This window comes from Oncorhynchus tshawytscha, linkage group LG15 (genome assembly GCF_018296145.1).
Source record: "Oncorhynchus tshawytscha isolate Ot180627B linkage group LG15, Otsh_v2.0, whole genome shotgun sequence".
NCBI classification, from domain to species: domain Eukaryota; kingdom Metazoa; phylum Chordata; class Actinopteri; order Salmoniformes; family Salmonidae; genus Oncorhynchus; species Oncorhynchus tshawytscha.
In genome coordinates this window covers 11,148,002-11,211,933 of record NC_056443.1, presented here as the reverse complement: position 1 = coordinate 11,211,933, position 63,932 = coordinate 11,148,002, and the positions used below count along the sequence as shown (strand labels likewise).

Below are 63,932 nucleotides of genomic sequence, written 5' to 3'. Positions count from 1 at the left end.
CTTGAATGGAACAAAAAATGAGTGCCATATAATGAACGGCAGGTAGGTTAGAGAGGTGGGCCAGCAATTTGAGGGTTGCCAGTTTGAATCCCCAATTCGTACCAAGAACTCTGGCCCTTGAGCAAGGCATTTGACCCTTAAACTGCTCCTTGCATTACACTATTTCAATGATGACATTTGACGTGGGATAGAGATTACAGTTTAGAGTTATAGATAACCTTGATCGGGTGAAAACAGAATGCTTACGACTATCTGGGCAGCAAGCCAATTAGAGCACAATCAGCCCCCAATACACCCCACCCCTTCGTCCATTCCTCCCTCCCTCACTCCCGCCCTGGAAAGGGTGTCTACGTTTCTGAGAGTTGAAATCAGGTGAATTCTGATCAATATACCTCACTAACAAATAATTATTCTCTGTGCAGGACATGGATATTCAGAATGTCTTGTCTATTTTTCCTCTTCACGATACTGTTGCATATATTGTCAGGGATGGCAGCCGCTGACATTGGATCTGCAAAGCGTCTCAGCTACTTTTTTCAGTTACTGTTTTTTACCAATAACTCATGCATACACACCAATAGGAAAACATACTCTCATGACACCACCCCACTATGTAAACATGGAAAAGTTTTCCCCATCTTATTGATTTACTTAATAAACTGTATGCTATAGTAGTTGGAGTTATTTTTTAAACTCATACATGTTCATGGCTAACAGATACAGCTAATGTTAGCTACATAAGATGCTTAGATTTGTTGTCAACGGCCCTTTCCCTGAGCTTCATCACATGTGAAACCTTTCTGCCATCCACCTGCTGCCTGTTGCCTGCCATGTATACTAGATCGCTTGACATTGGTGTCTTAAAATGCCACAATATAGGGATGAGCCTTAATCTGGAAACAAGATTTAACTGAGATGTACCTGGCCAATCCTTCCAATCTCTGCAAACTGCAGGGATGTAACATGGGATAAGGATCAAACTACAAGATCATCCCTTTAGCCACAGATTGTGGGGTCAAATGACTAATTTGAGGAAGGATCAGGGGTGGGTTTATTGGTAAATGTCCCTCCTCCTCCTCACCGTGCCCCCCGTCCTCCTTTTTATACACCTGCACACAGTCAGCCAATCCTCTTTCCCTTGGAACCTCTCCAAGGAACCGTTTCCTCTTCCATCTTTCTCCTCTGTCCTCCTCTCTCTGTCTCTTGTGTCTTTTCAGATCAGTGCTACTCTAGTTAAATTTAATGGCAGTAGGGTTTTGATCTAGTTTTTGCTTGAAAACCAGAGCTTCTCCCAATTTACCATCAGCAATAAAGGCATGCTTTTTTAATTTCCAGAATTTCTGTATGGGTAAGTAGGCTTGTTTAACAGACTATATTTCACCTTAGCATTTGGGTCGGTTGTTTAATTTGAGGTATATTGATCAGTTTGAGATTTTAGCTTTAAGGAGAAATATCAGTTGACAATGCTTATTTGACTGAGATTGGATCTTTGGAAAAATGTATATAACTTTTAGCATTAAAAAGGATTTGATATAGTTTGACACTAATGACAGCAAAACTGTGTTTGTACTGCACAGCAAACCGAAGTGCATGCATTGCGATGAACCTCATTTTGAAGATTCTTTCCTCAAACTAGGTGAAGATGAAGGACCACTACAGTCCTTCAAGATACATGATGAAGAAAAGATGGAGAAAGAGTGAAAGAACGGGTGCAAGATAAATATCATCCCCAGACTCAGGGTTGTATCATAACCAAGCTGTATGGGTTAGACGTATGGGTATGATACGACCTGGGTTTGACGGTGGTCTGCTGCTGCCTTCAAACAGAGGATGCTAACACCAATGGCTCTCTATAACTGAGTATTTTGCATGTATTTTCTTCCCTTTTACTTTTCCTTTCCATTTTGCCAAGATAAGAATGTAATAGCAGCCCAAAAGGAATTGTTTTAACAGCTGTAAAATTGCTTAAAATGACACTCTTGACTTTTGCATTTTGTGACAAAAGTATCCTCCAAAAAGTGATCCACAAAATAAACTGAATAGAACGAACCTTGTACTTCGGTCCAATCTGTGAGATCATGGCCAATAGAAAAGCATCCATTTGAAAACCCTTAGATTAGCAGTTTTGGGGGTTGGTGACACCAGTGGGATCTACCCGGTACAGCCAGAAGAGGACTGGCCACCCCTCGGAGCCTGGCTCCTCTCAAGGTTTCTTTGTAGGTTCCTGCTTTCTAGGGAGTTTTTCCGCGCCACTGTGCTTCTGCCTCCGCATTGCTTGCTCTTTTGGGTTTTAACCTGGATATCTGTAAAGCCCGTTTTGACAACTGCTGATTTAAAAAGGGATTTATGAAATAAATGTAATCTTGTGAGGGTGGAGTAACAGCATAATGATCCTAAAGGGGTAAACCACACCCTCTTGATGTGCCAGGCAAGCTAAGTCAAGTGCACCTAAGAGTTGCTCATTTAAAATATAGTGATGCTTTAATAAAATCTTTCACACACAGGCTTCTAAACATCCATAGTAAATGTAAAACAACACTCCTTATAGAGCAAGCAACAATTATCAAACTTGAGATACTCTATATATACAGAAGTATGTGGACACCCCTTCAAATGAGAGGATTCAGCTATTTCAGCCACACTCGTTGCTGACAGGTGTATAAAATCGAGCACACAGCTATGCAATCTCCAGAGACAAACATTGTCATTAGAAAGGCCTTACTGACGAGCTCAGTGACTTTCAACTTGGCACCGTCATACGACGCCACCTTTCCAACAAGACAGTTTGTCAAATTTCTGCCCTGCTAGATCTGCCCCGGTCAACTGTAAGTGCTGTTATTGTGAAGTGGAAACGTCTTGGAGCAGCCGCGAAGTGGTAGATCACCATGCATAATGCCAAGCGTCTGGAGCAGTGGAAACGCATTCTCTGGGGTGATGAATCATGCTTCACCATCTGGCAGTCCGACGGACGATCTGGGTTGGCTGATGCCAGGAGAACGCTACCTGCCTGAATGCATAGTGCCAACTGTAAAGTTTGGTGCAGGAGGAATAATGGTCTGGGGCTGTTTTTCATGGTTCACACTAGGCCCATTAGTTCCAGTGAAGGGAAATCCTAACGCTATAGTGTTCTATGATATTTTAGACAATTCTGTACTTTCAACTTTGTGACAACAGTTTGGGGAAAACCATTTCCTGTTTCAGCATGACAATTACCCCGTGCACAAAGCGAGGTCCATACAGAAATGGTTTGTCGGAGAACTTAACTGGCCTGCACAGAGCCCTGACCTCAACCTCATCGAACACCTTCAGGATGAATTGGAACGCTGAGTGCGAGCCAGGCCTCATCACCCAACATCCGTGCCCGACCTCACTAATGCTCTTGTGGCTGAATGGAAGCAAGTCCCCGCAGCAATGTTCCAACATCTAGTTGAAAGCCTTCCCAGAAGAGTTGAGGCTGTTGTAGGAGCAAAGGGAGGACCATCTCCATATCAATGCCCATGATTTTGGAATGAGATGTTCGACAAGCAGCTGTCCACATACTTTTGGCCATGTAGTGTACTTACACCCATGAAACATGCCAATAGTTGCCAGGAGTTTTTCTAACCATGTGACCTGACCAGGAACAATTTGGGGTCCAATGTCTCCTTTGCATCAGGTTACTCTCCTGCAGGGAAACTATTGACAATTGTTTCGAGGACGCAAACCTGTAATGACCCACTATCTGGTTTGATTGTTGTAAGTGGTTTTCAACCTTTTTTGGTTACTATAATCACATCTCGCTCAATCTGAACTGAAGTACCCCCTCATGTCCATCTGATAGTTAAGCAAATGTTATTATGCATATTCCCAAATACCCCCTGTGGATTGGCCAGTTATAGGTACCCTCAGGGGTACTCCTAGCACAGATTAATAGGCATTTTTGGTACTAGTACCGCAGTTTGAGAACAACTGTTGTAAATCATGCGCTTTGCTGACATCTAACGGTCTTTCAGTGTATATTGGGGTTCTCTTACATTTTTTTGTACATACCGCATAGCAACATAGTTATACATTGTAACCATTAATTAAATTCAATTGATATGGTGTTTCTTGTTTTTACAACAGTAAAAGAGACCCGCCCATTGTGTCTCTCGAATATGTGAAGCTTTTAGTGTGTACAGCTTTTAGTTCCTGTATCTGTATTTCTAGACGGGGGCGTTTGTCGGCGACACACGGGGAGCCTGTGTTCGATTGAGATGGCGGTCGGAACAGCGAGCACAAGGAACGAATAAATATTACCCCGTCTAAACATAATCTGTGGAACCTGTAGCGCCTTCACATTTACACTAAACTGTAACGTAGCATAGCGCTATGGAGAAACCGACAGTCGCACTTGTGTATCAAGCTGTGCAGGCTCTTTATCATGATCCGGACCCCGCCGGTAAAGAGCGAGCTTCGGTGTGGCTGGGGGAGCTACAGAGATCGGTAAGTAAACTCGAGAGATGGGGGGGACTTGGAATGGGCCTAGAACAAGACATGGCTAGGCAGGTCGTGTGAGGCCGAAAACAAAACATTGCATCAGAATGCGTAATACCATGGTGATAAAAAAACATGTGTTTGTATATGCTAACCCAACTACGAATGAATGAGCATAGATTCACACGCTAGCAACAAACTGCATAGCATTATCTAGTTAGCTTAGTTAAGCTAGTTTGGTAGATAGCTAACAAACTAACTACTTAGCATTAGCCGCACAGTTGCTATTTCCACTACTAGCCTGCTAGTAACTGTCAAATGGAAACGGGTATAGGTCTATGGGGATTCCTATGTGCAACGAAGATGATAACGCTAACACAAGCTAGCTTTCTCTCGCGTGTAACGTTAGTCCTTAAACAATCCATGGCGTTTGACAATGCTAGCTAGTTAGCCACACAGCAGATACAGTAACTAGTTTAACATCAATGTATTGCTAGTTAGCTTATGTAGTTGCCTAGGGTTAACTAAACTGCATTCTTGACATAATCAGTAGCTCGCGCTAATGACAGTTACGTTAGCCGGGCATAATACAGGAAGAGCGCGAGGCGAGGGTGGCCACCATGCTAGCGTCCATTACTTGCTAGCAAACTTGCCGTTTTAGCCACATAAGGCTAAATTGCTTAGTAGAGGGGCGTGTTGCCTCGCTAGCTAAAGTTAGCTAGCGGGCTAACGATATTGCCAGGGGGGCTTTTGCTTTGAGATAGTCAGCGAACGTTAACCTGGCTAGCTACACGAACAACTTCCATTTGTGTTGATTATGTTGGGTAAATGGTGTGCCACTTAAAGTTGTTTGCTGTTGGTTAACGTTAGCCGTTTTATTTCCGCATTTGTTTTTTTTTGTTTTTCCTCCATTGGTGCTGCGTCGGTCTGGTTTCCGCATATTCATTGGTTACTGCCTTAACCACTGCAGGAAATGTAATCATTGTCTGTCATCGGACAATCAATGATCTGAAATACGGCCCACTTCATATTGCCGCTACGTATTCCTACCAACTTTAACGTATTATTGTGATAACTTCTATAATAGATGGCCTTCCTACAGGTTGCATTGAGAGACACAGCCTCAGGGTAACTGGATTCAAAACAGCTATTTCTCCCCACTATCATGCAGTTCCCACAGAAAGGCCTCACAAAGCCATGTGTTGATTCCCTAAGAAAAAATGAAATGTCGCATAACATGTTTTAAAACACTTTAGACTGTGACAAGCAACTTCCTGAGTTTGCTGGCACTTGGATCTGAACAGTCTAAATTGGGAGAGTAGGAGCCATCTGAGTGATGAGCACTGTGTGTGTGCTCTGTGCTGTCAGCAGCTTTTTCACCCTGGCTGCCAGGACATACTGGACACTGATGGACAAATGGGGAAGGGGCTTGGCTGTTTCACTTTGCAATATAAATTCTCATACACATTTTTACCAGGTTTTACTTTATACCATACTCCAGAATATCTAATAGCTGACCAACTGTTGGTTAAGGCAACAAGCCCTCTATGAAGCCAGCTAGCAACAGACACCTGATGGTGTTGCATAGGAAGGATATCAGATTTGGCCTACTGCATTTTTTTCAATGGGCCTACTCCCTTTGGGTGTTTATGTGATTAGTGTGGTTTTGAAATAATTTGAGTAGGTTGGAACCCAACCCTGAGAATGTAAGCAAAGTAATCCATTTACTGGGAGGTGCTTTTTTTTTTGTGATTGTTTGAGTTCTCACCTTATTTTTTCCCCCATTTGAGAACAAAATATCTTTAAAATTGTTTACATTTTTCTGTAGGACTATGCCAACAATGCCTAATTTATCATAACCATTACAGATAACAATTCCTAATTTAAAAGCAAGTGAAGTTATTGAAACCTTTAATGTCAACTGATTATATTGTGGAACACAATCTTCAAAAAGGCAGTAACCTCAGCAGTGGCGCTTACTTGTAGAAGCCTATGGCTGTGCAATTGCATAGCCTTGCATTGTTAATTTAGCAGACACAACGCTTTTTCCCCGAGCCCTTATCACAGTCAAGACACTTATTTTTATTGTAAAAAAAAGACAACAAAAAACATGAATATAACAGAATTTAAAAAAAGTTGCCGGTGCGATGTGATGCGCATCTGAAGTCTGCAACAGTTATCCTCAGTGATCATTTGAAACTGGGCTCTATTTGCTTCGTTGAAAGACATTTTTCCCCCCAGGATTATAGACCAAAATCTGTCTTTTTGATATAAAGATGTTCGATTTAGTTTATTCTGCCTTTTCTTTGGAATTTTCTAAATGTATTAACAATTCCATCTCCTTTGTGAGTAGGTCTTTTATCGAACTAATGATTGTGTATTTTCAGTGTGGATCCAGTCTGTTTAGGGGGTTATAGCCTAGGCTAATGGAGTGGACAAACATGGACAGGTAGCCTACTTTTTGTAGTGAATTTTTTTTGACAATCGGCGTAACATGTCTGACTATTTTTAAGGGCCTAATAGTTAAGTCATGCCATTTTAATGCCAAAAATGTATTACCCTTTAATGTGGCATGAACACAACCAGTCATGATTTCTTCTGATTGTCAACCAAATCACATGAAAAAGTACTAGATTTTAGAAATAAATCTAAAATCGTGCACTGTGCACCCATTTGATAAATGGAAAGACGTATGTTAAAAAACACCAAAAGGTGTAATAACAGTCGGTGATTGTCATTAGGTCTACATTCTTGTAGCCTGAATTAATTGCGTCTCGCTGACAAAAGGTCATTTTTTGTAGAAAGAAATGACGTGAAAAGGGCCTGAAATACGGCACTGTCCCGGGATGACAAGTGCAGCCACATGGGAAAAATGGCTTAAACAATGAAACGTAGGTGGGTTTATTTGCTTCATTTGGAATGGGCTTTGATTTTCATATTTACCGCTGTAGCAGGGGCACATCTCTCATTCAGGGCGGTTCCGCACCAGTATCCCTGTTTTTGACTTGTTTCCGTAACCTTCCTGTCTGAATAAAGTTAAAGGTGGCGCTAACTGTTCTCCCCGTATCCCCTCCCCACAGATGTACGCGTGGGAGATGGCAGACCAGCTCCTCCAGCTGAAACAGGACGTAGAGTCTTGTTACTTTGCCGCCCAGACCATGAAGATGAAGATCCAGACGTCGTTCTTTGAGCTCCCCCCAGAGACTCACATCGCCCTCCGAGACTCCCTGCTCTCACACATACAGAGCCTCAAGGACCTCTCCCCCATCATCGTCACTCAGGTAATGGCCTCCTCGCACATTGATGTAACCTAGGGTAACGCTCCTTCCATCCAATTATTGTCCATCCGGTATCACCCTCTGTCAGTGACCACCGACACTCTCGGATGACTTGGATTTCTGTCTTAGCCTTTATGCTCCTAGAATGCTCTCGAGGAATGTCCCACTGACCATCGAAATGTCCCAAAGGCTTAGCCATGCACATGGCACAGTAGCAATAGAACTCTAGCATTTACCCCAATGTACCACCACAGGGGTGTAGCTGTGGTACAATTGAACAAATACAGTATTACATGGCATTAAGATACTCTAATCCTTACAAGTTCTTCCTGATTTCTTGTCTAATTTCTCTCCTCCCTCTCTCAGCTTGCTCTGGCCATTGCAGACCTCGCCCTACAGATGGCCTCCTGGAAGGGCTGTGTCCACACCCTCATTGAAAAGTAAGACCCCTGCCGTTCAACCACTCATCTCAGATCACACCTGTGGGTAACAGAATGCCAGAGTTACAGGATATTAGACTGGGTGGTTCTCTAAAGTCAAAAGCCATTGTAAATAGTTGGTATTTTTGAGGTGACGTTAAGCTTCAAATACATCTCCTTCATGCTAATTTTCTCATTACTGACTGCTGCCGTCTCTGCTCCACTCTCCTTGCCTCTCAGGTATAGCAATGATGTCAGCTCCATGACGTTTCTGATAGAGATCCTTACAGTGCTCCCTGAGGAGGTCCACAGCCGCTCCCTACGCATCGGAGCCAATCGCAGGACAGAGATCATCGAGGACCTGGCCTATTACTCCAGTACTGTGGTCACCCTACTGGTGAGAGTTCTCTCTCTGGCCGACACGCACACTATCCATTCATCTTTCTCTCGCCAACACTCATATACTAGCCTATTTTACCCACCTGATTTCAGCTGGTCTAAACTAGAGCACCTGTCACTACTCCCCCTTACTGGTTAAGCAGACCCCCCATGGGTTCATCCTCTCATTATAAAACCCTGTGATATACAGCCTCATTATCACAAAGCTATTCAGCTACTACCACTACCTTAGAGGGACAAACTGAACCACTCACTTTGTAGTATAATTTTCTCTGCAGAATTTCCAAGTTTGACTGTAGATGTTTTTGAGGATTAAGTGTAAGGATGTATGAGTTGTCCTCCCAAAACCAACAGAAAAGAGACAGAACTATACTGCTTGTGTTGGGGGTTACCTCAAACTACAATCAACAATTTTCCTTGAGTCAATAACACCTGTTGTGACTCCTGTTTCGTTGGGTGAACTTCCTCGTGCGTTTGGCTTCAGACACAGTGTTGTGGTTTTGATAAGGATCAGTGTTGTTAGCGCATGTGTGTTGTCTCTAGATGACATGTGTGGAGAAGTCTGGCAGCAATGAGAAGATGCTGATCAAGGTGTTCCGCTGTCTGGGAAGCTGGTTCAACCTGGGAGTCCTGGACAGCAACTTTATGGCCAACAACCAGCTCCTGATGGTCCTTTTCCAAGTGCTGGTATGTCTCTTTCTCTCACTCTCTCACGGCATTTTGGAAGCACAAATTAACAGTGCTAGTGACAAACACTCCCAAAGTCCCTCGAAATATTAGAGCAGCATTCGTTCCAAACCCTTATTTGTGCAACAACCATGGGGGGGCGGGGCAATAATTTATGCCGGTTTAGAATGCTAATCGCTTGTATGCATAATGCATGAGTTTCAGCCACCGAACATCTCTTTGTCATACTGTTATTTTTTGTCTGTTTGGCAGCAAAGAGACGAGACGTCCACTAACCTGCACGAGGCTGCGTCCGACTGTGTGTGTTCAGCACTGTACGCCATCGAGAACGTGGACACACACATGCCCCTGGCCCTGCAGCTTTTTCAGGGCGTCCTCACGCTGGAGACGGCCTACCATATGGCTGTGGCACGGGAGGACCTCGACAAGTATGAACACACTACTCCCCTTTACATACATACACCAAGATCACCTATCCAAACACCACACTCCTTCCTGCCCCAAACCTATCCTTCCTCCATTGCTCTTGATGTTGAACTCGTCTGACTCTTCTCCACTGTCCTCTGTGTGGAAGAAAAGAATGATAACTTTTATCCACAACTCTCTCCTTCCTTAACTCTCTCTCCTTCTCCCTTGTTCTGTCAGAGTGTTGAATTACTGTAGGATCTTCACTGAGTTGTGTGAGACGTTTCTGGAGACCACAGTCAAGAGTCCAGGCCAGGGCATGGGAGACCTGCGAACGCTTGAGCTGCTGCTCATCTGTGCAGGACACCCCCAATATGAGGTACACAACACAAGATATGCCCACACACACACTCTGTTTTGGGTGGATTTCAAGTGTGTGTGTTCTCTTCTGGTGAATCTCAGGTTGTGGAGATTTCCTTTAACTTCTGGTATCGTCTGGGAGAGAACCTGTATAAGACCAACGACCCTGCCCTCCACGGCATCTTCAGACCCTATATCCAGAGACTGCTGCACGGCCTGGCCCGCCACTGCCAACTAGACCCCGACCACGTAAGGACCACCAACACATGACAAGGAGTCCTTAACCAATTCCAGTGATGCCAACCATACTCCCCAATACTCTGCTTATGTCGTATCTGATTGTAGAATCCCTTAACCATATGCACGTATTACCAAGTACTTCAGTACATCATTTGGCTTTGGAAGTAGAGTATCCTTCACTCATGGTCTCCACTTTTGTGTTGATCCACAGGAGGGCATCCCAGAAGATACAGATGACTTTGGGGAGTTCAGGATGAGGGTGTCTGATCTTGTGAAGGATGTCATTTTCCTTGTGGGCTCCATGGAATGTTTCTCCCAGGTAGCAACCTTTTGGAAATTGCAAGTTCAAATGATGTCATTTAGATGACAAGATATACCGACTGTCTTCTCCTGTTTTTCCTCTTTCTCCCTCTCACTCTCTCAGTTGTACTCCACTCTAAAAGAAGGCAACCCTCCCTGGGAGGTGACCGAGGCTGTTCTCTTCATCATGGCCGCCATCGCCAAGAGTGTAGACCCGTGAGTGTCCTCTGCATGTCATTCCTCATTAATAGAATGAATTATGACTAAATCCCTTCCCCACTGTGTAGAATGTGTACAACCGCTGTAGATTTGTATATTCCCCCCCAGGGTGTTTGTGTAACGTTTCAATCTTTAATTTGTGCGTAATGTATAACGTGTTAATGCTTTCCCCCTGTCAGTGAGAACAACCCCACCCTGACAGAGGTGTTAGAGCAGGTGGTGCTGCTGCCAGAGACTGTCCATATCGCCGTGCGCTACACCAGCATTGAGCTGGTGGGGGAGATGAGCGAGGTCGTTGACCGCAACCCGCGGTTCCTAGGTAGGTTCAGTGTTCACGTTACAGTCAATTGCTTAGCTCGGGACCTGAGTGATTGAGTTAATCAATTTGGAGGTTCATCTTCATCTGTGTGTTAGTGTGTAACTCTAGTTTTGAGCACGTCTGTTTCCTTGTCATTTTTCTCTGTTTTCCATTCCTTTTTCCGTCCTGTGTCAAATGCCTGTGTCACTCTGTTTTGTTACACCTCTGCCTGTGCCCCTCTTGGTTGTATACTCTGGATGTGTGTATGACCTTAGCCCCGCTCTGTCACAGACCCCGTGCTGAACTACCTGATGAAGGGCCTGAGGGAGAAGACCCTAGCTTCCGTGGCGGCCAAGGCGATCCATAACATCTGCTCTGTGTGCCGGGACCACATGGCCCAGCACTTCCAGGGCCTGCTGGACATCGCCCGTGCCCTCGACTCCTTTGCCCTGACCACCGAAGCCGCCGTAGGCCTCCTCAAAGGTAACGTTATGCCACCCTTATTTTTGACACTTTTTATGGGGTAGATTAGTTTTAATATGGCAGATTGTGGCTTCTATCAGTGTCGTCTGCATTTTCAATCCCACTTTTTATTTTATTTTGTAGATGTTTATTATTTTCCCCCTAAACCTACTACCCCTCACCTAATTGGAGTAAACTAATGGACAAAAATATTTATGCTTCCACTTCCAGCTCATAAATATTATATATATATATTATATTTTACATTACTTATCTTTTGTTTATTTTAGTCCCATCCTTCAACTACTCTCAACCCCTCCCATCTATCTCTGAAGACCATCCAGTTTTGATTTCTAGCTGCCATATATTTTTCCACTGATGTTTCACAAACATTTTGAAACTTTCTATTCTCATAATTTCTACAGATTGTAAATTTAAAGTTAAACCTTTTGCTAAGAGTATTATTGATCGATTTGACTGACTTATAAAATTTGTGGAGTTAGATTCCAACATTTACCTGGAGCTTTCAGCCATTCCTGAACCTGCGACCAAAAACAATCAACAGTACCAGTACCAAAACAAGTGCTCTAATGATTGGTTCTTCACAGTCGAGTCTGCAGGGCTGGGATGGTTGTATCTCGTGTGTTAAAAAATAAAAATAAAAATTACACACAGAGTACCAGTCAAAGTTTGGACACAACTATTTATTCAAGCATTTTTCTTTATTTGTACTTTTTTCTACGTTGTAGAATAATAGTGAAAATGTAAAAACTATGAAGTAACACATGGAATCGTGTAGTAACCAAAGTGTTAAACAAATAAAAATGTATTTTATATTTGAGATTCTTCAAAGGAGCCAGCCACCCTTTGCCTTGTCAGTTTTGCACACTCTTGGCATTCTCTCAACCAGCTTCACCTGGAAGGCATTTCCAACAGTCTTGAAGGAGTTCCCACACATGCTAAGCACTTGTTGGCTGCTTTTCTTTCACTCTGCAGTCCAACTCATCCCAAACCATCTCAATTGGGTTGAGGTTGGGTGATTGTGGAGGCCAGGTCATCTGATGCAGCACTCCATCACTCTCCTTCTTGGTCAAATTTGACCGTGAAGGCCTGATTCATGCAGTCTTTTCTGAACTCTGAAGCATTTATATGGGCTGCAATTTCTGAAGCTGGTAACTCTAATGAACTTATCCTCTGCAGGAGAGGTAACTCTGGGTCTTCCTTTCCTGTGGTAGTTCTCACGAGAGCAAGTTTCATCATAGTGCTTAATGGTTTTTGTGACTGCACTTGAAGAAACATTTAAAAGTTCATAATGTTCTGGATTGACTGACCTTTGTCTTAAAGTAATGATGGACTATTTCTCTTTACTTATTTGCGCTGTTCTTGCCATAATGTGGACTTGGTCTTTTGCCATAATGTGGACTTGGTCTTTTACCGAATAGGGTTATCTTCTGTATACCAGCCCTACCTGGTCACAACACAACTGATGGGCTCAAATGCATTAAGAAGGAAAGAAATTCCACGTTCACTTTTAAGAAGGCACACCTGTTAATTGAAATGCATTCCCGGTGAGTACTTCATGAAGCTGGTTGAGAGAATTCCAAGTGTGCAAAGCTGTCATCAAGGCAAAGGTTGGCTACTTTGAAGATTCTCAAATATAAAATATATTTTGGTTTAACACTTTCTTGGTTAAAACGAGTCCATATGTTGTCTTCACTATTATTCTACACTGTGTAGAAAATAGTAAAAATAACCCTGGAATGAATAGGTGTAAACTTTTGACTGGTACTGTGTGTGTGCACTATCGCAAGAATTTTGTATAATTGAAATTCTATGTTTTTAATCTGGTGTTGTTTTGTCTATCAGTTCACTAACCATGTGCCAGGGAATCGGTACATCGCAAATCTCCTGACTACTTTGTCAACCTGTATGGCGCAGCTGTAAATTATTTTGGTCTTCATGTAGGGACAAAAGACAAGTTCCTTACCTTCTCCCCCTTCCACTTGACTCCTCCATTTGTGCAGTAATGCTGCAATCTGTTGGTTGTGATTTTGGTTAGAGCAGACATTTCCATATGTTTTTGTTAACTGCCAGTGTGAGAACTCCACCAGTTGTATTTATATCATTTAGAAGATTATACATTTTAAATGATTTTTCTCCAAATACACTTTTTTTAATCAATTAGTGTATTGGAGTTTAATGATAATGTTTGTTCTGTCTCTTCTGGTGGATTAAACTGAAATTGCCAACAGTTTTCTATGTCTTGTGTTAAAAATAAACCAAAAGTGAGAGGTTGTAATCTGAATGAAGAGAAAAAGGCCATTCTTGAATACTAGGTGAGCCATTCTTACTAATCTGCTAGAGAACCAGTTTGGATATAGTATAGTTTTTGTATGATTGAAGCATTTAAGTGAGAGGTCTAATGCTTTAATATTTAGTCATTTCTGCCCTCTGAATTCATAATCATTATATGAATAGGCCCATTCCAAATAAAGTAGAATAAAACATTGTTAGAAAGTTGTGTAGGCAGGGCCATAAGTAGGTTGTAGTTATTATTTAGGTTGTAGATATTATAGGACTATTTCCCTCTCTACCATTTTGTATTTCATATACCTTTGACTATTGGATGTTCTTATAGGCACTTTAGTATTGCCAGTATAACAGTATAGCTTCCGTCCCTCTCCTCGCTCCTCCCTGGGCTCGAACCAGCAACACAACGACAACAGCCACCATCAAAGCAGCGTTACCCATGCAGAGCAAGGGAAACAACCACAGGCTCAGAGCGAGTGACTTTTGAAACGCTATTAGCGTGCGCTAACTAGCTAGCCATTTCACTTCGGTTACACCAGCCTCATCTCAGGAGTTGATAGGATTGAAGTCATAAACAGCGCAATGCTTTTGACGCACAACGAAGAGCTGCTGGCAAAACACACGAAAGTGCTGTTTGAATTAATGTTTACGTGCCTGCTTCTGCCTACCATGCTCAGTCAGATACTTAGATACTTGTATGCTCAGTCAGATTATATACAATGCAGGACACACTAGATAATATCTAGTAATATCATCAACCATAACTAGTGATTATGATTGTTTTTTAGAAGATAAGTTTAATGTTAGCTAGCAACTTACCTTGGCTTACTGCATTCGTGTAACAGGCAGTCTCCTTGTGGAGTGCAACGAGAGAGAGGCAGGTCGTTATTGCTTTGGACCAGTTAACTGTAACGTTGCAAGATGGATCCCCCGAGCTGACAAGGTGAAAATCTGTCTTTCTGCCCCTGAACATGGCAGTTAACCCACCTAGGCCGTCATTGAAAATGAGAATGTGTTTTTAACTGACTTGCCTAGTTAAATAAAGGTGTGTGTATATATTTTTTTTAATCGGCGCCCAAAAATACCGATTTCCGATTTATGAAAACTTGAAATCCGCCCTAATTAATCGGCCATTCCAATAAATCGGTCGACCTCTAATGGCAATAGTTGACGTGTTTTAACTCCTTTTGACAATTTTAATACTTTCTGAGAAGTGGCCATTATTTACTATTAATACATAACTTTAACCCATTTGTATAAGAGATTCTCCAAAATGAATGTAGTCCAGTCATTTATACCATGCCACTCTTTCCACTACTTTGGTCTTTCTCTGCTCCACTCCTTCTCTATTCCATCTCTCACTTTCAATCTCTTGTTTTTATTCATTTCTGTCTCACTTGCTAGTCCATTTCTTTCAGCAACTTGTTCTCTCTGGACTGTGGGTCCAGTTTTTTTTATTTGATTACCTAATGAGTTTGATTTGTATTAAACGAGTGGTGTTGCTCTGTCACCATGGTAATGCAGGTTGTTTTGCAATGCAGGTACAGCCCTGGTCCTGGCTCGTCTGCCCCTGGAGAAGATTGCTGAGTGTTTGAGTGACCTGTGTGCTGTGCAGGTCATGGCCCTCAAAAAGGTGTGTTTTTCTGCCATTTGTTTATGTGCAAGTTTGTTTGTTTAGGTTGTGTGTAACCCACTACAATAGTAGTAGTTTTGTGGATTGGGTATTTGTGTGATACCAACAGGTTTGCTTATTTGTCTCCTATCTTCAGCTTCTCTCTCAGGACCCCAGCAATGGGAAAGCCGCTGACCCCACTGTCTGGCTGGACAGACTAGCAGTAATCTTCCGGTACAATCAACTCATTTATAACGCATTGTGCTATATAAATACATATCCTGGTTGCCCAGGCCACGAACTGTCTAATGTAGCTATACTGATATGATTTGGGCTGATTAATATTTTAAGCAGAAATGTTTGGCTTAATGTTTTTTTCTCCCCCCCCCAGACACACAAACCCCATTGTAGAGAATGGACAAACACACCCATGTCAGAAAGTCATCCAGGAGGTAAAGCAACTGGCAGTTTCTTTTTTCCACCCTCTACATTTGAGCTTTTTATTGTTGTTGTATTTGGACGAAGCTACCAATTGCATACAACCTGCATTGTTCAACACATTAATTGGACTAAGTTGTTTTAATGGAACTATTTTGGTGCTCAACTACCTTGGTGCTTTTCTCCTTTTCAGATTGTAATTTCAATTTGAGGCCATGATTGCGTACAGACATTCCCACAGTTTCTCATGCTAAATCCATATTTGGTGTTTCCTTGGTTCTCTGTAGATCTGGCCGGTCCTGTCACAGACTCTAAACACACACCAGGCTGATAACCGCATTGTGGAACGCTGCTGTCGCTGCCTGCGGTTCGCTGTGCGCTGCGTGGGCAAGGGCTCTGCCTCTCTACTACAGCCACTCGTCACACAGGTGCGTGTTCCTGTGTTTGGGTCACAATACGCCCCATAGGCAGATGGGTTAATCTTTGTTGGCGTGTCTGTTATTTGTGTATACAATGTCCATCGCCACTGGGTGCTTGTTGAGCCCAGGGCAGGCAGCTGGTGACTTATGACAAAGTTAGGCTAAATGTACAGTATAGGGTTGCAAAATTCCGGTAACTTCTCAAAACTCCTGGGTTGACAGATTCCCTTGCTTCCTGATTATTCCCTCTTGAATCTAGATTTCTGGGAATCTGTGGAAAGTTACTGGACATTTTTTGACCCTAGTATAGGTCTTAACAGTGTGTGTTTCAGATGGTCAGCATAACATTAAGGCTTGTCTGCTTGCCCGGGGCTAGTCATTTTTGGAAAAAAAAATATTTAGGTTACTTTGCTCATAATTAGATCAGTGTCCTCCGGATGCGATGTTTTGCTCACTCCCAATCTCTGCAGAGCGCATCGGAATACAGTATAATTATTGTAGGCCTGCACTGACAGGTGTCGTGGAAATTCATACTGAGAGAGACTTTCTTATTTCTTCAAACAATCATCTTTATTTAATTTTGTTGAATTATTACAATGAGACTAGTCAACCCAACACTCGTGACTGTTGGGCTGAGCAGCCTAAACTTTAAAGACAAACGTTACAGTTTTTTTTTTATATACTAAAGATGCTTAGTCATGGCTGGTTCCACCCCTCCCAAAAAAGGTTGGGGGCACCATTAGCCACTTTGGATTTATCCTGTGGTCATCCGCACAGGTTTTTTTTATTTTAACCCCCAACCCGGCTTAGTTTCCCAGATGCCTGGAAGATAAGACAATGAGTGATTGTTCTAAACTCTTCTAGGCGATCTCTATCTGGGTTACACACACCACATCTCGTCTATGGAATGCCGGCTTTAGGTTTTTATCACCAAGTCATTGTCAGCTCAAGCAATCTCTAGCAAAACCCATTCCCTTACCATACGCCCATATTAACTGCATGAAGTTAGTGGAAACCATCCTTTTACAGAAAATCAACATTTTAAAAGAACAGAAATGTCTTACTATAGTTAAGTATATCATCGTTAACTATTAATATCAAACAAATCGGGTAAATATGTAATTCTATCACATAGGCAAAGTGGTCTTTCAATCATGTAGTCGCAAGATGTGTTTTTGAGGTCAAAGGGATCCGCGTTTGCACATTTGTTGATAATTGCTAGTAAGCTATTTCCCAGTTATAGCACATTTTTGGTCAACAATAAGAATCCTGTGCATCAGCTGTGTGCCAGTTTCCAGAGGGAGGGAGAGCGAGACTGAAGTACATTTGCAAAATAATGATATGCAAAAGACTAACTAGGTAACCAGCCAAACTACACTGCTTTGAATTTCAATCTCGCTAGTTAACTGTTAGTATGCAATAAATGTCATGTCCGACTAACTAAAATAACTTTCCACAGGAACTCGTGTATTGCTGCAAATGGCCAACACACATTTTGATATGGGTGCGCAGTTGATGAAACTGATACTTCAAACTCCGGTTGTAAAACCATCTCTACAGCGCTCAATTGGCTAGGATTCTCCTCTATTCAATACTGGCCATGTAATTCTGACAACGTTAACAAATATTCTTAGAATAGCCCAATTGACAAGTAACTCCTTTGCTGTAATGATCTCCCCTGAACACTGAATATTTTAACCTTACAAATAGAAACTTTTTAGTAGGCTACCTCGTCCACCTTAATCATTTTAATCCCTGGTTCATTAAATGAGTGAAATTATTTTATAACGACGTAAGTATTTGGTTGTAATTAGTGATACACCAAAATTACATTTTTGGCTGATTACGATATTTTCCTTGCCCAAAAGAGATTTTTACATTTTAGGGGCCTTTTATGCATTCTAGTACAGTTAAATAGTTCGCACACACACACTTTGACACAGCGGTCTAAGGCACTGCATCTCAGTGCGAGAGGCTGTAATTGGGAGTCCCATAGGGCGGCACAAAATTGGCCCAGCGTTGTCCGGGTTTGGCCATCATTGTAAATAAGAATTTGTTCTTAACTGACTTGCCTAGTTAAAGGTCACACACACACACACACACCACACTGACCAAAAAAGTTATATTGTTGGCATTTACATATGTCCCCATTACCAGTAAAACATAATCAAAACCTATTTCTCTCACCTACTTGCTGTGCTGTTTCGTTCAGTTGTTTCATTCTCAACCAGGATTTCTATGGAATGCCGTTTTGGGTCTTTGCGTGTCATAAAAGATACATGTCAAATAACACTTTTGACCAGTTTTGACCACCTGAATATGACTGCATCACATTTAACACATTCATACTTTTTAAAAACGTAGTTATTACACATTGATTACTCTACCACTCTCTTATTTCATATGTCACAACGATTCATCGATACGTAACTTGTCTACAGTGCTAGCTAGCTGATGGATGCAAACATAGCAAAACGACATCTGTTTCAGTAGCGTTAGTTAGTTAGTTAGCTAGCTATCTATCTAGCTAGGTGTCATCTAAAATAACCCTAATTTATAAGACCGTTCTTATTTGATTAATGGGGGTCTGACCCATTTTGTGAAGCTAGCCACAATAGTGGACTTTCCAGTTAGCCTTCAAAATAAAAGTATGACATTGACAGTGATGCAAATGAATAGTAGAATTATGCCATTATTGAATAGATCATGCAAAACGAGGTTGGAATGTTATATAAAATCAACAAAATACAATTTGTTAATTTGACAAATCTGAAATCACACTGGATGTATTAGACTTTAGAATTGCATTGGAGGCATACGTATTTCCCTGTACAGCCTTACCCCATGTAATTTGATCCACAATCCATAGGTATCAGTCTACTAATTGACACCCAGAGAACATTAGCGTCGTAGCTCTTATTGTGGGACTCAAACTACTGTGAATTGAGCCACATTTATTGTCAACCTATGTGTTTTGAACACTATTCCAGAGGAAAAACAATACTGTGTGGATGTTTTGGAGTCTGATAACTCTGAGGAAGACGTTGGGGGAAACCTATCTTGGGTATTGAGTAGACTGATTTCACATTCCAACCTTGTTTAGCATTATCTAGTCTAAATATGGCAGGATTTTGCATCACTTTCAAATGGGTACTTTTATTAAAAGGCAAACCGCAAATTCCACTATTGTGCCTAATCCTTATTGTGGCTAGCTTCACAACCCGGTCCGGTCGAGCCTCACTAGCCAGATGAAAGCTAGCTGGCTGCTTATGTTAGCTTTGGGCAACGGGGTTAAGGAGCTGGCTAGCTATTTATTTTCATGAACTGAAGTTCAATTTCAATAGGTGAACAAGTGGCAACCTAGCTAATACTTACAAGGATTCCTAAATCATTACTAAGAATAATGAAAATAACTGTGGTTTCTACTCGTCATTGTTTTCAGGCTGTTTGTTTTGGTGCTAGCTTAGGTACCAAGCTAAAGCTAGCTACCCCAGAAGTTGCAGTCGAACAAATAATGCTTTATTACTAATGCGGTATTGTAAACGCATCGTTTGTGGCCAGTGTTTGGTTGTTTGCAGACTTTCTTTTGTACAGCTTTGACAGCGCTACTGATAGTAGTGGTGGCACTTTGGCTTGCATGTGCAAATTCGGAACATGCAACATTCTATAATAGAACTGTTATTTGACGTGTCAAATTAAAAGCTTATTTTACGGGTCAAGAAGTGTTATTTTACGTGTCAAATAGTGTTGACGTGTATCTTTTTTGGCATGCAAAGACTCAAACAGCGTTCCATTGTATGTCGTGAAACTAATAGCAGTGACACGATTACTGTGTAACTCCGGTATGGCGACGTGTACCGTTACTCGAAAGCCATCACCCACGACAGAGAACGGTTGATTGTCAAGGGCAATGAATTCTATTATCTTGCCTTTAATTGATTTTGCATTTGAGTTGTCTCGCTGAAATTGTCTTACTCTTTCAAATGATTGCTTGACTTGTTGACTGTTCGATCCAAACAGCAGACATTGTGGGCTAGGTTAGGATTGCAGTGTTGCACGTGTAGCGCAAAATTTTACGTTGCATTACGTCATGTACTTACATTATGTAGGTATGCACGTCAGCTTTGACATCGGTTTTGCACATCGGCGTTACTAAACATTGGGCTGATACCAATGTTGGTATTTTTAGCTAATATCTTCTGTTATGTTCACCGATTTAAAAATAAATAAATATATATATTTTTGTTTTATATCGTGCATCCCTTGTTGTAATGTTGCAGGGTGGCCAACCCTCGTCCAGGAGAGCTACTGGGTGTGCAGGAATTTGCTCCAGCCCTGCTCTAACACACCACCTTGCTCAACAGGACCTTGATAAGCTGACTGTTGCTTGAGCAGGGTTGGCTAAAAAGCCTATACTCAACAGCAGTTCCCCAGATGGAGGGTTGACCGACCATGTGTTTTATATACAGTAGCCTATCTGTGCAGTATTTTACTGAGAGGGGGGGAATGAAGTGCCTTACTCAAGGCACAACGGCAGGAGATATAATACATGGGATCAGAGACCAGCAGCATTCCATTGTCAATACCAGTGATAATGATGAATGTTATTGGTAAAGTGGTTCCTTGCATCATACAACACAATTTTCAGTCACCAATTTTCAGACTTGAGCTTTCGGACATGTTAAAATTCAGTCCCAAAAGATAATGTCAGGCCCTTGTCAGTGTGTGTACCAGGTCTAGAGATGTTAAATGTGTAGTGTTTCAGATGGTCAGTGTGTATCAGGTGTAAAGATGTTAAATGTGTGGTGTTTCAGATGGTCAGTGTGTATCAGGTGTATCCCCACTCCTGCTTCCTTTATCTGGGCAGCATCCTGGTGGATGAGTACGGCATGGAGGAAGGCTGCAGACAAGGTCTACTAGACATGCTACAGGTAGGACAAACACACCACTTTCATAGGTACTTGTAGTTTACTGGAGTGGCAGTGGAACTCTGGTTTGTTCTATTGGTTTTGAACTGACTTTGTCCCTTCTCGCTCCCCGTAGGCTCTGTGTATGCCCACCTTCCAGCTGTTGGAGCAGCCCAATGGTCTCCGTAACCACCCAGACACAGTAGATGACCTCTTCAGACTCGCCACCAGGTATTATCAACTGGAACACAGTTCAAGCAGTTGCTCCTCTCCCTCGAAATAAGTTCACTTTTAAATGTAAACTCAATGGGCTTTGTCTGAGGGGCAAGAATGAAAAATAACCATTGCTGGGGACCTGACACAGGCATAATTGTTTTACAGCAGCATTTAGGTTATAAAGAAGATTATCTTCTTGCTTCTTCTCTCTGCAGGTTTGTCCAGCGTAGTCCCGTCACCCTGCTCAGCAGTGGCATCATTGTCCACATCATCCAGTGTGCTATCGCGGCCACCACACTGGACCACCGGGACGCCAACTGCAGTGTCATGAAGTTCGTCAGAGACCTCATCCACACGGGCGTCAGCAACGACGTGAGTCAGCCCCAACAAAGTCAAATCTATTTCAAACAGTCAATGTTGGTTTGTCTCTGTTGCAGACTGCGCAGAATCACTGATCTCAAATACATTTGTATCCCAAATTATTCTTTGTCATCAAGATGAGCAAATCTGTGCCTCGCCTTGCTCAAACTGACCCCCTCAAACATGGGGATTCACTGTCTGACGATCAACCAAATGTCTCCTCTGAATAACAACAGTATATCAGTCAGATTGTCACGTTTTTTTTCCTTTTTTCCCGTTGCAGCACGAGGATGACTTTGAGCTGCGGAAGCAGCTAATAGGCCAGGCCATGGGGCAGCACGGGCAGCAGTTGGTCACCCAGCTCATGCACACATGCTGCTTCTGCCTGCCACCTTACACACTCCCCGATGTGGCTGAGGTGCTCTGGGAGATCATGGTGTTCGACAGGCCGGTGAGTCACATGTATATTGACACATGCTCTACCACTCCTGACAGTACTTGTATAATACATATGCAGTTGAAAGTAGATGTACACATACAGTCTTCGACAGGTGCTCGCTGTCATACCACAAGATGGCGCTAAGAGAACATCTTTCAACAGGGACCACAATTCATATTTACACACACTTCCAATGACATGGGCATGACAGCACTTTCCCTTGTGAGAAAGTGTTGTAGTACTACCATTGCATTGCCTCCTGATGTGTGTTTGATGTTTAACGTTGCAGATATGTTTTCTAGACGTTCTGCCGCTGGCTGGAGAACGCGCTGAAGGGGCTTCCTAAGGAGACGTCAGGCGGGGCGGTGACCGTCACACACAAACAGCTCACAGACTTCCACAAGCAGGTCACCAGGTGAGCATATCACAGCCACGCCCCTTCCATGCTTCTCAAGTGGAATCTGGTGCATTCTTTTCTGCCAGAAATGATCTAACTAGCCACGTGTTGTTCTCATAGGTTCAGGAGTTATGTCAGGTGAAACTTTGCATTTTCCCACTGGAAAACAGCTAGCTGTTTATGTTCTGACTCTGGGAAGAGCTCATGTGTCACAAGGCATGCTCAAACAAGCTGTTCCTGCAGCAGTGGAACGCTGGAAAACCAGAGTAGGAGAACCTCATGGATTCCCTGCCACATGTTTAGGCTCGCCTAGAAGCATCCCTTCCCCAGTTTTCCAGCGCTCTACCCTCTCTCACATGCGGTCTCTGAGGGAATGGGAGCTTCAGACAGATGACCGCTAGATAGTAATTCTCAGGGAGCACCTTGAGTTCACAGTTGGAGTCTTGTGAGAGACCCTGCATGCTCGACGTGGGTTCATTTCAGATTCATTTAAAGTGACCTTGAATAAATGGCGAGCCTGAATGTGTTGAATTACCTATTTTATTTGAAATAACCTTTACCATGTAAATGCACCACATTAATAACGTTGCCCTTTTCTCGCTCTTCCCCTCTTTCTCCAGTGCGGAGGAGTGTAAGCAGGTGTGCTGGGCTATCCGGGAGTTCACCAGATTGTTCCGATAGCCACGCCCAAAGAGCACTGCCAGAACACCAGGTTAGGCATCAACACAGAAACCTAAACAGCCCCCGCACTGGGATCTGCAGACTCATCTTACCCCATGTCTTTTAGATGGTTCCAAAAAAATATCTGATCGTATTTAGGTTGGCAAGTGTCAGTAACATCTCCATTGATTTCTTGTCATTTAAATGTTTTTCTTCCTCAGGTTAAATATTTTGGCGAACATTCAGAGGTGACGGCAAAGAGGCTGAAGACCGCAGCAGACGAGAATCTAAAGGGATCTCCTACTGGACAGATGGGCGGGACTTGGCACTGTGGAAAGCCAATCAAGACGCATCGCAAGGATTGGAGTGACAGGGTGAACCCGCAAACGAAATGCGCCTTTGGCTGTGTGAGAAGACGCCCCCCTCCGCTCCCTCTCGCTCCCCTGCCTCACTGTCACCACAGTAACAGGTGGCACGAGGGTTGAAAGGGGGCGGGGCAGGGGGGCATGTCCGAGGAGGGAGAATTCACCGACTCAAAGAAATGGGATTAGTTCTGCGTCAGTTGGATTTCTACAGGATCCATCTTCAAAAAGAACAAGTGAAGGGAAGGGGGGGAAAAAAACAAAGGATGTGCCTGGTTGCTAATCATAATGCATCAAAAAAAGACTTGTACGTTTTTAAATTGAGAAATGATTTATTTTCATGGATGTGTCTTTAGAACTTTAACATGGTCTTGCTGTCGGTGCCATATAGAAAAATAAATAGCAAACCCACGAGGCCCTTCACAAAACGGTCACCACTGCTTTGTGGAGGCATTTAGGAAATGGTTGAAGGGAATGCTGGGAGATTTGGCGTCACCTTTGACCTTTTTAAACATGTTGGCTGGAGTTTTACTGTTCTCTATTACCAGGGAAGGAGAGTTGTGACAGGTCGAGTGGGACTCTGGCAAATAGTATATATATTTTTTGTTCTTCCACCTCTGGCATCGTCCATTCTTGGAGGTAGACGCCACCGTCGGCGTTGTAGCCATGTTGTGAACAACAATAAAACAACTGTGAGGAACAAATTTGCTGTTGTCTGTATCATGTTTTAGAGTTTAGATGTTTGTTCATTCCAGATCCCTCACCCCCTAAAAATAACAAGTTGGTCAAGGTTAGAGGTCGACCGATTTAATCGGAATGGACGATTTTAAGTTTTTATAACAATCGGAAATCGGTATTTTTGGACTCCGATTTGGCCGAATTTGATTTAACACCTTTATTTAACTAGGCAAGTCCATTAAGAACACATTACTATTTTCAATGACTGCCTAGGAACGGTGGGTTTAACTGCCTTGTTCAGGGGCAGAACAACAGATTTTTACTTTGTCAGCTCAGGGATTCAATCTTGCAACCTTACAGTTAACTAGTCCGAAGCTCTAACCACCTGCCTCTCATTGCACTCCACGAGGAGCCTGCCTGTTACGTGAATGCAGTAAGAAGCCAAGGTAAGTTGCTAGCTAGCATTAAACGTATCTTATAAAAAAAAAACAATCAGAACCACTAGTTAACATTACAAGTTTATCTAGCGTTTCCTGCGTTGCATATAATCAAAAGGACTGTCGTTGCTCCAATGTGTACCTAACCATAAACATCAGTGCCTTTCTTAAAATCAATACACAAGTCTATTTTTAAACCTGCATATTTAGTTAATATTGCCTGCTAACATTAATTTCTTTTAACTTGGTAAATTGTGTCACTTCTCTTGCAACAGAGTCAGGGTATATGCAGCAGTTTGGGCCGCCTGGCTCGTTGCAAACTGTGTGAAGGCTTTATTCGTAACAAAGACAGCCAACTTCGCCAAACGGGGATGATTTAACAAAAGCGCACAGTCGTTGCACGACTGTACCTAACTATAAACATCAATGCCTTTTTAAAAATCAATACACAAGTATATATTTTTAAACCTGCATATTTGGCCAAAAGAAATCCAGGTTAGCAGGCAATATTAACCAGGTGAAATTGTCACTTCTCTTGCGTTCATTGCACGCAGAGTCAGGGTATATGCAACAGTTTGGGCCGCTTGGCTCGTTGCGAACTAATTTGCTAGAATATTACGTAATTATGACATAACATTGAAGGTTGTACAATGTAACAGCAATATTTAGACTTAGGGATGCCACCCGTTTGATAAAATACGGAACGGTTCCGTATTTCACTGAAATAAACATTTTGTTTTCAAAATGATAGTTTCCGGATTCAACCATAATGACCAAAGGCTTGTATTTGTGTGTTATGTTATAATTAAGTCTATGATTTGATAGAGTAGTCTGTAACTGAGCGGCGGTAGGCAGCAGCAGGCTCGTAAGCATTCATTCAAACAGCACTTTCGTGCATTTGCCAGCAGCTCTTCACTGTGCTTCAAGCCTATCAACTCCCGAGATTAGGCTGGTGTAACCGATGTGAAATGGCTAGCTAGTTAGCAGCGTGCGCACTAATAGCGTTTCAAAAGTCACTTGCACAGACTTGGAGTAGTTGTTCCCCTTGTAGAGCAATGCTTCGGGGGTGGATGTCTGTGTTCCTGGTTCGAGCCCAGGTAGGGGCGGAAGCTATACTGTTACACTGGCAATACTAAAGTGCCTATAAGAACATCCAATAGTCAAAGGTATATGAAATACAAATGGTATAGAGGGAAATAGTCCTATAAATACTACATTAACTACAACCTAAAACCTCTTACCTTGGAATATTTAAGTCTCATGTTGCAAGGAACTTAAACGTTAGCTTTTTTACATGGCACATATTGCATTATATTCAGTATTGTTGTAATTGTCATTATTACAAATAAAATCATCGGTGTCGGCGTTAATCATAAAGAACACCTTGACTAGAGGTCGACCGATTGTTGCAGAGCCACTAGTTTCTCAGACATCACATTGATATTATGCATTTGGAGTGCCATAGGTGTTTTCTACTTAGATGCCGACATGCATTTGTCTGGACATTAAGTAGTTTACTGTGTATCTGCAACTCGGTGGAAATATATCCAGAGACACTTCCACACACAAGCCCCTACTTTTCCTTGAGCCCATTCACACATCAAATTTCCAGTGAATATGTGTAGAACTCCATAGAAGGGTGATGAGTGACAGCTGAGGGTAATTTGCTGACCGGTTCACCCTCACTGCCAAGTACATGTTTGGATCACGCCCACAATGTACGACCCGGTCTCTGTGTTCAAGTCAAACAGGTTCCCTTCCAGCTGTTAACTGAATGAAGGTAAGCGTTTCTCAATGTTCTAGAATTGCCTATGGAATCTGAGGGTGATGAGCCTGTGTGAAGCAACAGTACCAGTGGATACTTCCACCCATTCTCAACTGCATCCTTGCCTTGACTTAAACACCCTCTGACAGTTGACTCGAGTACAAAATGGTCTGTTTTGGTCAAGAAATAAATTACCACTTTGCTGATTAATGTATTCATAAAAAATAACATTACAATACTTTTCACATTGTGTGTGTCACCTTTCTGGCCTCATAGCATCAGAGAGAGAGCCAGTTACAGTGTTGGAAAATGGATAGCAATTAGTGACAGTTAATAGTAATATCTGCCACAACTATATATATAAAAAAAAAATACTGCAGTGGTAATTATTGTAATTCAAAAAAATAATTTAAGAGACTAAATACATTGAGGATACAGCAGTCTGGGTTTTGATGATGTAGAAGTAGTTCTGCCCAAGATCCAGTTAAGACCCAGGGCTCTAGGCTGGATGGTATGGATGAAGATTATATTGAGGGAGGCTCAGAGTTGAAAGAAGGCTAATATTCCAACACACAAAACATTAATGGCAGTTGAATAAGGTTATTTATCCAGGACAGGCCCTGTTTAAGACCCAGAAAGAGGCCCCTGACTTAGGGTCCCAGGCCATGCTGACTCTGGAGAAGCCTCTGGAGTTCCTTGAACTGTTCCACCGTCTGATCCTTCAGGTCTGGGTTGGAGATCTGCAGCCGGATGCTGTCTGTGGACCAGGACAAGTCTCCGGAAAACATCTCTGTTAGGATCCGCGCCACCACAGGGACCACCTAGACATGGAGGGTCCCTGTTATGTCATGTGTGTGTACTGGATCTGTCAAGGGTATGGGGTCAATTCATTCGGCTCACCTGCACAACGATGAGCTTCTTCTCCTTGGGTTTCTGTTGATCTGGCCAGTCCTCCCCAAAGCAGAAGTAGAGCTCAAACGGTGGTGGGGTGGGAGTTTCACCCTTCTGGAACAAGATGAGCCCTGTTGTTGGTATGTGTGTGCATGAGAGGGAGAAATAAAGGTTATCTCCTGTAATATCTGTTCTACAGCTAATCCATTTGGATGCCTGGTCTGTGCAACAATAGCAGTACAAGCAATAAGTACTACTCAAGAGCTTACTCACAGAAAGGGCATGTGACTGAAATATTCAGGGATCAATTGAAACTCAGACAGCCTCAAGTTAACTGAAAAATCATGGCAATGGAGTCCAGCATTGTCATCTGACAGGATATTTTGGTGTTATGTGATTATTGAATCTCAATCGAAAAATAGGGTGTTTTGAGGGATCAGATGGGGATTCAAACACTATGAAACTTGTGCCTTAGATGACTAAAATACCCAGCAATAAAATGGATTTGCCCGACTCACCGTGCAGGAAGTTATTGAGGCTGAACACTTTGTACTTCCTCTCCCTCTCCATAGGGTTGGGTGGCCCCTGCTCGTCAACACCCGGCCCAGACCAATACACCTTGCACTGACACAACCTGATAGCGTATATATCCTGCTCCCAGATCTCCAGGATCAGGCCTCGGTCCATCACATCCAGCAGGTGCTCTGTGTAGAACCGCTGCTTCTCGTTCTGGATGTCGGCCGAGCCAGGGAAGAGAACTTGGTTGAGGGTGACAGGGCCGAACAGGTCCACCTGCTCCGGGGTGGGCTCCAGGTGGCCGTAGTACAGCCGGCAGCCTTGGTGGTTACTCACCGTCAGGGAGCCCATCTTGCGACCCCGGTACTGGAACTTCATGTCTAGGTCAGTCACTGAAACCAGAGTCAAATAATGTAGTGTTAGAATAATTGTGGGCACTTCAAAAAGTCAACATTGAATAAAGCTCTTTCTAATCATGCCCAATAGTATTCTGATACCAAGTTGTCATAAGACTGAATAGGGGTTAGAATCAATGAATAACACATTGAAAAAGGGCAAAACTCGATTTTGCCCATTCCAATTCACGACAGAACCCGTCTTACCATCCCCCACACTTTCAGACAGCTGCCGGTGTGTTCCATTTGATGGGTGTGACAGGCAGGTATTCCAGACTACTACATTAATGCCCGATAGCCTATAATCCATTGAATGAGTCAATTTGAGTGAATGAATTGCAATACCAAATAAAGTTGAACACCCTGTTTTTATGGTAGGGGAATTGCAATGAATGATTTTTTTGGATAACATGCAAGGAACTATTGCAGAAGTCCCCGACTGCGAAAGTAAAGCCATTGTACATAAAGCAGTATTCTTCTCAACACAGCATGGACCTATAGGTTCTATTCCACTCACATGGCAGGCTGTTCAGCAGGTCATATTTGTAGGGTGGCACCGCCTGCCCTTCTTCCTGGGTCTGGACTCCTGACATGGCCTCCATGGGGTCGGCACCTGGGTTAGGGGCAACCGGAGCCACAGATGCAGCAGAAGGAACCATGGGGGATATTTTGGTGACCACAGGAGGCTGCATGCTCCCTCCACCCATCCCCAGACTGTTGGAGGGTCCTACGGGTCCAGGGTGCACAAAGACCCCATGTTCCAACTTCACCACCAATGGAACGTCGGCAGAAAACTCCGGGGGAGCCATGGTTGGCTGAGGGAGATGCGCTGCCATGGTAATGCTCCCGTTGGGATTGGAGTACATAGGGGTGTGGTGGGGGGTGCCATATCTGTCATTGAGAGCGGAGCTGAAGGGAAAGTCTATCCTATGTGCAGTAGGGAATGTCTGAAAACTGTGTGGGTCACTAATTCTGGGGTCTGGGAGAGACAGGAGGACACACACACACTTAAGATGTCGCATAATGTCAATAGTGGCACATTTCAAACGGTTAACCTTTCAAGCGATTTCTGCCCAATTCACCCATGGCTCAGTAGCAAAGATGTATTGACAGTATACACTTACCAATGGAGAGTCCAACAATATTCGGCATCTGAAAGACAAGATTTAATGTTTGTGTAAAAAAGCTGATATATGGGTATTGTTCTCAGATTGTTTTGAGATCACACATTGTTCTGAAATAATGGAAAAGTGTTTGTCTACACCTTACCTCCTCCTCATCTTCATCAACTGTGTCTGAAACCAAATCAAAAAGGAATATGCCATCAACACGGGGGAGAAAATCTCATTAGTTTCACAAAACATTCATATCTGGAGGTTAGACAAGTTCAACAAAGTTATTCTAAAATAACTAATTTAAATTTGAAGACAGACAATCAGATAAGACTTGCAAAGCTGCCAATGAGCCTGCATGCTTACACACACTCTTACCTCCATTGCAGGGCTGGTCACAGACCTCGTAGATCTTGTAGGGCTGGACGGGTGTCTCCTTGGTGCCGTCGTATTTCAGTTTGAACTCCCGGCTCTTGTTGAGGGCACAGCGCAGGTTGGCCTTCCACTTGGCAGGGTCAGGCTCATCCAGACCCTCCTGGTACTTCCCTGTCTCCAGAGCCCAGGCCTGGGGGAAGAGAGGGGTAGGCAAGGAGGAGAATGAGGTTACATTTTAATGAATGGGAGAAGGGGGTCACATCTGGATGGAATCAAATGGGTGAGGGTTAAATTAAATTCAAATCAAATTCATCCCCAAGGGGCAATTATTAAGGGTAGCAGTGCTAATTGAAGTGCCCTGGAACAAATTATGAATAAACAATTTAATTTCGGCATTATGTGCCTGTAAAAAGTTGGCCACTGCCGAGTATTTAACTTCTTGTTTCATAAGCGTACAGGGGTCATGGGTGGGTTACTGCACTGCCATTAACCAACCACATTAGTCACAACTAGGGTGCATTCAGAAAGTATTCAGACGCCTTTACTTTTTCCACACTTTGTTACATTACAGCCTTATTCTAAAATGGGCTAAATAGTCCCCCCCCCCCCTCATCAATCTACACACAATACCACATAATGACAACCCAAAAACAGGTGTTTAGAAATTGTAGCAGAAATATCACATTTACATAAGTATTCAGACCCTTTACTCAGTACTTTTTTGAAGCACCTTTGGCAGAGATTAAAGCCTCAAGTCTCCTTGGGTATGACACTACAAGCTTGGCACACCTGTATTTGGGGAGTTTCTCCTATTTTTCTCTGCAGATCCACTCAAGCTCTGTCAGGTTGGATGGGGAGTGTCGCTGCACAGCCATTTTCATGTCTCTCCAGAGATGTTCGATCGGGTTCAAGTCCGGGCTCTGGATGGGCCACTTGAGGACATTCACAAACTTGTCCCGAAGCCACTCCTGCATTGTCTTGGCTGTGTGCTTAGGGTTGTTGTCCTGTTGGAAGTTGAACCGTCACTCCAGTCTGAGGTGCTGATTGCTCTGGAGCAGGTTCATCAAGGATCTCTCTGTACTTTGCTCTGTTCTGCTTTCCCTCGATCCTGACTAGTCTCCCAGTCCCTGCCGATGAAAAACATCCCCACAGCATGATGCTGCCACCACCATGCTTCACCACAGGAATAGTGCCAGGTTTCCTCCTGATGTGACGCTTGGCATTCAGGCCAGATAATCTTGTTTCTCATGGTCTGAATCCTTCAGGTGTCTTTTGGCAAACTCCAAGCGGGCTATCATGTGCCTTTTACTGAGGAGTGGCTTCTGTCTGGCCACCCTACCGTAAAGGCCAGATTGGTGGAGTGCTGCAGTGATGGTTGTCATTTTGGAAGGTTCTCCTATTTCCACAAAGGAACTCTAGACCTCTGTCAGAGTGATCATCAGGTTCTTGGTCACACCTTGAACTAAGGCCGTTCTCCCCCGATTGCTCTGTTTTGCCGGGCGGGCAGCTCTTCCTAGAGTCTTGGTGGTTCCAAACTTCTTCCACTTAAGAATGATGGCCACTGTGTTCTTGTGCACCTTCAATGCTGCATAATTTTTTTGGTACACTTCACAGGATACACCGGAGTCTCAGAGCAAAAGGTCTGAATACTTACGTAAATAAGGTACTTCTGTGTTTTTTTTTTCTACATTTGCAAAAATGTCAAAAAACGGTTTGCTTTGTCATTATAGGGTATTGGTGTAGACTGATAAGGGAAAAATGTATTTAATACATTTTAGAATAAAGCTGTAACGTAATAAAATGTGCAAAAAGGGGTCTGAATACTTTCCGAATGCACTGTAAATGGAGAACAGGGTAATGGCTAATGAGGAAATGACTCCAGCCAAAAGCAGGCAGGGAGTAGGCAATTACTGCTGTTGGTGCAGTGGATATCATGTGGACATCCTTATACACGAGGTCAGGAACACCCAGAGAGGTTTGACACTAGAGAAGCAGTGGAAATGAAACTAAGGCTCTTTCAGTTCACTAAAACAGTTGATGCATTTATCGCTGAATGGGATAAGGAAGTGTGTGGGTGACAAACAAAAAAAGAAAGATCCCTTTTCCAGGACCTTGTCTTTCAAAGATAATTCGTAAAAATCTAAATAACTTCACAGACCTTCACAGGGTTTAAACACCGTTTCCCATGCTTGTTCAATGAACCATAAACAATTAATGAAAACGTAAGACACTAAAGAGGCCTTTCTACTGACTCTGAAAAACACCAAAAGAAAGATGCCCAGGGTACCTGCTCATCTGCGCGAACGTGCCTTAGGCATGCTGCAAGGAGGCATGAGGACTGCAGATGAGGGCAATACTGGGGGCAATACTGGCCATACTGTGAGACGCATAAGACAGCGCTACATGGTGACAGGAGGGACAGCTGATCATCCTCGCAGTGGCAGACCACGTGTAACCACGTGTAACACCTGCACAGGATCGGTACATCCGAACATCACACCTGTGGGACACTTACAGGATGGCAACAACTGCCCTCAGAAATGTCCAGGAACTTGCAGGTGCCTTGGTGGAAGAGTGGGGTAATATCTCACAGAAAGAACTGACAAATCTGGTGCAGTCCATGAGGAGGAGATGCACTGCAGTACTTAATGCAGCTGGTGGTCACACCAGATACTGACTGTTACGTTTGATTTTGACGCCCTCCTTTGTTCAGGGACACATTATTCCATTTCTGTTAGTCACATGTCTGTGGAACTTGTTCAGTTTATGTCACAGTTGTTGAATCTTATGTTCATACAAATCTTTACACATGTTAAGTTCGCTGAAAATAAACGCAGTTGACAGTGAGAGGACGTTTCTTTTTTTGCTGAGTTTAGTAGCAGAGTTCCTTAGAAATACTTTTTTGAAACGTGCTACTTGAAGGGAATAATGTCTGTGCTGTTTTGATTAAACACTTCTGAAAATGGTTTAGCTTTTGACAAATGTCTGTTCCTCGACTTGCCAGTAGTGATCAAAGAAAAAGTAGATCTAAGACGAAACTTTGATCTAACTACAGTTTGATATCCAAATGACAGCATACAGAGTCTAAGTAATCAGATCTGTCATGCCATTCTCAGCATGGACCCCCCTCTCACCTTGAAGATGGTGTTCTCTTCCTCAGAGGTGGGCAGGTGTCTTGTGGCGTGTCTCCAGGGGATCTGGAAGATCCGGTGGTCCGGGCTGAGCCACTGCAGGCCGGGGTACCTCCCGCTGTTCACCTGGGCTAACAGCCAGGGCTTTAGGCGGATCCTCCGAGGCTGCGCACTCATCATGGGGCAGAGCACCACACAGGGAGGAGAAATGGGCTTCAGATGGGGTGAGTGAAGAGGCTGGAAAGGTGAAGGGGAAAGTAATGGTTAAGATGGGTGATGGGGCACTGGGGGTAGGGGAGAGAGTGGGCACTGAGTGAGTGTCTTTAAGCATGATACAACAGTAATGGTTCAGATGGGTGATGAGGCAATGGGGGTAATGTGGGGAGGGTTGAAAGAAGATACTCCCTACCATTTGCAGTAAGAGGGCTGGGGAAAATAGAGAGAGAGGATGGGTGGGGAAAAGAGAGGTATGAGGGTGGAGAGAGTAGTAGTCCGTTTTTATTTATGATGGCAACAGGCCTGTTTATGAAATTATCTGCTGAAAAACAAAAAAAAGTGCTCTGTGGCTGAAGGATACAGAACAAAAACAGTTCCAAGGCAATAAAAAACAACATTATAGAGTTTGGTGAATTAACATACACATCATGTAACAGTTGTAGACTATTCCTTAATCCTTTACGCCATTCCATGACAGTACCAAATTTGCTTTTGTCATCCTAAAATGTTGGATTTGATATTATGACAAGCCTAGGCCCTCCGGGCGCAGATGCAGGGTCCACTGTCAAACAAGTGTATTGTATGAGATCACAGAGGATCTCTTTTTATAACCCCCAAAAAACTGCCTAGTCCTTGCCGATGACAAGCATACCCATAATATAATCCAGCCACCACCATGCTTGAAAATATGAAGAGTGGTACTCAGGGATGTGTTGTATTTGCCCCAAACATAACACTTTGTATTCAGGACATTCATTTTGTTTGCGCAGTTTTACTTTAGTGCTTTATTGCAAACAGGATGCACATTTTGGATTATTTTTTATTTTGTACAAACTTCCTTCTTTTCACTCTGTCATTTAGGTTAGTATTGTGAGTAACCACAATGTTGGTGGAGACATGGTGGGGATAAAAAGGTGACTTCCCATTAGTTTCAAGAACTTAACAATTGCACAAGTCTGGATTCTATTGTCTAGACTCCATAGATAGTATGTTTAAATGACAATTGTTTTAAAACAGGAATAGGTTTACTAAATTTCATTCAGGGTGTGCAGAAGGCAGGTTGAGAAAAAACGTGAACAAAAAGCGACAAAAACTGAAAAATAGGCCGCCTGACACTGACATGAGTATGTACACAATCTTCAAAAGATGAGTCAATCGGTCTGAAAACAAGCTCAGTCGGCTACTATAGTTGTTTTAGGAAATAAGTACAACTTTAAGCGGCACCCACCTTTTAACGATGGGTCTTCTCCACAAAATGATTTCGCTCCCTTGTATCGAAGAGTTCTAGTACGCTGACTGTAGGGATCCCTCCTTCCACAAACAGAAACCGGCCAGGCAGAGAATATGCGCTCTGCCACAGGTAAGCTTTTTACTAGGTAGGCGAACTGACAAAAACCTTGCCCAACACCGTCACAAGTTCAATGACTGTGTGGGAAAATGACAGTCAGATAGTCCAAGGCTTATTCAGAAAACTTTCCACAAACAGTGGCCAAACATGATTTGAGGTTAAACATGAACAAACGTGGTGCCACCCTGCCGGTTGATAGACAGCGCTCTAAAGTAGACAGAAGTATATGAAAAACATTGTTTCATTTTCGACAGGCTCCTAGTACTAGCCTAGTGGTTGTAAGATGTATCTATTTTCAGTGGTGTAAAAAGTACCCAATTGTCACACTTGAGTAAAAGTAAAGATACCTTATAGAAGTAAAAGTGAAAGTCACCCAGTAAAATACTATTGAGTAAATGTCTAAATGTATTTGGTTTTAATATACTTAAGTATCAAAAGTAAATGTAATTGCTAAAATATTCTCAAGTATCAAAAGTAAAATTACAAATAATTTCAAATTCCTTATTGTAGGCAAACCAGATTGCATTTATTTATTTATTTATTTGTATTTACAGATTGCCAGGAGCACATCATTTACAAATAAAGCATGTGTGTTTATTTAGTGAGTCCACCAGATCAGAGGCAGTAGGAATGACCAGGGATGTTCTCTTGATAAGTGTGTGAATTGAACATTTAACGATTACTTTTGGGGTTCAGGGAAAATGTTTGGAGTAAAAAGTACATTACTTTCTTTAGGAATGTAGTGAAGTAAATGTAAAAGTTTCAAAAATATAAAGTAAAGTACAAATACCCCCCAAAACGGACAAAAGTTGTACTTTCAAGTATTTTTTACACCACTGTCAATGTTGATGCCTACATCTCTGGAGAGATCTGAAAACAGCTGTGCAGTGATGCTCCCCATCCAACCTGACAGAGCTTGAGAGGATCTGCAGAGAATAATGGGAGAAACTCTCCAAATATAGGTGTGCCAGGCTTGTATTGTCATACCCAAGAAGACTCGAGGCTGTAAATCACTGCCAAAGGTGCTTCAACAAAGTACTGAGCAAAGGGTCTGAATACTTATGTTAAATGTAATGTGTCAGTATTTTTAATACATTTGCAAAAATGTCCTAAAACCTGTTTTTGCTTCGTCATTATGGGGTATTGTGTATAGATTGATGAGGGGAAATAACAAACAATTTAATCCATTTTAGAATAAGGCTGTAATAAAATGTGGAAAAAGTCAAGGGACCTTAATACTTTCCAAATGCACTTTAGGTGTTCACGTCTGGCCACCACCACACCTGCACCACTGGGTAACATTGAAGCTGGCAGTGTTGACAGTGACACTACAAATATAGGCAGGTACAAAACTTCTGCCATCCCCTGCCTTGCATGGTAGGGCTTTGTATATACTAGAGCCCTCAAACTACACTCTGGACCTTGAAGCCAGTTCCACCTCATGTTTTCATTGTTCCCCTCTAATCAGGGACTGATTTAGACCTGGGACACCAGGTGGGTGCAATGAATTATCAGGAAGAACAGAAAACCAGCAGGCTCCAGACCTCATAGGTTAAGAGATGAATACACCTGTACTAGAGTATGACATATTTCCCTCAGTTTTTTGAGAGGGACAGGGACACTGTGTAATATGAGATTAACTAAATTTACTTTGTATTTGACTCGCTGTGTGTAGAATCTTCATTCTCCCTTACAATGCCTCACATCCTACACATGTTCAGTAGAGACAAACATCCATAGGCATAGCAGCTAGTCCACTTCCTACAGATAACACACACACAGGAATGGATGAGCACATACAGACATACACATGGTAATCATTTTCACATAGAAAGGCTTAAAGTCTACACTGAGAATCTTATGAGATGTATTTTTGTGTGTGTGTGTGCACCTGTGTCTGTGTGGTGTGGTGGAGTGAGTGTTTCCTGATGTGCTTTGTTAGAGGGTATGTATCTGAAGGCTCTAACCTGTGTGTGTGTGTGCATGTAGGAAGTGAGGAGGCAGACTGAGTCATACCCTCTTTCCTCTCTGAAGGGGTTAGTGTGCGAGGGCTCTATCCTGCTGCTTCTGATGCTGCTCCCTCTGAGGAAGAACGTTCAGAAAAATATGACTTTCCTCTCCTTTCACCAGGACACACACATCTTAACCTCCACAAATGTGTGTGTGTACATATGCATTTGTATCTATTATGGATCCCCATTAGCTGCTGCCAAGGTAGCAGCTACTCTTCCTAGCAAAATTAAGGCAATTATACATTTTAAAAAACATTACAATACATTCACAAAAGATTTCACAACATATTAAGGGTGTGCCCTCAGGCCCCTAGTCTACTAACACATACAGTGGGGCAAAAAAGTATTTAGTCAGCCACCAATTTTGCAAGTTCTCCCACTTAAAAAGTAGAGAGAGGCCTGTAATATTCATCATAGGTACACTTCAACTATGACAGACAAAATGAGAGAAAAAAATCCAGAAAATCACATTGTAGGATTTTTAATGAATTTATGTGCAAATTATGGTGGAAAATAAGTATTTGGTCAATAACAAAAGTTTATCTCAATACTTTGTTATATACCCTTTGTTGGCAATGACAGAGGTTTTCTGTAAGTCTTCGCAAGGTTTTCACACACTGTTGCTGGTATTTTGGCCCATTCCTCCATGCAGATCTTCTCTAGAGCAGTGATGTTTTGGGGCTGTTGCTGGGTAACACGGACTTTCAACTCCCTCCAAAGATTTTCTATGGGGTTGAGACTGGCTAGGCCACTTCAGGACCATGAAACACTTCTTACGAAGCCACTCCTTCATTGCCCGGGTGGTGTGTTTGGGATCATTGTCATGCTGAAAGACCCAGCCACGTTTCATCTTCAATGCCCTTGCTGATGGAAGGAGGTTTTCACTCAAAATCTCACGATACATGGCCCCATTCATTCTTTCCTTTACACGGATCAGTCGTCCTGGTCCCTTTGCAGAAAAACAGCCCCAAAGCATGATGTTTCCACCCCCATGCTTCACAGTAGGTATGGTGATCTTTGGATGCAACTCAGCATTCTTTGTCCTCCAAACACGAGGAGTTGAGTTTTTACCAAAAAGTTATATTTTGGTTTCATCTGACCATATGACATTCTCACAATCTTCTTCTGGATCATCCAAATGCTCTCAAGCAAACTTCAGACGTGCCTGGACATGTGCTGGCTTCAGCAGGGGGACACGTCTGGCACTGCAGGATTTGAGTCCCTGGCGGCGTAGTGTGTTACTGATGGTAGGCTTTGTTACTTTGGTCCCAGCTCTCTGTAGGTCATTCACTAGGTCCCCCCGTGTGGTTCTGGGATTTTTGCTCACTGTTCTTGTGATCATTTTGACCCCACGGGGTGAGATCTTGCATGGAGCCCCAGATCGAGGGAGATTATCAGTGGTCTTGTATGTCTTCCATTTCCTAATAATTGCTCCCACAGTTGATTTATTCAAACCAAGCTGCTTACCTATTACAGATTCAGTCTTCCCAGCCTGGTGCAGGTCTACAATTTTGTTTCTGGTGACCTTTGACAGCTCTTTGGGCTTGGCCATAGTGGAGATTGGAGTGTGACTGTTTGAGGTTGTGGACAGGTGTCTTTTATACTGATAACAAGTTCAAATAGGTGCCATTAATACAGGTAACGAGTGGAGGACAGAGGAGCCTCTTAAAGAAGAAGTTACAGGTCTGTGAGAGCCAGAAATCTTGCTTGTTTGTAGGTGAAATCCTACAATGTGATTTTCTGGATTTTTTTTCTAATTTTGTCTGTCATAGTTGAAGTGTACCTATGATGAAAATTACAGGCCTCTCTCATCTTTTTAAGGGGGAGAACTTGCACAATTGGTGACTGACTAAATACTTTTTTGCCCCACTGTATATGGCTTTTTTTCCCCACATCACCAGTTGTCAAAGTGCATTTACAGTAACCCGGCCTACACCAGGGGAACCTGGGACATACAGGGCACCACTGCTCCAGCCATCTCTTTCTCCCTGTGTGATGTCATATCCTGTTCCTGTTTACCAGTGCTGAGCTATTGGTGCTTTTTGATTTCGGTTTCAGTTCGATTATAATATCTTGATGGTAGTGACTGCCCATTACTGCTTATCACTTAATTACCATAATTTATTCACAATTACCCCAAAAATGTTTTCATTAATTTTTTTTACCCCTTTTTCTCCCCAATGTCGTGATATCCAATTGGTAGTTACAGTCTTGTTCCATAGCTGCAGACTCAGGAGAGGCGAAGGCCGAGAGCCATGCATCCTCCAAAAGACGACCCTGCCAAGCCGCACTGCTTCTTGACACACTGCTATGGGGGGTGATATGGGACATATATAAGCTTAGGAAACCGTACCACCTGACATGACATGATACCAACGCGTCTGACTTACATGACATTATACCAACACCTTACTAACGTCTGCGTGACACCTGCATCGCGTGTTAAAGTATTAATGAAAGTCATGATGTGCAAAGTTTATATTTATTCAGTCTCAACCATAAATGTTAGAAATGTACAATTTTTCCCGTGCAAGCAGGCATTCTATAGTGTAGCCTACGGCTCATGTATTTTCTGTTATCACTAATGGCCTAGAAAAGATTATGTCCAATCTATAGATAATCTGTCTTTCCCTCAACACCTCATGGCATGGTATGTTATCTTATCTCGCTGTATACAGATCTAAATGTTGTTAGCCAATCACAGACTGTGTTGTTCCACATCAGACAACCAATAAGAGTTGTGTCCATGGCTTTCAGAGGAGTTCATAGCTGCTATTTGGCATCCTTGGGACGTCCTCTCAGTCGAATAGAGCCATTCATAGAATTTCCCAGAGGATCCACGCTATTTGGGATCCTTGGAATGTCCACACCTCTATCAAATCGAATCAAATCATAGTTTACTTGTCACTTGCGCCGAATACAACAAGTGTAGTAGACCTTAAAGTGAAATGCTTACTTACAGGCCCTAAACAACAGTGCAATTTTTAAGTAAAAAATAGGTATTAGGCGAACAATAGATAAGTAAAGAAATAAAAAACAACAGTAAAAAGACAGTGAAAAATAACAGTAGCGAGGTTACATACAGTAGTGAGGCTATATACAGGCACCGGTTAGTCGGGCTAATTGAGGTAGTATGTACATGTAGGTATGGTTAAAGTAACTATGCATATATGATAAACAGAGAGTAGCAGTAGCGTAAAAGAGGGGGTGGTGGGTGGCGGGACACAATGCAGATAGTCCGGGTCGCCAAGTATAAATGTAAATTGATTAAGTTTAGTGTTAGTTTAGGGTAAGGACGTCCCAATGAATCCAGATTGCAGTGTGAGAGACTGGCACGGTATTTGAGAGCTTGGCCGCGACACAGACATTAATTTGTTTTTTACAAGCGGCAGAAGCGACTTTCGAGTGTCTGCACCAGATAGTTTCCTTATTCGAGACAATGAAAACAATTAATACGATGTCCTTGATCCAAATGAGGAGTAAGTAGGCTATATTTAAGTTGCGATATCGCTAGGAAATATTTAGGTCTACTGTATTAATGCAAATTTTGTTTATTTGAAAATAATATTTTGTTTAACGTATTGTCGAAATAACGTAGGCAATATTATTTACTGTGTCGATAGATTTACTGTGTCGATGCTAGTGTACAATAACGTAATTTTATGTGCTAGTATTATTTAGGGAAACGAGGTACAACATGCAACCTCGATTGAAGACCTAAAATCATGCCTGACAATATCACAACGGTATCCTAATATAGTGTGGATACAGCAGTAGCCTATTCTTCAACAATTTAACTGTATGTGCTTGCTAGTATTATTTATCTAATTGATCAATTAAATTGTAAATGTGGATGGGTACGCTATTTCATTCAATGATTCCGTTATTGTACAAGGTAGATACAGGAATAGTCTATAGTCTACAATAGTAATGTAATTGAATGTGCTATAGTATAATTTCTTTCATTGATGAATATATTTGTAAATGGGGATGGGTAGGCTATTTCATTCAGTGAATACTGAATATATTGCTGTCTCTGGGAGTATGTTAATGACGGCTTTTCAGCTGTTGAACTATGGCAATGTCGAAATAATTTCTAAATGTCTTTCTTTTAGTCAAGATGTGATGAGCCAGAGCAACCAATCAGCTTCACTGCAGGTGCCCAACCCACCACCCTCACTGTTCTCCCTCCACAAGTAACCACATCCTCTTCTCCTATTCAACTACTTTGCCACCACTCTAAAAATGACTGTACATATACCCCTGTGCCCATCTGTGTAACATGATCCATACAAGACCTCAGCTGAATGCCTCAAATGTGAGAAATGTAAGCAAGATGCTATAGTATATGTGTGTGTGTGTGTGTGTGTGGATGGATGGAGTTCCAAGTAAAGACTTGATAAGATGGCAAAGGAGATAGTGATGAGAGTGAGATTATACAGTATGAAAATAAAGACCCATTGGGATCTAAAATTAGTGTGGGGTGCATCTTGTGTCTCCTTTTTGTCTGTTTGAGGATACTAGTCACCCCTAGTGGAGGTTCTTGGAACACTGTGATTTAAGTCTGAGCAGACGTTGACAAAAACCTTCAAAGGTGGTGGTGCTATGTTGCTTGTTATGTTGAATACCAGGCAGATGTTTGAGTACAGAATCAAATGGTGTAAACTTAACAATCTAAACTTGTTGAGTACACTCTTTGAGAAAGGGGTTCCAACAGGGTTCTTTGGCTGTCACCAAAGGAGATAACTTTTTGGTTCCAGGTAGAAGTATTTTTGGTTCCATGTAGAACCTTCTGTGGAATGGAACCCAAAAGGGTTCTACCTAGACACAGAAGGGGTTCTACCTGGAAACATAAAGGGTCCTATCCTATGGGGACAGCGGAAGAATCCTGTTAGTTTGTAGATAGCAGCTTTTTATATGTGTGTAGTCCTATATTGCAGTCGTGGTTCCGTGGATATCTGAAAAATAAAATTCATTGGTGGTGGTGGTAAGTTAATCAGAAATACTATGAAACATCCCCACTTTTAGCACACATTTGCAAGCAGGCAAAGTAACCTATGTGTGCTAAGACATGTGTGATCACTCAACATATACAGGACCAACAAAAATACTTGGAACTCCTGAGAGGCGCAGCGGTCTAAGGCCCTGCATCTCAGTGCTAGAGGCATCACTACAGACCCTGGTTCGTTTCCAGGCTGTATCACAACCGACCATGATTGGGAGTCCCATCGGGCAGCGCACAATTGGCCCAACCATCGTCCGGGTTTGGGTTTGGCCGGGGTAGGTCGTCATTGTAAATAAGAGTTTGTTCTTAACTGACTTGCCTAGTTAAATAAAGGTTCAATAAATAAAAAATAAATAAAAAACATGCAAACAAAATATGACGTGTCTAACTTTCACCGTTATGCAATTATTAGGAGACTAGATCTACTGCTGCTACATTGACCCCCCTCCATTTGTTTTGTACAATGCTACTCACGGTTTATTATCTATGCATAGTCACTTCACCCCTACCTACATGTACAAATTACCTCAACTAACCTGTACCCCTGCACACTGACTCCGTACCAGTACCCCTCTGTATATAGACTAGTTATTGTTATGTGTTACTTATTTTAATTACATTTTTTACTTTAGTTTGTTTGGTAGATATTTCTTACTCTTCTTGAGCTGCACTGTTGGTTAAGGGCATGTAAGTAAGCATTTCACAGTAAGGTCTACACTTGTTTTATTCGGCGCATGTGACAAAGTTTGATTTGATTTGAAATAGCTATTCCTGGCTACCAGTGTTCTAGTATTCATTTATTGAGGCAAGCAGATCAGAGATGTCAAGGTAGTACTCAAGCATATGCCATGTGTATGTGACACATATGTATGGTCATATTTTTAATGTTTTATTTGGTTTATTTTGCCTCCCAGGTATTTGCATTTAATGTCTGTTTATAATTACTGCCTCTAGGGGAGCTGTGACGTCAATGAAGTGAGTTAGTGAGATATTTAACATTATGGAGTCATTGTGGAGAATGACTAGTTCTGTTTCTCTGTCTCGTCATTTTACCATATAATTTTTTTTTTTTAAATTTGATTTATTTCACCTTTATTTAACCCGGTAGGCAAGTTTATTTAACCAGGTAGGCATTTACAATTGCGACCAGGCCAAGATAAAGCAAAGCAGTTCGACGCATACAACAGAGTTACACATGAAGTAAAACAAACGTACAGTCAATAATACAGTAGAAACAAGTCTATATACGATGTGAGCAAATGAGGTAAGATAAGGGAGGTAAAGGCCAAAAAAGGCCCTGGTGGCAAAGTAAATACAATATAGCAAGTAAAACACTGGAATGGTAGATTTGCAGTGGAAGAATGTGCAAAGTAGAAATTGAAATAATGGGGTGCAAAGGAGCAAAATAAATAAATATATACAGTAGGGGAAGAGGTAGTTTGGGCTAAATTATAGATGGGCTATGTACAGGTGCAGTAATCTGTGAGCTGCTCTGACAGCTGGTGCTTACAGCTAGTGAGGGAGATAAGTGTTTCCAGTTTCAGAGATTTCTGTAGTTCGTTCCAGTCATTGCCAGCAGAGAACTGGAAGGAGAGTCAGCCACCAATTGTGCAAGTTCTCCCACTTAAAAAGATGAGAGAGGCCTGTAATTTTCATCATAGGTACACTTCAACTATGACAGACAAAACGAGAAAAAAAATCCAGAAAATCACATTGTAGGATTTTTAATGAATTTATTTGCAAATTATGGTGGAAAATAAGTATTTGGTCACCTACAAACAAGCAAGATTTCTGGCTCTCACAGACCTGTAACTTCTTCTTTAAGAGGCTCCTCTGTCCTCCACTCGTTACCTGTATTAATGGCACCTGTTTGAACTTGTTATTTGTATAAAATACACCTGTCCACAACCTCAAACAGTCACACTCCAAACTCCACTATGGCCAAGACCAAAGAGCTATCAAAGGACACCAGAAACAAAATTGTAGACTGAATCTGCAATAGGTAAGCAGCTTGGTTTGAAGAAATCAACTGTGGGAGCAATTATTAGGAAATGGAAGACATACAGGACCACTGATAATCTCCCTCGATCTGGGGCTCCACGCAAGATCTCACCCCGTGGGGTCAAAATGATCACAAGAACGGTGAGCAAAAATCCCAGAACCACACGGGGGGACCTAGTGAATGACCTGCAGAGAGCTGGGACCAAAGTAACAAAGCCTACCATCAGTAACACACTACGCCGCCAGGGACTCAAATCCTGCAGTGCCAGACGTGTCCCCCTGCTTAAGCCAGTACATGTCCAGGCACGTCTGAAGTTTGCTAGAGAGCATTAGGATGATCCAGAAGAAGATTGGGAGAATGTCATATGGTCAGATGAAACCAAAATATAACTTTTTGGTAAAAACTCAACTCGTTGTGTTTGGAGGACAAAGAATGCTGAGTTGCATCCAAAGAACACCATACCTACTGTGAAGCATGGGGGTGGAAACATCATGCTTTGGGGCTGTTTTTCTGCAAAGGGACCAGGACGACTGATCCGTGTAAAGGAAAGAATGAATGGGGCCATGTATCGTGAGATTTTGAGTGAAAACCTCCTTCCATCAGCAAGGGCATTGAAGATGAAACGTGGCTGGGTCTTTCAGCATGACAATGATCCCAAACACACCGCCCGGGCAACGAAGGAGTGGATTCGTAAGAAGCATTTCAAGGTCCTGGAGTGGCCTAGCCAGTCTCCAGATCTCAACCCCATAGAAAATCTTTGGAGGGAGTTGAAAGTCCGTGTTGCCAGTCCCAAAACAGAGGTCCCAAAACATCACTTTGACCTCTGTCATTGCCAACAAAGGGTATATAACAAAGTATTGAGATAAACTTTTGTTATTGACCAAATACTTATTTTCCACCATAATTTGCAAATAAATTCATTAAAAATCCTACAATGTGATTTTCTGAAATTTTTTCTCTCATTTTGTCTGTCATAGTTGAAGTGTAACTATGATGAAAATTACAGGCCTCTGTCATATTTTTAAGTGGAGAACTTGCACAATTGGTGGCTGACTAAATACTTTTTTCCCCCACTGTATACAGTGCCTTGCGAAAGTATTCGCCCCCCTTGAACTTTGCGACCTTTTGCCACATTTCAGGCTTCAAACATAAAGATATAAAACTGTTTTTTTTGGTGAAGAATCAACAACAAGTGGGACACAATCATGAAGTGGAACGACATTTATTGGATATTTCAAGAAAAAAAAAAAAATCAAAAACTGAAAAATTGGGCGTGCAAAATTATTCAGCCCCTTTACTTTCAGTGCAGCAAACTCTCTCCAGAAGTTCAGTGAGGATCTCTGAATGATCCAATGTTGACCTAAATGACTAATGATGATAAATACAATCCACCTGTGTGTAATCAAGTCTCCGTATAAATGCACCTGCACTGTGATAGTCTCAGAGGTCCGTTAAAAGTGCAGAGAGCATCATGAAGAACAAGGAACACACCAGGCAGGTCCGAGATACTGTTGTGAAGAAGTTTAAAGCCGGATTTGGATACAAAAAGATTTCCCAAGCTTTAAACATCCCAAGGAGCACTGTGCAAGCGATAATATTGAAATGGAAGGAGTATCAGACCACTGCAAATCTACTAAGACCTGGCCGTCCCTCTAAACTTTCAGCTCATACAAGGAGAAGACTGATCAGAGATGCAGCCAAGAGGCCCATGATCACTCTGGATGAACTGCAGAGATCTACAGCTGAGGTGGGAGACTCTGTCCATAGGACAACAATCAGTCGTATATTGCACAAATCTGGCCTTTATGGAAGAGTGGCAAGAAGAAAGACATTTCTTAAAGATATCCATAAGAAGTGTTATTTAAAGTTTGCCACAAGCCACCTGGGAGACACACCAAACATGTGAAAGAAGGTGCTCTGGTCAGATGAAACCAAAATTGAACTTTTTGGCAACAATGCAAAACATTATGTTTGGCGTAAAAGCAACACAGCTCATCACCCTGAACACACACCATCCCCACTGTCAAACATGGTGGTGGCAGCATCATGGTTTGGGCCTGCTTTTCTTCAGCAGGGACAGGGAAGATGGTTAAAATTGATGGGAAGATGGATGGAGCCAAATACAGGACCATTCTGGAAGAAAACCTGATGGAGTCTGCAAAAGACCTGAGACTGGGACAGAGATTTGTCTTCCAACAAGACAATGATCCAAAACATAAAGCAAAATCTACAATGGAATGGTTCAAAAATAAACATATCCAGGTGTTAGAATGGCCAAGTCAAAGTCCAGACCTGAATCCAATCGAGAATCTGTGGAAAGAACTGAAAACTGCTGTTCACAAATGCTCTCCATCCAACCTCACTGAGCTTGAGCTGTTTTGCAAGGAGGAATGGGAAAAAATGTCAGTCTCTCGATGTGCAAAACTGATAGAGACATACCCCAAGCGACTTACAGCTGTAATCGCAGCAAAAGGTGGCGCTACAAAGTATTAACTTAAGGGGGCTGAATAATTTTGCACGCCCAATTTTTCAGTTTTTGATTTGTTAAAAAAGTTTGAAATATCCAATAAATGTCGTTCCACTTCATGATTGTGTCCCACTTGTTGTTGATTCTTCACCAAAAAAATACAGTTTTATATCTTTATGTTTGAAGCCTGAAATGTGGCAAAAGGTCGCAAAGTTCAAGGGGGCCGAATACTTTCGCAAGGCACTGTATGTACCTAAATATTTAATATCCATATTATTTATGATTATTTATTTGAATTGAGCGCCCTCCAGTTTCACCGGAAGTTGTATCCTTAATTAACGCACTAGTATAAATTCCATGTCCGCTTTGTGGGGAAAAACTCTGATGTTGGGTGCTGGGCGTTCCCCCGTGTGTCCCCAATTTAAACAATGCTAGGGTAATGCTACATTCACAATAAGTGGAAAACTCGTAAAATATTACTTGTAAACTGGGAGGAACGACTTGTCTGCGTTCTGTGCATTCACGTGCTTTGAACTCGTCGAGAACACCAATTGGCTGCTGAGACAAACATAAACTAAAAGTACAGATATTATGCAGGCAAACTAATTAGTGTTCAAAAAACATATGAATAGATCATTTTTTATAAATAAGGTTTTGTTGCATTTAACTGCAGAACATGCTGTTATCGAGGTAATTTACTTAGTATGTGACTTCAGAGTTAAACATGTAGGAGAAGTCAAGAGTTCAGAAATGATAGACGAGTTTCCCACTAGTAATTACCAGTCGTATGCTGGTATTTCAGAATTTACGAGATGTTATGAATGCAGCATTAGGGTCAGACAGAGTCACGGTTAAAGTTCTGGTCTTACCTCTTGATCAGGCCGTCAACAACAAGGTGGTTAGAAGTGATGCCTTACACCACCACGGTCTGAGATCAATTTAGCTCTGACGGGGTTAGTTTAGTCACATTACACTGAGGCCCAATCCCAAATGGACCCCTAGACCCTATGCACTTGTCGAGATCGGAGAGGATTTAAAAAATGTGAGCAATATGATAATAGCTCCCCTTGCTCACTGAAAGGCTAGGTGGAAGTTTAACCATATTGCAGATACCTATCAAATCCTGTCAGTCCATAGGGAATTTGGGCTTGGGCTACCGAAGATCTATAAAGGACCTGACGAATTAAGAATAAAGGTAAAAACAAACAGTTCCATGTCCGGACCAATCACCTGTCAGAGTTGAACTTCCTGAGGATGTAATTGGTCTGTCTCCAGTCTCCTGGGGGTGTGTGATGTCTGAGCTGGGCCAGGTGATGGCGCCACACACCCTCCACTTACACACACAACATTCTTCTGCCCCACCCCGTTAAGCTGTCCTCCATTCTGAAGAGAATTTGACTGAAGTTAGGGTCTCTCACTCCATCCCTAAGAAAGAGAGGTTCAAATTAAGAAGTGTTCATCAACACCCCCATCCATTCAGACAAGTCGCGTTCAAATACAAACAGGTTGTTCTACCAATTCTGTGCCTTTTGAGAAGTGTAACTTGGTCAATTTCTTCCTCTTGGAAAGCTCAATTATGACCTCCGCAAGAGACAACCCAGGGTCGGTCTCCACTACTCAACTATATTTCAAACTGGACAGAGTGAATGTGGTGATTTAAGGAAATGTGTCTGTATACATGATGTGTAAGGGGCTATAAAACTAATGATGTTCTCGTTATCTCAGCTAAAGCTGGAAATACCTAACATGATCGCTAATAGTGCTGCTGCAAATTTGTTTGTTTCATTTGATTTTTTATTCTATTATGTCTGCCACATTTGTGAATGTGTATTGTGTTTTCTTTGTTGACTGAAAAACAAAACTTAAATCTTTGAATAAAAAAATAAATACACTTTCACATCTCAAGAAGTATTTTTTTTTAAAGCCTATAGTAAGTGCCTATAATTAAGTGATAATGCCTGTGTTTGGAGGATATATCAGCATGGGTGTTAGGCCCGAGAGAAGCCTCCCTCTAGACTACTATGGGACAGCTGGAGGTCTAATTTGAATATTGAAACAATGTTGCAAATGTCGTTGAGACAGACAGCAAGGTTTATACAAATCTCCGCCTTTCAAAACAAAATGTTAGTCTAAAAGAAATGTGAAATCATGTCTAGATCTTTATAGTGGAGATCAAGTTTATATAGTGCCTAGCTGGGCTGATGAGACAGTGGATTGTGCAGTCTGATGGAACAGAGTAAATAGCATTTTAACGTCATAGATTTATCCGGTTGTAACTTGTGGAATAGACACCGGCTGGAATGCGGTTTTAAACAATAACCATTCAGGATTAGAACCATCCGCTGTAGTGCCAAATAAAGTAACATGGTTGACCGGTTGACTACATCAACCATAGATTCCCTTGTGACATGGGGAATGGAAGCTATTTGTGAGCAACCGAGAGTGGCAATTGAATGCAAGCTTCACACATAAAATGTTTTATGAGTAACAGGGTTGACGTGTTATACTCAATCCGCTCAGTTTTCCACCATAAAACACCAGCATATGGCCAAAAAGAGTAGAATCAACACACCTGCTTTTACACTATGATTTGAGTATGTTCAATGTTTCTTTTGAAAAAAAATGAAAAAAGAAGAAGTTTCACCATATTAAAACGAGAGTTCAGTTCATGGAACAGGATTGAACTTAAAATGAGGGACTGCCCCAGGTGGTAAGGGTAGGTAAAAACACATCCGCCACGCTGATCCGCAACACGGGAGCCTCTCAGGGGTACGTGCTCAGTCCCCTCCTGTACCCCCTGTTCACTCATGACTGTACAGCCAGGCACAACTCCAACACCATCATTAAGTTTGCCAATGACACAACAGTGGTAGGCCTGATCACCGACAACAACGAGACAGCCTATAGGGAGGAAGTCAGAGACCCGACTGTGTGGTGCAAGAACAACAACCTTGACCTTGAGCTTGATCTCAATGTGATCTAGACAAAGGAGATTATTGTGGGCTACAGGAAAAGGAGGACAGAGCACCCCCCCATTCTCATCGACGGGGCTGTAGTGGAGCAGGTTGAGAGCTTCAAGTTCCTTGGTGTCCACATCACCAACAAACTAACATTGTCCAAGTACACCAAGACAGTTGTGAAGAGTGCATGACAAAACCTATTCCCCTCAGGAGACTGAAAAGTTTTGGCATGGGTCATCAGATCCTCAAAAGGTTTTACAGCTGCACCATCAAGAGCATCCTGACGGGTTGCATCACTGCCTGGTATGGCAACTGCTCAGCCTCCGACCGCAAGGCACTACATAGGGTAGTGCGTACGGCCCAGTACATCACCGGGGCCAAGCTTCCTGCCATCCAGGACCTCTATACTAGTCGTGTCAGAGGAAGGCCCTAAAAAATGTCAAAGACTCCAGCCACCCTAGTCATAGACTGTTCTCTCTGCTATTGCACGGCAAGCGGTACCGGAGCGCCAAGTCTAGGTCAAAAAGGCTTCTTAACAGCTTCTATCCCTAAGCCATAAGACTCCTGAACAGCTAATCAAAGGGCTACCCAGACCCCTCTTTTACGCTGCTGCTACTCTCTGTTTATTATCTATGCATAGTCACTTTAACTCTACCCGTATGTGCATATTACCTCAATTACCTCGACTAACCGGTGCCCCCGCACATTGACTCTGTACTGGTAACCCCTGTATATAGCCTATTGTTATTTTACTGCTGCTGTTTATTTTTTTGTTACTTTTATTTTTTACTTATCTATTACTTATCTATTTTTTACTTAAGAAAAAAAGTGTTAACTTAAAGCATTGTTGGTTAAGGGCTTGTAAGTAAGCATTTAACTGTAAGGTCTACTACACCTGTTGTATTCGGCGCATGTGACAAATACAATTTGATTTGATTTGACAATCCTGCAATAAAGAAGTGGACTCTGTCTCTAATTTGTCTGTTTCTGTGTTGTATTCTCAAATGAACAGGACCTTTTTGTGAAGTCATAAGCTCTCCAATTAGTTTGACCTGATTGTCACAATTGTTTCAGCTATGTGAACCAATTTTGCAGCTGATAATGGCATGCAACGCCAATGCAGCCATAGGCTTACAGCAGTGGTTCCCAATGCAGCCATAGGCTTACAGCAGTGGTTCCCAATGCAGCCATAGGCTTACAGCAGTGGTTCCCAATGCAGCCATAGGCTTACAGCAGTGGTTCCCAATGCAGCCATGGGCTTACAGCAGTGGTTCCCAATGCAGCCATGGGCTTACAGCAGTGGTTCCCAATGCAGCCATGGGCTTACAGCAGTGGTTCCCAATGCAGCCATAGGCTTACAGCAGCGGTTCCCAATGCAGCCATAGGCTTACAGCAGCGGTTCCCAATGCAGCCATAGGCTTACAGCAGTGGTTCCCAATGCAGCCATGGGCTTACAGCAGTGGTTCCCAATGCAGCCATAGGCTTACAGCAGCAGTTCCCAATGCAGCCATAGGCTTACAGCAGTGGTTCCCAACTCCAGTCCTCCAGTTCCCCCAACAGTACACGTTTGTTGTAGCCCCGGAGAAACATACTTGATTAAACACATTGAGGGCCTGATGATTAGTTGACAATTTGAATCAAGTGTGTTTGTCTGCGGCTACAATAAAACTTTGCTGTTGGGGGGGGGGTTACTCGAGGACCGGAGTTGGGAACCACTGGCCTACAGTATGATGGCATTAGAGATGATTTATGCTTGATCTGAAAATGTGGTCGGAAGCGACGTATGGATGGTGTGACGCTGAGGCCAAATTGAAGCAGAGAATTAGAACTTAACCCTTGTGTAGTCTTAACATTCTGTATACTCCCCTTGTCCTAAGGGTCAAAAATGACCCGCCTTCACTAAACCCCTAAAATAAAGCAGCTTAATTGAATTTTAAACCCCAAATCTATTTTGCATGAAGACACAACCTGTCATTCATCACAAACTTTAAATATCTGGGTTTTCCCTCTTCACAATGCAGAAAGACTGCATTTGATCAGTGGACACCCCTCGTTTTTATTACAACGAGGCGGCAGGGTAGCCTAGTGTTTAGAGCGTTGGACTAGTAACCGTAAGGTTGCAAGTTCAAACCCCCGAGCTGACAAGGTACAAATCTGTCGTTCTGCCCCTGAACAGGCAGTTAACCCACTGTTCCCTGGTAGGCCGTCATTGAAAATAAGAATTTGTTCTTAACTGACTTGCCTAGTTAAATAAAGATAAAATAAAACAACACACCTGTCATAATTGTTTTCTTTACTAAAGTAGAGGTTCATTATTATTATTGCTAAAGGTACTGCATAGGTGTAAACATATATTTTTTTAGCAAGAGGTAGCACTTGTATAGCCTAAGAAAGTGACAGAAATCTGCAGAAAGTAGTTTTGAATGCATTTTATTGAAGGGAAACAATAACAGTCTTTAATTTTTTGGCAACGTGGTGATATATACTGTACAATGAGGAATTCAACTACAAAATACTAGTCTTCTCCCATTTTTTTTAACCATTGCCCCCATCCCCACCCCCAAGGTGTGTAAACAACAACAATAAATAAGAATAAAATAAGATAATAGATACAAAACAAAAACATGAAGAACATAAATCAATCCACTCTAATTAGCACATGTAGGACAGTATGTAAGTGTGTCTGCATGGACTTTGCAGATGTATTTCTCACATGTGCAGCACATTGTATTTGTTTTACAGTTCTTCTTTGGGGGGAAGAATTGTCATCTCCTCCTCTTGCCTGCCCCAGCTGCAGCCTAAGGTGGATCAGGACAAGATTCAGCCCCCTGAACAGCTTTCAAAAGCGCTGCAGAGGCTGCTGTGCGAGGGGGGCCATCCCTATTTTCAATGTGTGAGGTTACAAGTGCCTTTCTCAGCTGCTCCAGGAACACCCTCCCCTTGTTCCGCTTATCAGGCATCCAGGTAGGGTTGATTTTGTTCCATATCACGAAGGCATTGTATGAGGACACATCAATGATGTTATGGAACATGACCAGGGGCCAGTGGGCAGTCATCCTCCTGCAGCTGTAAGTTCCAATCACCTTGTCCAGGTTGTCCATGTTGTCTTTGTTGTGGTTGTAGTTCAGGATGATGGCTGGCTTCCTGTCCTCACAATCACTGATCTCAGCCATTGTGTGCTCAGGAGGACCACATTCTTCTTCCTCTTAGGGAGGTAAGAAACTAGAGTTGTGGTGGGGGTGAAGGCAAACTTTGATGAGAAGGCCTCTCTCCCCCTTGATGCAAGGAGTGCTGGAGGGAGCTCAGACTTGTTCTTTCTAACTGTGCCTACCATGGGGATCTTCCTCTTCAGGAGCTGCTGACTGAGTTCATAAGAAGTGAAGAAATTGTCACACATGACATTGTGTCCCCTCACATCATTGTGTCCCCTCACATCAAGCACAACCCACAACCCCTGGATCTTCTCTGGCCTCCACTGGTCGGCTTCCCTGTGTAGACTTGCATCTTCCAAGCGTAGCTGGATTGTGCGTCACAGGCCACCCATATCTTGATGCCATACTTTGCTGGCTTGCTGGGCATATACAGCCCGAAAGGACAGCGACCTTTTGACAATAGAGATTACTATCACTAATTAGTATCAGTGTCACATAAAACAATCACATAAATCAATGATATTACAACAATACATAATAAAATGAACAGTGAAAATCATTTACATTACAGATATGAAAATAAAAATGTACCTCTGAATGGAACCAGTTGCTCATCCACTGGTACTTCAGGCCCAGGGTTGTAGAGGTATGGCAGACGATCCACCCACTACTCCCAGATCTCTCTTATGACCGACAGTTTGTCTCTCACACGTCTTGCAGGTCTTGACTCACTGTTATCAAATCGTAGCATTCTTGAGAAAGTGTGAAAGACTTTCAGTGGCATCGTGGCACGGAAAATTGCCCTTCCATTATTTGCATCCAAAAGACTACATGTAGCCTCGTCTCAGGACCTATACACACCAGTTGAGATTAGCAGCCCTATGTAGGCACGCAGGTCAATCTCATCCATACTTTTCCAGTTGTCTCCATATTTACAGAAATCCTCCAAATTTGTCATCTCCAGGATGATTTTTTTGATGGCTGGTGTGATAAACATGTAGAATGTTGAGGTAATGTCCTGGACATGGGCAACTGCATGTCTTGTAGTCCCTGGGGTCATCCTTATGACATGTTGTGCTGCCATCCTGCCCTGGGTGTCATGTGGTGACAAGGACTGTTGTTTTGCTGTTCTTTGACAAAATGTCTCTCTTCCAGCTTGGGGATTTTCTTCTTCATCTGAGGATGATGGATCGTGCTCTGGGTTGATCGTGCTCTGGGTTGATCGTGCTCTGGGTTGATCGTACTCTGGGTTGATCGTACTCTGGGTTGATCGTACTCTGGGTTGATCGTGCTCTGGGTTGATCGTACTCTGGGTTGATCGTACTCTGGGTTTATCGTACTCTGGGTTGATCGTGCTCTGGGTTGATCGTGCTCTGGGTTGATCGTGCTCTGGGTTGATCGTGCTCTGGGTTGATCGTGCTCTGGATTGATCGTGCTCTGGGTTGATCGTGCTCTGGGTTGATCGTGCTCTGGGTTGATCGTGCTCTGAGTTGATCGTGCTCTGGGTTGATCGTGCTCTGGGTTGATCGTGCTCTGGGTTGTTCCCCATCTTCTTCTTCAGATAACTCCTCTTCTAAGTCATTGTTCTCTTGTTCCTCCTGGACATCTGAAATAAATCAGATCTACAATCTGTTGGCCACTGAAATGTGTACTCATGGCTTCAGCAAAGAGAGAACTGTGGGGGGGACTGTCATCTTCAGCATCTTTATAGCCTCTGACTGCATTCCCCATTTAAGAAACAATGCTTCAATGCATTTTTATTTAGCCTGAAATTTTGTTTAGTTTGTCTGAAATAGTTTTTATTTTGTCTGTGAACTTGAATCATGTGTGGTGTTGTGGAGGGGAGATGCTGCAAATGCACAAAAACATTTTCGTTTTGTCTGAGTTCAATCAGTATCACACTATCACGTTTCAGGTAAGACCCAAATGCAGACTGTGTTGAAATAACAATATTTATTACAGCAACAGGGGCAGGCGACCGACAGTAGCCAAGAGAATCTCAATACCACAGGAACCTGCGGAGCCTCAATTAGCAGGAATTGGATTATCTCGCTGCTCTAACATTCATGGGAATGGAGAGGGGTTGAGTGGGGATGCCCAGCTCAGACGCCAGGGTAATGTCCATAAGACTCATATCGGCACTCGAGTCGATGAGTATCTGGAGAGACTTGGACTGGTCACCCCACAGCAGGGTGGCATGGAGAGGAGGGTGAGTAGGGGGAGAAGCTACATTGTCCTTAAGACCCACCAGAGTACTCATTCCTATAAATGAGCTAGGGCTCTTGAAGGGACAGGTAGACACACAATGACTGGCAGTACTGCAATACAGACAACGCTGGGTGTCTGTGTACAGGTATGCAAGTTGTGATCCTAGAGTGAGCGATTGCGATTAGGATCAAACCTTTTCTCCCTCCTACGTTCCCGTTGCCGTCCATTGATACGGATGTTAAAAGCGATGAGTGAGTCGAGATCCATCGGAAGTTCCCGGGCAGCAAGCTTGACCTTTACTCTCTCTGATAAATCTGTGCAGGAACGTGTCGAACAGCGCTTCCGGGTTCCAGGCACCCTCCTCTGGTAGCGTGTGGAAATCCACAGCATAGTCTGCCACATGGAGGGAGTCCTGCCGAAGCTGGAGTAAACTCCGGGCAGCCTCTCTCCCTGACACCGGAGCCTCAAACTTTTCTCACCTCTACAACGAATACCTCCAGACTAAGGCAGACGGCGGATTGTTGCTCCCACACCACCATGGCTCAGGCGAGTGCCCCCCGGACATCAGCTTAATGATGTGCGCTATCCTCGAGCGGTCCGAGGGGAATGAAAACAGATGCAGCTCGAAAACAAGGGAGCACTGGGATAGAAAGGCCCGGCAGATTCTGGCTCCTGGGGAGGTAAGCAGGGTTCCAGGGAAACCGGGATGATGGCACTGCAACCAGCAGGGTTACTGAGGGGCTGGGAGGTTACCGTCATGGTCGGCTGCCTAGTAGGCACCCCACGGAATTGCTCCCGCAATGTGTCCAATGCTAGGCCATGACATTCGGCCACGTCCTGGAACCCTTCCATCAGACCGCGAAGCAACTCCTCGTGCCTACCAATGGTGGCTCCTTGGGAGGAGGTGGCGTTGCGGAAATGGTCCAAGTCTGCTGGGTCAGTCATGGCCAGTTTGTACTATCAGTTCGTACTTCAGGTAAGAACCAAGTGCAGACTGTATTGAAGTAACAATGTTTATTACAGCAACAGGGGCAGGCAAACGACAGGTCAAGCCAGGAAGGGGTTGAGAATCCAGAGTAGTGGGACAAAGGTACAGGACGGCAGGCAGGCTCAGGGTCAGGTCAGGCAGAGGTCGATAATCCAGAGGTGGGGCAAAGGTACAGGACGGCAAGGCAGGCTCAGGGTCAGGGTAGGCAGAGTGGTCAGGCAGGCGGGCTCAGAGACAGGACAGGCAAGGGTCAAAACCAGGAGGGCGAGAAAAAGAGAGACTGGGGAAAAGCAGGAGTTGAGACAAGAACGCCGGGTTGACTTGAAGGACAAGACGAACTGGCAACAGAGAACACAGGTACAAATACACAGGGGATAATGGGGAAGATGGGCGACACCTGGAAGGGGGTGGAGACAATCTCAAGGACAGGTGAAACAGGGCGTGACACACACATAATCTCAATTTCTTATTGTGTGTGTGTATGTCTTTGTGGTTTTGTGGTGTGTAAATTATTTTATGACTGTCGGGTCAAAAATGACCCTAAGACAATCTTTGTATTACCACCCTGGTGGTGTACAGTTTTCATGGAAATATGAACAAAGGCGATGTTTCTTTTTCCTAATGTTGGGGTCACTCTAAGAAAAGTCATCACATTTCAAGTTTAAAGAATATAATTTAGGGGGTTTTTTCTGCTGTTGAACATAGTGGCGGGACATTTTCGACCCTTAAGACAACACAAGGGTTAACTCATACACTATTTACACATTGTTCAGCTATATGTTCTCAATTTAAAAACGATACCAGTAGACAATGTATATGAGGCTAATTATACCAGATTTTGTACTTGCCTTGTGCTGACATGGCATTTTTGGGGTGCAAATCCAACCCTTGTAATCTAGGTGGTGAAATGTCTGGAAGCAGGAGATGGGATCCTTAGCTTAAAACATACACACAACTACTACTACCAAGTCCAAATGCCAGATACTTTTCTCCAATAAAGTCTGATAGGCACCTGGAGGTGCCACTGTGACAATGAAGATGGTTTGCCTAATTGCCTTGTCTATGCTAAATGTGTTTAAATTGTAAAGAAAGAAAATCATTTTGATTTAATGGGGCTATGCAAAGCAGAGATTACAAAATACTTTTCATTTCACCCATACAACAATGTAGCCTATTATTAAAGTACAGTATCTTTGAAATAGCATAGACAAGTATTTTACACATTCCAAAGAAAATATATTCATCTTCACAGTGGGAATTGAGTTGACATGGGTGTCTTGATAGACGTAAGCTGGTGAACCTACTATATGTCAGAGCAAAAACCAAGCCATGAGGACGAAATAATTGTCCATAGAGCTTCAAGACAGGATTGTGTCGAGGCACAGGAAGGGTACCAAAAACTGTCTGCAGCATTGAAGGCCCCCAAGAACACAGTAGCCTCCATCATTGTCTGATGGAAAACTGGCACCATCCCTATTGTGAAGCATGGTGGTGGCAGCATCATGCAGCAGGGACTAGGAGACTAGTCAGGATCGAGGGGAAGATTAACGGAGCAAAGTACAGAGAGATACTTGATGAAAACCTGCTCCAGAACGCTCAGGACCTCAGACTGGGGCGAAGGTTTGCCTTCCAACAGGACAACGACCCTAAGCACACAGCCAAGACAACGCAGGAGTGGCTTCGGGAAAAGTCTCTGAATGTCCTCGAGTGGCCCAGCCAGAGCCCGGACTTGAACCCGATCGAACATCTCTGGAGACCTGAAAATAGCTGTGCAGCTATGCTCCCCATGCAATGTGACAGAGGTTGAGAGGATCTGCAGAGAAGAATGGGAGAAACTCCCCAAATTCAGGTGTGCCAATCTTGTAGCGTCATACCCAAGAAGACTCGAGGCTGTAATCCCTACCAAAGGTGCTTCAACAAAAGTAATGTTTTTTTAATTAGTTATGGTGTTTGTGTGCTTATTCTCTGAAGCAATCTTATTAGAGGGCAATGTGAATACGCTTTGTCACAATGGCATGCCAGAGTATGTTTTATATCAGTTATCCAAGATACATTTTAAACTCTACAGAAAATGCCTTTGCTGACCGTGATACATAATCAACACATCTCTGTATTATGCATTATTTTCCAGTCTTGTCTCAGTTATTGGTTTTGAAAACTTGGTTAATAGGCCTTTACAGTAGTGTACTGCTAACATTGATAGGAAATCAACACAGAGGCCTAATAATGTTCTCCATTGTTGTTCTCAAAGCTTGATTATATGTGTACTCTTAGCCTTGTAGCCTTGTTGTCTCACGTAATAAAAGTTTAGCTTTTGCGATTATTTTTTGTTGTTGATGCTTGTGTATTGATTTCAGGACCATGGATAGTAGGCTACCAGGTCATTTAAAGCTCTGTTGCTGGATATGTACGAAACTACACATATTTGTTTGGTAGAGACCCTTCAGAGTATTTCCAACTCCACTTTAGCTGAGACAAGTAGAAAAGTTATTTCTACAAAACAGTATGTATCCCATGTAAAAATCTATCACAGTGTATTGCATTGGGGACTATGGAAGGGTTGGAGAATGAAGTGCTGTATGTACAACGCAGTCCCCCTCCAAAACAAACCATATTTGGTTAGTATAGACCCTACTGAGTATTTCCCACCCCACTTTAGCTGAGAGAGGTAGAAAAGTTCTCTCTACAAGCCAATAAATATCCCATAACGCCATCTTAACTGCGAGTAATTCTCGATTTCCCAAGTCATCTTACATATTTAAAAAAGAAGAAAAAAGAAGTGTCAATACTATCTAAAACGTTTGAGATGCTATCTCAAAATTATGTGGCGATCTCAATCTAACCATGTTGCAGAGATCAGCAGGGCCGCTGGCAAACGTGTGGCGAGTTGGCATATGCCCCAACACTTTTGATTCGGTTTGATAAAACATATGGACACGGAATGCATTGAAAATAGGGACTTATCGCGCCCAGGCTCTGTCGTAACTTGCCGCGTCGCACGGGTTAGGGAGGGTTCGGCCGGTAGGGAAATCCTTGTCTCATCGCGCACCAGCGACTCCTGTGGCGGGCTGGGAGCAATGCGCGCCAACCAAGGTTGCCAGGTGCAAGGTGTTTCCTCCGACACATTGGTGCAGCTGGCTTCCGGGTTGGATGGCGCTGTGTTAAGAAGCAGTGCGGCTTGGTTGGGTTGTGTATCGGAGGACGCATGACTTTCAACCTTCGTCTCTCCCGAGCCTGTACGGGAGTTGTAGCGATGAGACAAGATAGTAGCTACTAAAATCAATTGGATACCACGAAATTGGGGAGAAAAAGGGGTAAAATTCAAAAAAAGAAAAGAAAATAGGGACAAAATAAATTTGTTTAGACTGATTTGCAAACTCGTGCACAATTTATCTTTGCTTCAGTCTGATCAACGGTAGCCTACTGATAACAACCACAGCTGCAGGTAGAGAAGCCTATTAAGCGCTAATCCCCTCTGGCCAGGGGAAAATAATCAGTAACGTCATGTATTTGTAGCCTAAGCTGTGTATTTATAGCCTAAAATGGGCCTATTTATTTGTGTAAAGAGAAAATGTGAATGTGATCAAATTTGGTTCATATACAAACTTCTGGTGGCTAGGCTACCTAGACCTTCAATCCACAATTATTGACTGGAATTAATCAATTAACACAATAGTGTTGACATACTGTGTGAGTAACCTTTTTTTAAATGTATTACAGATGCGAATGCCTACATGATGCAATCCTGCATAAAGCAAACAGGCCCCTGTTGGTTCTATTGTCCAATTGCTGTTGTCTATTATTTTCTTTTACCATATGACCTAATTAGAAAAAATATGGTCTCATCATAGCCCATATAAAACCATTTAATGTCATACCCTCCAACTAGGGTCTGGAGTTTAACCTGATTAGGTTAGCTCAGTGCTTCTAAAACACCTCCTCGGGGACACCCAGATGTTTCACAATTTTGTTTTAGCCCTGAATTAGTTCACCTGATTCACCCAATCAAGGGCTTGATGATTATCTGACAAGACTCATGATTAGCTGATAGTTGACAGGTTGAACCCCCCCAATGTAATCACAAAATAATCACATTCAGTCTCCCTGCAAAGACATGCTAAACTTCGACTTAGTGTCTGTAAATGTTTCGACATTATCTAGAAATGTTTACTTCGGTATCTACAAATGTCTATAATAAGTAGAAATTGTGAGATAGTATTGACACTTTAGTGGTGGGAATGTGTTATCCTTATTATCCATATTATCCTGCTGCTAGGAGAACGGTAATGGTTGGTGATCTAGTCGATAGGAGGTACTGTAGCCATTATTCATCCGTCCACTTCAACAAGTGGTTCCATACACATGTAATTACAGCAGGAAACATTCTGTACCCCCAAATCTTTTCAGGTCTGAAGTTTTTGATTTCACCTTGAATGTTTTGATATTCTATCCCCATGGTAACTGCCCATTGTGAGCTAACAATTGCGGAAATGTGCATAGATCCATACGTCTACTTTAAAATGGTTTTCTATGTGTTCTTGTTTGTCATCTCTCACTAATGTCCATATGTCTCATCTCAGCCATGACCTTTGGAAGGGATATGTGGAATAACCTGCACGGGCTCTTTCTGTCCTCTAAACATCAGTAAATGAAGTGAATGCAAGTCTGTGATACCATAGTGTACTAGAGTTGACCTAATTTTGACTATGGTGAGTAAAATAATTTAAATGTGATCCATTGAATTCACCAGCATGCTGTTTTTAATTTCTTTCTCTAACACTTTCCCCATATCTAGGCATCGTTTCATGGGGAGTGGCTCAAAACAGGAAGAGAGGACCTTGTGTCTGCCTCCGAGCAGAACTCTTTGAATTCTTCAAGGTAGTAGACCCCCTGCTGAATGTTTGAAAGAAACTGTGGAGGCAGTGTAGATGCAAAATGAGTGTATTTGCTGAGTGTACCTGTTACCATGTAACTGCATTGCAGTTCCTGGCACAATACACATGCCGACTACAGTAGAATACTAAATCACAGCCAACTGTTTATTTGTTTTGTAGTTTGTAGCCTTCTATTACAGCCAACACCCAACATCACAGCCATGGCTTAACTTGCTTTGTCTTTTATCTGTTGTTTTTCTTCTGCCACTAATTGGATAACTGGCTTATGAGCGCAACACTATGGTTTATTATGTTTTTGCAGATGTTCCACCGAGAGGGTGATCAGCAATGTTCCTCAGTACGTGGAGAAAGGGCTGGTGTCAGGGAATGTTACCCCGCCATCACAGCCTAGGGAGAACAATCTCAACCCTGGTAAAAAGAGAGCACTGAATTTGTGTAACAAATGATAGGTCCAAAAAAGACTGTAGGCGTGTGAGGATTGAATGGATTATGTCATGTTAATTTAGGGCTAACAACTGTCAAAAGCAGGTGATTATCTTTGGGTATTGCCTCTGTCTCAGGGCAGATTTTTACATCTCTCAAGTATAGGTCCAAGCACACCTGTAAATGTCACCTCCACCAATCACAGCAAAAGCCAAAGGGCAGAGAAGTATGAGGTCATCGATGATAACTTCCTGTCCATTGATCATGGTGAGACACTCCTTACATTCCAAACACTAGATTGCGTTGAAGTGTATCTCTTGACTGAGGGCCTTGTTCAGTCAAAAACCCGCTAACTAGGATGTTCTTGAGGCAAGACAAAACATCACTTGAGTAGAAGGATTTGTGTTTTCATAGAGGGCTGTAGCACCAAAGGGAATGATGATGATAATGATGTAGGACCCTCCAGTTCCAACACTCCCCCCAGCAGCCATGAGTACCTACTCCATCTCAAACAGCAGGCCGGTTCCCATCTCAGGGCCCAGAAGGAACGCCATGTCAAAGGTCAGTGGTCAGAGGGAAATGTCAGAGGTCTTTGACAGGGCAAAGTGGAAATATACTGGGTGGATTTGTTGATACTAATGTACCTGAATCATGTTTTTCACAGCATGTGGTAGTGATCAGAGCATGACCCTAAGAAATAGGCCTTTCACTGTCTAGGATGCAAAATTATTCTTCAAAATGAAGGCCTAGTTAATGTTTGGTTTGCGTTTAGCTAAAGTTAATGTATTATTTTATTTTCTCTGATAGATCTCTCTCTGAAAAAGGACAAACTCCAGCATCTTCTCCTAAAACTTGACACTATGAAGGGCCCCCTGGGGCAAGACACTAGATGGCAATACAGCAGCGAGCGAGACGAGCCAATGGGTGTACTTACAGTACTAATGTCTAATGTCTTGCAGTACTAACATCTCTAAAGGCAACAGTGCTTCTAAAGAGATAGTACTACAGTATATACAGTACATGTCATACAGACATAATAACTGATAATGAATCATAATTAAAAGCAGTCCAGTCTGTGGATGTGTGATTGATGTCCAGAGTGTTCTCCCTCTCTAAGGAGCCTGGAGAGGATGACAGGGCTCATGCAAATCCTGGGGACAGACAGAGAGAGGCAGCAGGTGAGAGGACAGCCAACAACCACATGGAGGATAGGTAAGCAAGCACACAGCAGCTCACAGCCCCTTGCAAAGGATGTCGACTCAGGCATTGTTTGGTTGTGCACATTGAGTATTCAATTTATTGATTGATTATTAATAACGTTTTTGAGATTTTTGTTTTCATTTCACAGACCTGTGCATATGTCACCCAATCACAGAGAGAGCATGAGCCCAGAGGATGAAGATGCCTGTGACCATTACCTGCACAGGTAGTGACACACCTTTCTTACCACACACACTGTTTAAATGGACCTTCTTGCTGAAGTTTATTTTGTCTCTGCAGGGGGAATAAGATGATCCACAGCTGTTGGCGCAGAATCTTCCAGTCCTTCAGCTTCCCCTTCACCCTGGCTACTGCCTTCATCATAGAGCTGCTCAGCTTCATCACACAGTATGTCATCAAGGTAAAGTTGCTCTCCGAGGGATAATGATGTGCATGGGTATATTCAGATTAATAACTAGAATTCAGTTATTTCAAAGTATATTATATTTGGTTGCATTTAGTTCACCTGTCTTTACCTGTGTGCACACAGGTGTTGATGGTGGGACTAGTCGTAGTGCTAGGGGAACAGGTGATCACACCTCTGTTCGGGGCACTGTTTAGCCACACCCTCCAGCCCATGGCCAGGTGTTTCCTCAACGTCTCATGGGCTGTCAGGGCCATTCTCCACTCCCTATTGGCCATTGTTAGGGAAGTCTTTATGCACGTAGCGCTACTCGTTCAATCGTTCAGGCTCGTGGAAGTCAACATGGCTGCTGCTGAGCCTCATGGCAGACAGGACGTGTGATTCAGGAAGCCCAAGGGCAATTAAAAGCCTATAAAGCTAATATAACCTAACTTTTCTCAGTGATTGAAAGTGTGCCTTTATGTTTAGGACAAGTGTTGTAGTTTTTAGCTAGTTATTACTAGCTACAATTATACATTAATACAAATATCATAATTACAGATACAGTACACCCAATATCATTCTATCATAGCTGCACATGGAATACATCCATTCCTTCCAGTTATTCATAAGAAAACACAATTTAGAAACAGTTACTGAAATCACAAAATGTGTTTATTTGCAATGTGCTGAACACATCATTCAAGTGGGGTTGAATCATTGTTTTTGAAACAACACTAATGTCTTCGTGTGTGGACATCTACAGTATGAAACTTCGGTTTACTCTATAGCAAACACTAGTGACGCCACATAATCACTGTACACTATAGTTACACAGTGTTCGGGAGTAGTGAACTACATGTAGTCAACAAGTAATTTAATTACATTTTGCAGTAGCAAAATTCTAATCTTGGTTGTGTTTTGCCATGTAGCAGTGTAGCTAACTACTTGAACTACACACTACTTTGTTGCTAACAAGAAAAGAAAATATAGGTGAAGTAGGCGAGAATTTTCTTTCTTTTTTGGCATCAGACCTGCCTAATTCTCAGTTGAAACACATTTTGTGTGCCTAATTCTCACTACACATTCTGTTAACATCTGATTCCGGAGTGATTTGTTCTTGCAATATGTAGTCTATGGCCTTTCAGATTTAGATATGATAATTTTTAACTAAGTATAGTAGTTTGGATGGAGTGAACTACTTTTTCGGAGGCTCTTATAGTTCACTATATTCTCCATAAGGGTAGCTTTAGTGTCGCTTAATTTCTTCCAGTGTGAAGTAATTGGTAGCTTGGTAAACTATATTTTCAGAGTAGCTTCCCTAGCACTGTAGTTACATTGCATGCACTTACATTATGACTTTAATTCCTGAAATACTAGTTCTTCAACACTGCAAATGAAGGTAATACAGAATGACTTCATTCACATTAAGTCTGGTCCCACACTGTTTTACAGAAAACACACGTTCCTGTTTTCAGATTTACATTCGTCCATTTACTCAGTCAAGACCTGAAAAGTGGTTGAGCTTTTTTAGGCCCAAAATAATCATTTGGAATTGGAGAGAGAAAAAACACTGAGAAAACAAAACAATTTATAAACATTTTTGTCTGTGTACAGTGTTCGTTTGGCTCCATAATGTCAGTTTTATTTTTGAATAAATGCATCTTTTGCATCTTCCTCAATGTGAGTCTGAAGCCCAGAGTGTGACTCC

General features: G+C 42.6%; 3 protein-coding genes across 7 annotated transcripts in view; 1 reads left to right on the top strand and 2 right to left on the bottom strand.

Moving 5' to 3' along the window:
• Window positions 1-4,194: 4,194 nt before the first annotated feature.
• On the top strand, window positions 4,195-24,346 carry LOC112214400 (transportin-3). Its single transcript, XM_024373093.2, has 23 exons — window positions 4,195-4,464; window positions 7,536-7,736; window positions 8,100-8,173; window positions 8,393-8,549; window positions 9,095-9,238; window positions 9,491-9,666; window positions 9,884-10,022; window positions 10,106-10,252; window positions 10,455-10,562; window positions 10,668-10,759; window positions 10,942-11,081; window positions 11,352-11,543; window positions 15,374-15,465; window positions 15,602-15,678; window positions 15,836-15,896; window positions 16,170-16,310; window positions 21,116-21,232; window positions 21,345-21,439; window positions 21,640-21,796; window positions 22,068-22,235; window positions 22,526-22,638; window positions 23,241-23,332; window positions 23,502-24,346. The coding sequence occupies exons 1-22, from the start codon at window positions 4,351-4,353 to the stop codon at window positions 23,299-23,301; spliced, it is 2,766 nt and encodes a 921-aa protein (XP_024228861.1). The 5' UTR covers window positions 4,195-4,350; the 3' UTR covers window positions 23,302-23,332; window positions 23,502-24,346.
• A 2,363-nt stretch (window positions 24,347-26,709) lies between these two features.
• LOC112214399 (interferon regulatory factor 5-like) lies at window positions 26,710-34,772 on the bottom strand. 2 transcript variants are annotated; one of them, XM_042298138.1, is made up of 9 exons: window positions 34,387-34,772; window positions 32,946-33,179; window positions 29,815-30,001; window positions 29,594-29,619; window positions 29,449-29,476; window positions 28,842-29,303; window positions 27,932-28,321; window positions 27,423-27,544; window positions 26,710-27,343 (listed from the first exon to the last, which is right to left on the bottom strand). In XM_042298138.1, exons 2-9 carry the CDS (start codon window positions 33,120-33,122, stop codon window positions 27,173-27,175), a joined length of 1,563 nt encoding a protein of 520 aa, XP_042154072.1. In that variant the 5' UTR covers window positions 33,123-33,179; window positions 34,387-34,772; the 3' UTR covers window positions 26,710-27,172. The 2 variants fall into 2 exon arrangements, with proteins under 2 accessions (XP_042154072.1, XP_042154073.1); XM_042298139.1 differs by lacking the exon at window positions 28,842-29,303 and having other exon boundaries at window positions 34,387-34,771.
• A 25,177-nt stretch (window positions 34,773-59,949) lies between these two features.
• Window positions 59,950-63,932, bottom strand: part of LOC112214398 (cadherin-related family member 5-like) — a 26,133-nt gene continuing 22,150 nt past the window's right edge. For 3 of the 4 annotated variants that reach the window (XM_024373090.2, XM_024373089.2, XM_024373091.2), the window contains one exon: window positions 62,875-63,932. This exon is cut by the window's right edge and continues 820 nt beyond it. Coding sequence is in view for 1 of the 4 variants with exons in the window: in XM_024373092.2 (XP_024228860.1) it covers window positions 61,731-61,769 (39 nt within the window). In the remaining 3 variants the exon portion in view is untranslated. Of the gene's footprint in view, window positions 61,770-62,874 lie in introns of those variants that run through there. The other variant, XM_024373092.2, reaches the window with a different exon arrangement.

Coding starts and splice junctions, on each gene's coding strand:
- LOC112214400 (XM_024373093.2), top strand. CDS start 4,351: ATGGAGAAACCGACAGTCGCACTTGTGTATCAAGCTGTGCAGGCTCTT. Junction 9,239..9,490: donor TGGTCCTTTTCCAAGTGCTG/GTATGTCTCTTT, acceptor TCTGTTTGGCAG/CAAAGAGACGAGACGTCCAC. Junction 9,667..9,883: donor GCACGGGAGGACCTCGACAA/GTATGAACACAC, acceptor TTGTTCTGTCAG/AGTGTTGAATTACTGTAGGA.
- LOC112214399 (XM_042298138.1), bottom strand. CDS start 33,122: ATGATGAGTGCGCAGCCTCGGAGGATCCGCCTAAAGCCCTGGCTGTTA. Junction 30,002..32,945: donor AAGAGAACACCATCTTCAAG/GTGAGAGGGGGG, acceptor CTCTTCCCCCAG/GCCTGGGCTCTGGAGACAGG. Junction 28,322..28,841: donor CCTGCTGAACAGCCTGCCAT/GTGAGTGGAATA, acceptor CTCTGGTTTCAG/TGACTGACCTAGACATGAAG.